This window comes from Phaseolus vulgaris, chromosome 8 (genome assembly GCF_051622355.1).
Source record: "Phaseolus vulgaris cultivar YP4 chromosome 8, ASM5162235v1, whole genome shotgun sequence".
Lineage (NCBI taxonomy): Eukaryota > Viridiplantae > Streptophyta > Magnoliopsida > Fabales > Fabaceae > Phaseolus > Phaseolus vulgaris.
In genome coordinates, this window is record NC_143505.1 from 2,808,895 (window position 1) to 2,880,983 (window position 72,089).

The 72,089-nt window shown below is 31.0% G+C and overlaps 8 protein-coding genes across 8 annotated transcripts; 6 read left to right on the forward strand and 2 right to left on the reverse strand.

Annotated features, from left to right (window-relative positions):
* Positions 1-11,613: 11,613 nt before the first annotated feature.
* LOC150025353 (secreted RxLR effector protein 78-like) lies at positions 11,614-12,015 on the reverse strand. Its single transcript, XM_090293588.1, has one exon. It carries the CDS (start codon positions 12,013-12,015, stop codon positions 11,614-11,616), a length of 402 nt encoding a protein of 133 aa, XP_090149714.1.
* Positions 12,016-12,834: 819 nt separating this feature from the next.
* On the forward strand, positions 12,835-21,434 carry LOC137826743 (flavonoid 4'-O-methyltransferase-like). The gene is made up of 2 exons (XM_090294373.1): positions 12,835-13,748; positions 20,870-21,434. Exons 1-2 carry the CDS (start codon positions 12,975-12,977, stop codon positions 21,170-21,172), a joined length of 1,077 nt encoding a protein of 358 aa, XP_090150499.1. The 5' UTR covers positions 12,835-12,974; the 3' UTR covers positions 21,173-21,434.
* A 3,276-nt stretch (positions 21,435-24,710) lies between these two features.
* On the forward strand, positions 24,711-27,007 carry LOC137826744 (flavonoid 4'-O-methyltransferase). The gene is made up of 2 exons (XM_068632877.2): positions 24,711-25,518; positions 26,638-27,007. Exons 1-2 carry the CDS (start codon positions 24,745-24,747, stop codon positions 26,938-26,940), a joined length of 1,077 nt encoding a protein of 358 aa, XP_068488978.2. The 5' UTR covers positions 24,711-24,744; the 3' UTR covers positions 26,941-27,007.
* A 4,101-nt stretch (positions 27,008-31,108) lies between these two features.
* Positions 31,109-33,401, forward strand: LOC137825674 (flavonoid 4'-O-methyltransferase-like). Its single transcript, XM_068631406.2, has 2 exons — positions 31,109-31,882; positions 32,883-33,401. Exons 1-2 carry the CDS (start codon positions 31,109-31,111, stop codon positions 33,192-33,194), a joined length of 1,086 nt encoding a protein of 361 aa, XP_068487507.2. The 3' UTR covers positions 33,195-33,401.
* Positions 33,402-35,198: 1,797 nt separating this feature from the next.
* On the forward strand, positions 35,199-41,170 carry LOC137825862 (nuclear transport factor 2). The gene is made up of 9 exons (XM_068631655.2): positions 35,199-35,424; positions 36,827-37,012; positions 37,415-37,709; positions 37,792-38,030; positions 38,111-38,288; positions 38,477-38,598; positions 38,691-38,756; positions 40,338-40,401; positions 40,538-41,170. Exons 2-9 carry the CDS (start codon positions 36,827-36,829, stop codon positions 40,816-40,818), a joined length of 1,431 nt encoding a protein of 476 aa, XP_068487756.2. The 5' UTR covers positions 35,199-35,424; the 3' UTR covers positions 40,819-41,170.
* Positions 41,171-45,713: 4,543 nt separating this feature from the next.
* Positions 45,714-48,993, forward strand: AFP3 (ABI five binding protein 3). The gene is made up of 2 exons (XM_068629494.2): positions 45,714-46,826; positions 48,406-48,993. The coding sequence occupies exons 1-2, from the start codon at positions 46,097-46,099 to the stop codon at positions 48,813-48,815; spliced, it is 1,140 nt and encodes a 379-aa protein (XP_068485595.2). The 5' UTR covers positions 45,714-46,096; the 3' UTR covers positions 48,816-48,993.
* A 3,595-nt stretch (positions 48,994-52,588) lies between these two features.
* Positions 52,589-54,849, reverse strand: LOC137824148 (glucan endo-1,3-beta-D-glucosidase). Its single transcript, XM_068629614.2, has one exon. It carries the CDS (start codon positions 54,754-54,756, stop codon positions 52,753-52,755), a length of 2,004 nt encoding a protein of 667 aa, XP_068485715.2. The 5' UTR covers positions 54,757-54,849; the 3' UTR covers positions 52,589-52,752.
* A 10,314-nt stretch (positions 54,850-65,163) lies between these two features.
* Positions 65,164-67,312, forward strand: LOC137824149 (glucan endo-1,3-beta-D-glucosidase). Its single transcript, XM_068629615.2, has one exon. The coding sequence runs from the start codon at positions 65,192-65,194 to the stop codon at positions 67,157-67,159; it is 1,968 nt and encodes a 655-aa protein (XP_068485716.2). The 5' UTR covers positions 65,164-65,191; the 3' UTR covers positions 67,160-67,312.
* Positions 67,313-72,089: the final 4,777 nt, after the last annotated feature.

Genomic DNA, 72,089 nt, shown 5'->3' on the forward strand with positions numbered 1-72,089 from the left:
ATAATAATACAAAAACGACTGCGGGGTAGGGTTAAGCCTAAAAACTCGACATATAACGCGAAAAGCTTGGAGAATCGCCCACGAGTTGGGATGCAACTGCGTGGGCGCAACATTGAGAATCCGAAGGACTCCCATGGTAAAGTCATCAAAAGGAAAGGTCATGTGTAAATTAGAAAAGAAGGTACTATATACAAAAAAGAAATCATGCGGCGCGTTCTCCCGACCGTGACAGACACGGTCGGTCACACCGTAGACGTCTGCAGTTAACGCCTCACTCGGACAATCAGGCTCAACAAAACCAGGGTTGGCAGAAAAGAACTTATGTAAGTCTTCAACCGTTTTAATTTTCGTGGAAATATTAAGGACGGACGGATCGACCCAATCGTAACTCGGGCCTTCCGAAAACTCACTCGCGCCGCCAGAAGCGGTGCGAGTCAAAGACGAATCTACACTACAAGAAGACTCTACAGAAGAGGGCATCACTAACCTTAGGGGCGGATGAAACTGAAGCAAACTCGACAACCGCAATAGACTCGACGCTCGGAGCAGAAAACACAAGATCTAGGAAGCAGAAAGAGTGAGTAAACCCTTTCCCAACAAATGAAATGCTATTTATAGGCAATGAAGTGAGACAAGAACCCCCTCATCAAACGTCCAGCACCATTGGATCTCATTTGATCCAACGGATACAATCACTCGGCATTCGAAACGACACTCAATCACCACCGTTGAAAACATCAGATGAAACAGTAGGCGCCTAAACGGCGGCTCTGGCAAACGTCACATCTCTGCGACACATTTAAGAGGAACCAGCTGTAAAGCACTATCTTGAAACCCCATCCATCTTGTACGACTCTTCAGCCAATCATACTCTCGAGCCTGGGGGGCAAGTGTACCGGTCGGCTCCGTACGACCGAACATGGATGTTAAATAAAACGAACAAAATAAATACGTGGCAGAACAGCAGTTACAACTGTAGTTGAATGGGTCAAGGACATTTTCAGGTACACTCCCTTAATATCAGGAAGCCACTACTCGTGACCCAAACACCACTAAGCCCGATTTTAGCAACTACCTACTTGGCCCACACGAACCAAAGCCCAAGTCAACCTATAAGAAAGACTTCTGAAAGGGGGAAAAGGTACGTTTTTAATCTTCTGGAAACACTGAGAAAGGAGGAGTACTGACTTGAGCGTCAGAGTGCAATCGCAGGTACCCCCGCCGACCGGACGAGCATACGCGCAGGGGAGAAAGGACTAGAAGAATTAAGTAGCTGCTGGACAACAACAATTAGGTACTGACGTGGAACAATATCACTATGGCCCCGACGTCCACACAGGTACAATATGTATATGGATAAATGTAAATGATCAAATAAATAAATAAATTACAAATCAAATATTAATATATAAGAAATAACCATTAGCATATGCAAATAAATAAATAAAACTAAACATACTAAAATTAATATAAACAATACATAAACATAAATAAATTATTCAAATATAATAAACTGACACAAATTTTTAAGAAAGTAAGTAACAATAAAAAGTTATGTAAAAAATGACTTATCCTAATAGCCAAATAACTCGAATTTTATTATTTTATATGTTAATTTCTACATCAAAAACAATCTTATTATCTTCTTTGAAGTCATTTAATATAAAATTATTTCACCTCGCTTCAAGTTTTCTTGATTTATTTGATACTTTTTCTTTCTCTTTACTATATAAAAATATAATTTTATATATATATATATATGTGTAAATAAGAAAATAAGAACATAAAAATAAAATTACAATGCAAGTATTTTATTAATAAATAAAAATGAGTATATACGAGTAAGAAATTTTAGAAATTTTATTTCTTTGAAATTATTAATTAAATAGAAAATAAAATATTTTAGAATTTGTATTTATTTAGAATTTTAGAAAACATAAAAATGTATTAATTTTAGATTTTTATCTAAGAATGACATTAAATAATTTAGGATATAAATTTATTTAAATTTTTTATTAATTTACAAATTTTATTGATTTTGGATTTTTATTTAAGATTGACATTACACTTTTTTTTTATTCAGAAATTTTGAAAAACTTAGAAAATATATTTATTTTATATTTTTATTCAAGTAGAAAGTAAAATAATTTATGATTTTGTATATATTTAGGATTTTTAAAAACTTTTGAAATTTTATTTATGTATGACATAACATTTGTGTTTATTTAGGATTTTGGATATTTTATGAAATTTATTTATTTCAAATTTTCATTTCTGTAGGACATTAAATAATTTAAAGTTATTATTTATTAATATGTTGAATAATTTAAGAATTTTATCTTTTTTAAATATTTTATTTAAGTAGGATATTAAATAATTTAGAATTTATATTTTTTTTAAAATTTTAAATAATTTAAGAATTTTATTTATTGTAAATTTTTATTTAAGTATGACATTCAACCATTTAGAATTTTTTATTTATTTATAATTTTAAATAATTTAGGAAATTTATTTACTGTAAACTTTTGTTTAGGTATGATATTAAATAATTTAGATTTTTTATTTATTTTTATTTTTAAATAATTTAGGAATGTTTTTAATGTGATTTTTTCACTTAAGTATGATATTAAATAATTTAGGATTTATATTTATTTAGGATTTTGAATAATTTATTTGTGTAAAATATTAAATTATTTATTTAAGATTTTAAACAGTTTAGAAATATTATTAATTTTAAATTATTATTTAAGTAGGAAATAAAATAATTTAAAATTTATATTCTTTACGACTTTGAAAAACGTAAAAATTTAATTAAGTTTTTTTATTTAAGAATCACATTAAATAATTTAGAAATTTTATTAATTTTGAATTTTTATTTTAGAATGACATCAAATATTTTTTGGACTTATATTTATTTTCGATTTTGAAAATCTTAAAAATTTCATTTATTTTAGATTTTTATTTAATTTGAAAAGAAAATAATTTAAGATTTTCTATTGAGTTATGATTTTGACAAATATAGAAAAAAATTATTTATTTGAGATTTTTATTTGAGAATGACATTAAATTATTTAGGATATGTATTTATTTAAAATTTTAAATAATTTAGTATTTTTTTTATTTTCAATTTTTATTTAAGAATGAAATTAATTTTATTTATTTAGGATTTTGTAAATTTTGAAATTTTTATTTATTTCAATTTTTGATTTAAGTAAGACTTTAGAAATTTTATTCATTCCAAAATTTTATTTAAGTATGAGATTCACTAATTTAGTAATTCAGGATTTGTAGTTGTTTAGAATTTCAAATAATTTATGAATTTTATGTATTTTTTTTTATTTAAGTATGACATTAAATATTTTAAGATTTATATTTATTTAGGATTTTAGATAATTTATAAATTTAATTTAATTTTTATTTTTATTTAAGTATAATATTAAATCCTTTAGATTTTATATTATTATTTAAGTAGAAAATAAAATAATTTAGAATGTGAGCGAGAGGTTCTAGTGGAAATAGTATCCACTGATGACGGACCTACAAGTACTCTCCTGTACAGCCTGGTGATGGTATTTATTTGGATCTTCTGATTGTTGCTTTTGTTTTGTGATGCTGCCAGCTCCACAAATCAACTTCAATTCGACATTACACTCAATGCAAACAAAACCAACTTTGCAGTGTAGCTCAAAATACCAATTTACCCAAATAAAATTCATATGGAAAAAATCTATTAATTCTTTAAAAAATAAAAACCCACAAAGAATCGCATTAAAAAATAAAAAATAACATAAATACCATCTTTTATTTTATAATTTTATGAATTCTACAAATAAGAAAAACTCATATTTATCCATATAAATCTCTATTTCAATGAAAGAAACATTAAACACATTGATTTCTTATAATTACCGTACGTATATTAAACACATTGATTTCTTCTAATTACAGTACTGTATAAAAAATATTTATTTAATAGAACAAGTAATATTTCTATCAAGAATGATATAGTAGAAGACGCTACTATTATAGAAAGGAAAAAATTTGAATAGGAAAAAATTTGGATTAGATGGGAATTCATATAGAAATGGACGGTACTAAATATATGCAAATTATATCAATAAAATTACATTATTTAATTCTAAAATGTTTAAAGTAAATAAAAATGTTAATGAAAATAATATTATTAGAATGAAAAAAAAATGTTTTTAGAGCATAATTTTTTTATTGAATTGAAGTTAGAGACTAGAAATCGAATAGAAGAGAATACCTCGATTTAATAAATCTTGACTTTTTTTATAAAATCAATAATACATTGAAAACAATAGGAAGGGATAAAAAAAATATTATAAAGGAAAAAAAAACAAGATCAAAAGATCTTTAAAAATGTCAAAATACTATACCGAATTTTTTTAGAAAAATGACTATAACCTCTATTCAAAGATCTTTAATAATATCAAAATATTATAACTACAAATTTAAGAAAAATGACTGTAGCCTCTATTCAAAGAGGAGAACTAGGAGAAAATATTGTGATAATTTATTTATTTTTCACTTTTTCAGGTTTAAGAAAAAACAAAAAATAATAAATTTAGAAAAAAAAATTATTTGTTATTAAACCAGTTCGTTTGTCTAGGAAAAATAATAAATAATTTTTTTAAATATAAAATAGTGGATCTTTTATTAATTCATAAGAACAAATGCAAAATTGATAAAAAAAAAATACTCAGAAAAAATTCATGTTAATAAGAAAGGTTTTGATAAATACATTACAACGACAATAGATTAAAATATAAGAGAAAAAAATAATAATTCTAATTTGTTCCCGAAAACATTTTACCTGCTAGAGGTAATAGAGAACTGAGAATTAAAATTTGTTTAGATCCAAATAATATATATACTATGGATAAAAACACAATATTTTATAATGAAAATAAAATAAAAATGGTTTTCAAGCTTTGACTAAAAAAGGAAATGAGAAAGAGAAAAAAAAACAGTGAATTTCAAAAAAATTCTTTGGCCAAAATATTTATTAAACGATTTAATTTGTATAAATAGTTATTAGTTTAATATCCATAACGGAAGGCGTTTCAGTACAGAACCACAAATTTATATCTTTATGTTAAATTTTTTTAATCTAATTTGGTCTTGTATATAGTATATGCTAAATAAATACATGTATTTTGATATGATATTGATTTTAATTCAACATTGTATACATTATATAAAAAAATAAAATTTACAAAATGCTCTTTTTTATCTAATGCATATAATTATTTTTAAATCTATCAAATCAGTCCCCTTTATGTCTATTTAAATTGGATGGATTTCGTTTATAAATATTAAAAAATTCGAAATATTTATATAAAAATTCAAAATTAGTTTCTATAATAAAATGGAAAAGAAGGAAAACTTTTATTTATGGTAAAAGATTCATTTTTACCTATATTTCACAAGAAAAAAAAATTGAAGAGTGATTTTCAATTACTAGATTTATTAGATCTTGAAATTTGATGATTTTTTAAAGCGATTTATAAAAAATATTGAGGAAAAACCTATGGATATGTCAATTATAAGAAATGACTTTACACAGAGGAAAAAAGTAGGTGAAAACCTAACAATTATAAAATATCTCTCTTGTGTAACACGTTGGGAGTACTTAGGTACTATGTCACAGAAACAATAATAGTGACCTTTCATGGCAGAGATACTGGTGCACAAACCCATTTTTTTCTATATTTTCAGAGAAAGAGAATTTATATATGATTTATTATAAATGTTATGATTTTTGTGATTATTTTTTAACAAGTATTTCTTAATATAAAAAACTTATGAATTTTACACATTTGTAAATAATTCTAATTTTTTTGCATGTACTATATTTTTCAGTAAACTACTTTATATTTTCGCATAAAATTTTAATTAATAAATTATATTTAAAAATATATCAGTTATTAATCACTATTATCGAGGTTCATTTTCTTGTTTGAAATGAAATTTAGAATTCACGAATTTTGGTAATTTTTTCTGCACAATTACATATTGTTAGAGATCACATATCAACTATATTAGAGCCTTTCATAGTATATAAGTGGGTGCAAACCTCACTTCATGAGCCGGTTTTATGAAGTTGAGTTAGGCTTAAGAAACTTCGTAATATGGTATCAGAGCGAGGTTTGAGCCTATCATAGCGAGTGTTTGTTGGACTTATCAGGTCACCCGCTATCGGGTCATTATCAGATCACCCATAATATGTTATCCCACGCACGAGCTGTCACTCTCGGTGTGAGGGGAGTGTGTTGGAGATCCCACATCGACTAAATTAGAGCCTTTCATAGTATATAAGTAGGTGCAAACCTCACCCCTGAGATTGAGTTAGACTTAAAGTCCACTTCGTAATACATATATGCATTGAGTAATTATATAATAAAAATCAAAAATCAAAATAAACATATAAAAAATTAACCATTATTCATAATCTCTAATTTTGTTCTCTCTTTAGAAGAATCCTACCAACTTATAAATAATATAGCATTACTGATAAAAAAAATAAAAAATAATATAGCATAAACAAAATTGCCATTAACATATGAAAAATAAAATAATCATAACGACGTGATGTTGATGAAGTTACTGTAATTTTGATTTCTTTTAAATTTTTTTATTATGCTTTTATTCAAAAGTATCAAAAGAAAAATTTGGAAAAGAAACAAAAATAAAGAAAATTGACTGATTTGCATGATATATTTATAAAAATATATTATTTTTACATGTATATGAAGATTTGAGCTTAATTTCAAGATAATATATGAAGTCAAAATCCACATGAAGATTGATTGACGAGCTAGAATTTATAGAATTTAAGTAGTTTGACTAAATAATTGCTTAAGTCTATTTTTATAATTTTTAATGTGATTTTCGTATTTCTTTCTATTTAAATACTTCAGATGTCTTTTAAGATTTCTTAGGTTAATTTTATAGTATTTTTAAGTTTCCTAAATCATAATGATAAGTAGTGGGCAATGAGGAATAGTAAAAAACAAGTGTTAATGGGAATTTAAAATAAGCGCATATAGGAATTTATGTGGAATTTATAAAACTTATATAATGTTGGCTATAAAAGTATATAGTTGTAATGCAACGAAAAGATAGATTAATTTTAAAATAAATTTGAGTTTTTTTTAGAATTTTATGGAGCTCTAGTTATATGAATTCGAATATGATTTTATCAAAGTAACTTGAAAGTAACTGGTGAGAGGGTATCAAAGATATTTAATAAGATTTTTTTTTCAATTTTTATTTTATTTTAATTTTTTAGATTTATGGCATGTACAAGTGTTAAATGTGTTCCTCATCTTAATGCAGCTCACAGATTGTTTGTTGATGGTTTTGTTTCACAAATGGAGAGGAAATTAAAGGAGAATTTTGAGAGAAAAAGAAATTAAGAGGAAAAGATGAGATAATAAGAAATTAAAAAGGAGTTCAAGGAAAAGGAAAATAAAGAAAAAATGTAAAAGGAAAGAAAAAAAGGAGAACTAAATAAAAGAGAAGTTGCCAACAAAAAGTTAAAAAGGTTTAGGGAAAATTAATAATAGAGATATTTTTTATGATTGTGAAAATATTGTTGTTTTGTTCATTCAACAATATGAGGAAGAGTTTTTCATGAGGTATCTTAATAACACGGATTCTAGTTTTATATTAAAAAACTAATTAAAGGATGATCTTTGATTATGAAATCATGCTTTTCTTAGAGAAAACTTAGTCATTAGGAGGAAATTATTTCATCTTGATGTAGTCAATGCAATTTTGAGTTTTTTTTATAATTTTTATTATGCTTTTAATTAAGACTACCAAAAGATGCACTTGGAAGAATATGAGTAAGAAAGAGAACCGATTGATTTGCATGATACACCTATGAAAATATTGGCAAATCTCATATTTTTAAATAACCTCAGTTACATCTTCGCATTCTCTTCCAACCACGAGACTTCTATTCTTCTTTATCTATAGCGTTTGAGAGAACAATTCCATCATTTGAGCGTGTGTGGGTTGACGAGAAAATTCGTTGTATTCAACGTTCTCGATGTGAAGAGAGTTTTGTACTCCATTTTTGCAACTTGCTGGTTTGTTATTTTACCAAGTCGTCTCATGTTAAAAACTGTAAAAGAAGAAGACAAATATGAAATATTATATTTAGATGTATTTTAATTTTATTCTTTAAAATTATTTGACTTTTAAATATCATTATTTTATTAGAAATTCAAAAAAATAATGAAGTGTGAGAAAGTTTAAAATATAGATCATAGTTAAATATCAAAACATACAATTGAGGAAAAATAAATATGTGAAATGTATAAAGTATGGACATTGACTCAACAGAGATCTGTTGACTTATTTAATTATATATGCACTATATATTTAATAAGTATGGATCATGCACGTGCTTAATAGTTGTGTTGTGGCATTATAAAAAGGGAAAATGATGGGAGAAATTAAAGAATGCAACATAAAGAGAGAAAGTTGTGTTGAATGAGTGTGGCTGAGTTCTACATTGTTTAGAAAAACAGAAATAGGTATACAAAATTTACCACATAATATAAATAAATAAAAAAGGTGTGTTATTACTTCTACCTAAAACATTTTATAAATCAATGATGAATTCAAGTACCATATGAATAAAATAGGGAATAATTATAGTTTTGGAATAAGTTACTTGCTTATGTTCTTTTTGTGCTGGTTCAGAAAAGAACATTTTTGTAAAGAATTTTTTTTGCTGAATTTATTTGAGGAGTGAAATACAGTCACAGAAAGAAAAATAGTTATACATATATTATATAATACACACTATTTCTTTATTTAGTATTATTAGTTAATATTTAGATTATAAATTAAATTTTGTAATATATAGAATTTTTAGCAGGTGATTGTATTTTGTTTTCTAGTAGAATTTTTTTGGATGGATACTATGTAATTATATAGTCTAATAGTTTTACTTTTTCTTCTTTTTCTCGTGTTTTATCTCTCCCTTTTATTAATCATCACCATGGTTCTTTCACACTCTTACCTATTTATAGACAATAGACAATGTTATTTTTTTTTCTTTGTAAAAATCAAAGAGACCATGTTATCTCTTTTTTTCTCTTGTGCATGAAGAGAAGCTTACAAATTGATTTCCTTTTTAATTTCTTATTATATATATATATATATATATATATTTGAAATTCGAAACGTAAATATATAATCCAATTCCCACATATGATTGTTAGTAAAATGATTCTTAGATTTAATCTAACCTTAGGTCGATCTATAAAATAAATAAAAAAACTTAAATTAAAATATAATATAAAATATACTATAAAATATGTGAACATAAAATTTGAGTTATATAAATGAAAATTATTTTAATTTGCTGGCATATTGGTGAGGGTTAAGACAAATAATTTCAGGGTAAGCTGTTTAATTTATTAATGGTTTTTGTTTGGTATGATAATGATGTTGTCACACCACTGTTCATATTTGACATTCTCATAACAACCATAATTAAATTATTAAATATAAAAGTAATAAAAGGAATTGTATAATGAGATTGGAAATATTTTAGAGTCTCAACAAATTAGGATTCTTTATTTAACGCTACAAAACATTGAAACTGTCAGACCATAATGCAACAAATGTGTTGAGTTTAATAGTTATTTAAGTGCTAAACTTTTTATAATCAATCAATCATACAGTGTCATTTTGAAAATAATTGGTATAAAAAGACGGTAATAATATGCACACTCTAACATACATTGATTTCATTTTTATTCAATTCAATCTTATAATGATATAGATAAATTTTGGCTCAAAAGGTTTTTTTTTTTAACGAACCTGCCTTTTCTGATAATTTTAAATTATCACAACAATTTCTTTTTGTGAACAACTATTTCTATTGATATATTTTTTTATCAGAAAAAAAATATAATAAATATGACTATGACTCAATTTAGGATGGTTGATTCTCTTACAAACTAAAAGAGATATATATCTAAAAAAAATCTCAACTCCCTACTCCGTCACAACTAGCTAAAAAATGACTTAAGATTCAAAGACCAACTCCTCCACCCTATCAGCAACTATTAAGGTTCTAGACACCAATCAGAACTCGCTGAAGCTACCTTTGACGAGATCCAAGACCAAACCTTAATATGTGTTAAGGAGAAGACTTCGAAATAGTCTACCACTCCTCCATTGAATAAACAATTATTTCTATCTCTCAAAATCTCGCTTACCAACGCAATCCAAACATTACCTATAATAAGATTAACTGAAGTAGTCGCATAAAGAATTTTAAATTACTCGAAATGTGACGCGAGAGAGAAAATTTACTGAACTCACTCATAATCAAATGTAACAAAGATTCCAAGCTAGCCAAGTGACTTTGCAACCGAAGAACAAATGACTTGTCGACTCCTCTGACACCCTACACAAACAACAAAGATTGCTCTCAACCTGAACCCCTCGTCTCTTCAGGTTGACCTTGGTAGCAATCTTGTTTTTCAATCACCCTCCAAGCAATCACATGAGTTGAAGGAAGAGCCTTAATCCTCTAGAAAAAGTCGTACATCCTGGAACAATCCTCTAGTTCCTCCCCCCTTAATAAACCGTAAGCAGACTTGACAGAAAATTCTAAGACTCACAACTGGCATACCTGAGACTCTTCCTAAGAAAAAAGCCCCCTTCTCCAAGTTAAGTTCCAATGTCAAACATTATTGACCCAAACTCCGTAGTTGCTTAACTTTGTCTCCTTATTGTCAAACAGAGAAAAAAAACTTGGGAATCTATCGAGTCGTCTTCCCAGGACAAAATATCTCTCCCTTTTCCAACCTCCCAATTATAATAGTCTCCAAACTTCCCTCCCTACTCCCCGAACTTCCAAATCTCCTCAAAATCTCTCCACCATAGAGAGGCTTTGTTATTCCTTACCCTCTGATCTTTCAGACTTCTCCAACCCCCATACTTAGACTCAATAACCTCCCTCCACAACCCACCCTTGTCTAAATTCAGACGCCAAATCCATTTTCCCAACAAAGCCATATTGAGCTGCCTAACATTTATAATGCCAAGACCACCCGCATCCCTGGACAAGCAAACCTTATCCCAAGCAGCCCATGCAATCTTCCTCCCTTTAGACCTCCACCCTCACAAAAAAATCCTCTGCAAACTCACTATCTTCTTCAACATAATAGATGACAATCTGAACAAAGAGAGATAAAACAGTGGGATATATGACAAGACAAATTTAATTAGACAGATCCTCCCAGCCATCGAGATGAATCTACCCTTCCACTTGCCTAATCTACTATTTATTCTACTAACCACTTCGTTCCACAACACTCCTCTCTTATGACACCCCTTACAGGCATCCCAAGTATTTGAAAGGAGTTTTCACCACATCGTAATTTTAAATAACTGCGAAACGGAGAATCTCAATCTATCTACCCCTATCCTGTCGATTCTACTCTTGAGAAAATTCAACTTAAGACTATAAGCCAACTCGAAACAGTTCAGAATGACCTTTATGTGATACACACTTTTAATACTTGCTTCACCAAAGAACAATGTGTTGTCTGTGTATTAGAGCAGTTTAACCCTAATCAATTTTTTGCCAATCTCCAAATTCTCCACCGAGTCTTTCTTAATCGTGGTCTTAGACACCCCAGCAAAACCTTCAGCCGTTATAAGAAACAAGAACGCTGCAAGAGGGTCTCCTTGCCTCAAGCCCTTTTTCAGAATAAACTCCTTAGTAGGGCTCCCATTTACGAGAACTGACACCGACACTGATTCCAAACAAGCTTTAATCCATGAGATCCACTTTTCGTAGAAACCAAGTTTGCCTAACATATAATGAATGAAATCCAACCTCACTGAGTCATAAGCCTTTTCGTAGTCCACCTTGAAGAAACTACAACTTTTCTTCTTCCTCTTCATCTCATCTAAGACTTCCTTGGCAACTAGAACACCATTCATAAGCCCCATTCCTTTAAGAAAAGCAGATTGCCTAGCATCATTGACTTTGTTAATCACCTTTTTAGCCTAATAGACAAAATCTTCGAGACAATTTTATACACGCGTTCTACCAGCGATATGTGTCTGAAATCTCTAATTTGTTGCGAATTATCTGTCTTAGGGATCAAACAAATAAACAAAGCATATGAACCCCTAGGACACTTTCCGTTGACCAGAAAATATTTTACTGCCAAAACGAAATCATCCTTAAGACACTCCGAACAAAATTGAATGAAGTTAAATTGAAACCATCTGGATCAGAGAGCCCTGCGAATGAGATGAAGCTCTATTATCAAATTATAGAGCTATAAATTCTAAAAAAGAAAATTAGGGTGTAAGCATTTCTAACTTACTAAGATTTAGTTTTCTAATCACATGGTTTAGTTTCTTTTATTACATATTTTTCTCTAATTATTCAATTTATTTAGATATTAATTTACAAATTATTTTATAAATTTTTATTATTAATAAAAACTATTTAGATATTAATACTAATAACAACATTGACCGATTTTAGTATAGACAGTGAATGACCTTGCAAGAGAAGTATACTAATAATACAATATATATATATATATATATATATATATAATTTATTTATTTAAATTTTTTTTTTCAAATACATGTGCACTTGCGGTCCACACGGTTTACTTAAAATAAAATGTTGGGCAATGTTTAACTATTTCCATTAAATTAAAAATTCAACTCGTGGAAAGTTATATAATTAATCGCTATAATTAATTGAGTGGACTCTCAATATAAAAGATTTTGAGTACTTATCAGCACTTTGAAATTATTCATTGCATCTAGAATTGGTGGAAAGTTTAAAACTAGAGTTTCTAAGATATCAATTATAGCTTGTTGAAACTTTATATAAAGGGCTACCAAATTCAGAAACACAACGAAACACAACCAAATCACATGCACTTATGGCTTCAAATGATGGCAGTAAAGCAAGTGAAATCTTTCGAGGTCAAGTTCACTTGTACAAACACTTGTTTGCCCATACAATAGATGCTATGAGTCTTAAATGGATGGTTGAGCTTGGCATACCAGACATAATCCACAACCATGGTCAACCTATTACATTTCAGAAGTTGGTGTCCATTTTACAAGTTTCACCAACTAAAGTTAGAGGTGTGCAGAGTCTCCTACGCTACCTAGCACACACTGGATTCTTTGAGATAGTTAGTATCCATGAGAATATGGAAGAAAAGGAAGCATATGCTCTAACTGCTGCATCACAGCTTCTTGTCAAAGGCAATGACCTTTGTCTAGCACCAGTAATAGAGGGTTTGGTTGACCCAAGATTAGAAGGTGTCTGGTCTGACTTGAAAAAGTGGACTTATGAGGATGATCTCACACTATTTGGTGTCTCACTAGGATCAAATATGTGGGAAATTTTAGATAAAAATCCTGCATCTAACAAGTTATTCAATGACGCATTTGCAGCTGATTCTAAGATGATGAACATGGCATTGAGAGGTTGCAATTGGGTGTTTGAGGGAGTGGAGTCCATTGTGGATGTTGGTGGTGGAACTGGAATCACAGCCAAGACAATATGTGAGGCATTTCCTAACATGAAATGCATTGTGTTGGAACGTCCACGTGTTGTAGAAAACTTGTCAGGAACCAACAATTTGACATATGTTGGTGGAGACATGTTTAAATCTATTCCAAAGGCTGATGCAGTTCTACTTAAGGTATGCATTTCTAGACAAATATTTACTAAACCTGTTTAACTATACCAAATTTATCTATTCTAAATCATAACTCATTTCTCACACGAGCAGGGCTAGCTCTAGGCCTAGTAGTTATTGGGAGAAGTGGTGACTTAGATCCCAGTTTAGGAGAGAAACAATGAAAAATCCACTTGCATTACCTTTTTTTTCTGTTTAGTTTTTTTATATATTTTGTTTCATGTTTCTTTTTATATTAAAATATTCAAAGTTGTTGTTTCTTGGTTATTAGTGTTTTTTTTTTCATGTGTTATGTTTATAAATTTATTATGATATATTATTCTATTAGGGGTGACAATGAGGGTTTGTCTTTTATGTATAGACTCATCCCGCATAGACCAGTTCCACATTTGGTTCATAAAATGTGGACCGAGTTGGTCTGTTCTGCGCTCATTTCAATGACCCGCTTATGTAGTAATCCACGGGCCTGCAGGCCAGCTTGCATAATAATTTTTTTTTTAAAATTATGTTTGAGATCCAACATCAACTAGAGATTAGAGTATTTCATTGTATATAAGTGAGTGCAAACCTCATCCCATGAGCCGGTTTTATGAGGTTGAGTTAGGCTTAAAGTTCACTTTATAATATGATATCAAACCCATTTAAAGCCTATCCTAACGAATGTTTGTTGGGCTTATCAGGCCACCCCCTATCGGACCGTTGTCGGACCACCCATAATATGTTATCTCATCCCATGAGCCGGTTTGATGGGGTTGAGTTAAGTTTAACGTCCACTTTGTAATAAATTAAAATTTCATTAATTATAAAAAAACGTATTCCTATATATCTATGTAAATGTATAAGAGTATCTTATTAAAGTTTTGCTACAAAATATTTTAATGAAAGATGACTAATTTTTTAACCATTCTATTAAAATATCTTCTTTATATTATTTTTTATTAACAAATTTTAAATATAAGATTTTTCTTAAAACTAAATTCTCTGTCATTCTTAATACTAATTCTTTTAGATGATTAAAATAAAATATTTTTTTTAGTACATTAGATTCAATTTTTAAAAATAAAATAAAGGTCACACTACAATAATAATAGATGTATGAGATATGTTTTTTTTAAAAAAAAAATTATTATTATTTTATTTATGCGGATCAACGGAGCTACCTACTTTGTCACATAATTTCCATCTATTTAGCTATGATCATACTTAGAATAAAAGTACTTCTTTTAACAACAACCACAAACCTAAATTGAAATTGTAAAATATCAAAGTTACAAAATTATTATTATATTAACAAATAAAAAAAATTATACTTAAAGTTTAACGTGAGGCAATTTTTTTTTTAAAAGATAGCATGGGAATAAATTAAATAAAAAATACGGTATATCTTTTTTACATTTATTAAATTATATTATTGATTTAATATAACAAAATGTTGTTTTTCGTGAATTCTTCTATGTTCAGTGTGCAATGTATTTATAAATAGGAATACATATTTAATATTTTGTTTCACGTTATTGAAATTTGAAGATTAGGAGGGCATATCCTATGTTAGAGTTGGTCCATACATCAGTACAAGGTCCAGGAAGCAACCCGTTTGGATGAAGGATTTTATAATTGGATAGGCCCATGAAGTTTAAGAATGTTTGCCATTATTATGTTGTTTTATTTTAGTTGTTTTATTTTATAATTAAACTGTAAGGCCCATGGCCATCTTATGCCCTTAAAAGGGACCAACACTATGAATGAAGCAGAGAAGTTTTTGGTTAGCCCTAGTTTTAGCATCACAGTAGCAAAGGTCTAACAAATTTGGTGCTTTCATTGATCCTACCATGGCTTCCCACCCTCCATCAAAAGATATGGAAGCAATCTTATCCAGCATTCAAGCAACCCTCACAGACATGAAAAGCCAACTTGAGGACACCACTAGTAGGCAATCTACCCTAGAAGCCAGGAATGACCACCTTCAGTCCACCTTCACGACCATCCTGGACCAGGTAGCACTCCTAACTCAAACAGAAAATAGAACCCCCAATATGAACCAGCAACACAGCCCTCATTCCACTCAATCTCACTCCCACCATCAACAATTTCCCACCCCTGCCCTACGACCACCAACACTGAGCCTACCCTTCTTTGACGGTACAAACCCCTTGGATTGGCTTTTCCAAGTTGATCAATATTTTTCCTTCTATCAAATTCAGCTAGATCAACGCATTTCCATAGTGGGATTTCACATGCAGGGAGAAGCTCTCTCCTGGTTTAAGTGGCTGCACAACAACAACCTCCTCACTGATTGGCATTCCTTCACAAGAGCTTTGGAGCTCCGTTTTGGCCCATCCACATATATTAATCATCAGGTTGAGTTGTTCAAACTCCAGCAAACCACTTCAGTCATGGAATACCAGAGCAGGTTTGAACGATTGTGCAACTGTGTTGTGGGTCTCACTCTTGAGACCATTCTTAATTGTTTCATTTCTGGATTGAATATTGAAATCCGTAGAGAGCTCACCATATTGAACCCATATTCTATAGCCCAGGCCATTGGTCTAGCTAAGCTTATTGAAGACAAACTTAGGGACTCTAAACCTAAACAACACCGTTTTCATGTACAACCCTACCACCACCCTACCTCCACTCCCCCTTTCACTACTCCATCCAAAAACAGTAACCCTACACCTCCACCACCTCATATGCCCATTAAACGTTTATCCTCCTCCCAACTGCAAGAAAGACGAGCCCTAGGTTTATGCTACAACTGTGACGAAATTTTTTTTCCAGGCCATAAATGCACTTCATCTCGGTTTTTACTTCTATTAGATGACCCAGATATTGCAATTCAACCCACGGAGGAGATTTCCCATTCCGATGACTACCCCAACACTATTCACTTTCACCTTTCACCCCAAGCCCTCTCAGGTTCTGTGTCTCCCAAAACCCTCAAATTCACAGGGTTAATTCATAACCTCCCTGTTACGGTTTTGATTGACTCAGACAGCTCTCACAATATCCTTCAACCACGCATAGCCCACCATTTAAACTTAGCCATATCTCCCAGCCCACCCCTCTCTGTAATGGTTGGAAATGGGGAGTTCATTAAGTGTCAAGGTATTTGCCCATTGGTGGACGTCTCTCTCCAGAACTCCACGTTCACTATTCCCTTTTACCTTCTTCCCATTGAAGGTGCTGATGTGGTTTTGGGCGTAGAATGGTTAAGCACGCTAGGGTCAATCCAAGCAGATTTCTCCATCCCTAGCATAGAGTTTACCCACAACAACCAACAAATGACTTTGCAAGCCTCCAACTCACCCAACCCCTCAGCTACCACGTATCACCAGTTTCGTCACTACCTGTCCAATAACTCTATTGCCTCTTTACACCTCCTATCTGTGGAAACCCAAGGCCGCTCCCACACATCCATAGACACGAACATTGATAATACCTCTCCAACGTTCTCCCACCTACCCTTACCCATCAAAACTCTTCTTCAAGAATACCAGGGTATCTTTCAAAAACCTCAAGGATTGCCTCCACAGAGACCACATGACCACCATATACCACTGTTACCAAATACACCACCAATCAAAGTGAAACCATACCGCTATCCACACCACCATAAGGAAGTTATCACCACCCTCATTTCTGAAATGCTGCAAGAGGGTATTATTCAACCCAATACAAGCCCATTCTCCTCACCGGTGCTCTTAATAAAAAAAAAGGATGGATCATGGCGTTTCTGTGTGGATTACAGGGCCCTAAACGCAGCCACCATTCGTGACCACTTTCCCATTCCCACCATTGATGAATTGCTAGATGAGTTAGGCTCAGCTACTGTGTTTACTAAAATAGACTTACACTCAGGCTACCACCAAATACTTCTTATGCCAGAAGACACTTACAAAACAGCCTTTCGAACTATTGATGGTCATTACGAATTCTTGGTCATGCCATTTGGTTTAACTAATGCCCCTTCTACTTTTCAGGCAGCAATGAATGATCTTCTCAGACCATACCTCCGCCGGTTTGTCTTAGTTTTTTTTTATGATATTTTAATTTATAGCCCAAGCTTGCAGGACCATTTTGTTCATTTAAAAACGATATTGGAAGTGCTTCACACACAAAATTTTTTTGCCAAGCTTTCCAAATGTAGTTTCGCAACCACAGAAGTAAGCTACCTCGGTCACATCATTTCTGCTCATAGGGTCCAACCAGACCCAGAGAAGATCATCGCCATTCACAACTGGCCTCAGCCACGCTCACTCACGGCATTAAGGGGTTTCCTCAGCCTCACCGGATTCTACAGAAAGTTCATAAAGCACTACGCCACTCTCGCCGCTCCTCTCACCGACTTATTACAGCATCACAAATTTACATGGTCGGAGCTCGCGCAGCAAGCATTTGACAATTTAAAATTACACATGACCAAAATGCCTACCCTACACCTTCCAGACTTCAAGCTCCCATTTGTGGTAGAAACCGAAGCGTCTGCAGTGGCTGTTGGAGCTGTTCTCAGCCAAACAGGGCACCCACTGGCTTTCTTCAGCAAAAAGATGAACCCCAAGCTCCAAGCTTCCTCCGTTTATGTTCGAGAGATGTATGCCATAACAGAAGCAGTCAAAAGATGGCGTCAGTATCTCATTGGTCAGCACTTCAAAATAATCACTGATCAAAAGAGTCTCAACACCCTTCTTTCCCAAACCATACAAACCCCAGAACAGCAAAAATGGACAGCTAAACTACAGGGATATGATTTTCAAATTATTTACAGACCTGGAAGGGAAAATGCCGCAGCTGATGCTTTGTCACGACAGGGTCAGGATTCCACACTCATCATGCTTGCAGTATCATCCCCCATCCCTCAATTGATTCAAGAACTCCAAAATTTTTTTGGCACCACAGAAGGCCAAGACGTAATCCACGCATGCACAAGCGGTCAACAGCAGCCGAGCCTCTTCTCCACCAGTCAAGGATTATTATTTTTTCGCCACCAGATTTTTGTGCCAGCAGCAAACAACTTTCGCCAACGTATCATGACGGAGTACCATGCTTCCCCTTACGGTGGCCACTCTAGCATCAAACCCACTCTCAAGCGCATAGCCGCTTCCTTCTATTGGCCGAAATGGACCAGAGACGTCCACCTTTTCATCCAACAGTGTTCCATCTGTCAAAAAAACAAATATATGCCAACCAAAACTCAAGGATTACTTCAACCTTTGCCAATTCCAAAACAAGTATGGGAGGATATATCAATGGATTTTATTACTCACCTTCCGGTTTCCGCTGGCCACTCGGTAGTTTGGGTTATCTGTGACAGACTCACAAAATATGCACACTTCATTGCTCTGCCCACACAATTCACGGCCCAACAACTAGCAAGGCGTTTCTCGATTGAAATTTGTCGCCTCCATGGCATACCAAAAACCATAGTTTCGGACCGAGACCCCTTATTCATTAGCACTTTCTGGCAACATCTGTTTAAGGCACAAGGAACCATGTTAAAATTCAGCTCATCATACCACCCACAAACAGACGGACAAACAGAGGTACTGAATCGCGGATTAGAAGCTTACTTGAGATGCTTTGTGGGGAGTCAACCGAACAAATGGTATCAATATCTTCACTTGGCGGAGTTGTGGCACAATACGACCCACCATTCGGCTATAGGAACATCCCCGTTCCATGCACTTTACGGTCGCCACCCACCCACCGTCGTCGACTTCTTACACGTCCCACACGAAGGCACCATCATTTCAACATCGCTGGCAGCGCACACCGTCATCCTCCATGAACTCCGAGAGCACTTGCGTCGCACACGTCAGCACATGTGCAACCAAGCGAACCGCCACCGCACCGACCGGAGCTTTGAACCAGGAGATTGGGTGTGGGTACGCCTCCAACCCTACCGGCAACGATCATTGGAACCACGCAAGCACCAAAAGCTAGGCCCGCGTTTCTCAGGCCCATACAAGATACTTCGCCGAATCGGAGTTGTGGCGTACGAGCTCCAGTTGCCCGCATCTACCCGCGTTCACCCTGTCTTCCATGTTTCCTTGCTCAAACCTTTCAAGGGGCCCTCGGGAGAACACCCTAATATGTCTTCAAAACCCACTGACTACATCTCTCCAACCACACTTAACTCATCAAGAAAAGTCACTCAAAACTGTCTGGACACACCGCGACCGGAATCCAATACCAACGCAACACGTGCCCCTTGCACAACTGGCCCACACTTACCTGACCTCGAGCCCAATGCGCATGCACCCCCTACAAAACCCACTCACATGCCTAATTCAAATCTGCACACGCCTTCTCATACTTCCAAGGATGAAGTGCCACGTGTCAGGAGCTGCGCAAGCATTAATGCTTCCCAAGGTCTCGAGCCCAACACCCATGTGCCCCACCAACAAATTCTTCACCCACCCAATCACCCTCATAAAACACCCCATTATGAACCTAAGGCAAGGGAGCCACGTAACCACATCACAAAGGGCACAAGTTCCAAGGGTTTTGAACCCAGTGCAGGCACAGAGAACCTACTCACGCCAAACCTAACGTGCGTGAAGCGCTACCCTCCCCAAACCCTAAAACGACGCCCCATTCCCCAAACCCATCTGCGCAAGCGGTGACCCAAGACATTCCTAATAAGCCCAACATGCCTCCTCCAGCCCAACTTCCTTTCGCACCCCAATATCACTACCGAAACACCCCTCCTCACAGCCCAACAAACTCTCAAGTGACCCAAACCCAACCTCCTGACTCTCCAATAGCCCAACTGAACCCGGAGCTTCACTTTGAGGACAAAGTGTCTTCCGCGGCGGATAGTAATGTTAGAGTTGGTCCATACATCAGTACAAGGTCCAGGAAGCAACCCGTTTGGATGAAGGATTTTATAATTGGATAGGCCCATGAAGTTTAGGAATGTTTGCCATTATTATGTTGTTTTATTTTAGTTGTTTAATTTTATAATTAAACTGTAAGGCCCATGGCCATCTTATGCCCTTAAAAGGGACCAACACTATGAATGAAACAGAGAAGTTTTTGGTTAGCCCTAGTTTTAGCATCACAGTAGCAAAGGTCTAACATCTTATTAACAAATTTGTAATCTTGAACCATTCTTATTCTTGCAGATGGTTTTACATAATTGGAATGACAAGGATTGTAGAAAGATATTAGAAAACTGTAAAGAAGCTGTTTCTGATAAAGGTAAAAGGGGAAAAGTAATTGTGGTAGATATTGTGATGAATGAAAGCGAAGATGAGGAAGAACTTAATGAACTAAAACTTCTCTATGACGTAAGGATGACATGTCTCATTAATGGAAAAGAGAGAAAAGAACAAGAGTGGAAGAAACTGTTTGTGGAAGCAGGATTTCAGAGCTATAAAATATCTCCTTTCACAGGATATCTTTCTCTTATTGAGATATATCCTTGAATACCAAACTTATGATGCATTTCATAGTTACTTTGCATGCGTGTTTGTGACAATCTTGCAATGTTTATTTTCTGGTACCAACAAAAGAACTTGTTAAAAAATGTGACAAGAATTAATAAAAGACAAGAATAAAAAATATGTCATTTAATTTGATGTGTGAAAATGTATGTTCTATCAACGAATCTCGTGTGGAAGTGTATGTTCTACTTCACTCTTATGAGTTGTAACTTTTATACTTTATTAATATAAATTCTTTTTTCAATGTTTTTTTTTTGTGTGAAGAAACTAATGTTATTGTTGGTAGAAATTTAGAAAACATATTTTTTTTTATCAGAAAAAAATTAAAAAATAAACATTTGAAGAATGTTCCAATCCATATACAAATATTTTTCTCACTTTCAAGTACAAAAAAAACAACACAAATGAACCTGCATAATTAGACTACTGCTGGCTTTGAAGTAGACTACTGCTCACCAACAACTGGACCATGCAGACCTCTAAGATGCTCATAGATCCCTTCTGAACTGCTAAATTTAGTGTTCATCTGATACTGCATCTTCATTCTCCCTTTGCTCAAGGATATTCGATCCAAACTAGTGCTTATAATTGACCATACATCAGTTGCCACTTCCATATCCCTGCATTGAATTGTCCCAAATATTTCAAAACTGCTCCCTTCACATTAGCATATTTTCCATCTTCCTTCTACTCCAGCTCCATAAGCATAATTCTAAACAACTGCCTAATATCACTTCCAGTCTTGATCTGCATCTTTGCACCTTCACTCCATTCTTCCCAAGTTTGATTCAGGTCCAACTATTGCAAAAACAGCTCCTCTCATGCTCAAAACTGAACTGCTGCAGGCTCTCTCGGTACTGCATAATGCAGAGAAAAACTGCACATTGCTCCCTGCACAATATAACAGCACTTTCTAAACTGCATAATTATGCAGTGTACAGCATAGAAGCATAGAATGACATGCATCCCATTGATTTGGGAGAACATATTAGCCAGTCTTAAAAACTATAAGAAAATTATTAAATAGAAATTAATTTTAAAAAAATTAGTTACTACAGTAATTAAATTAAAGAATATTTTAAAAATTAAAATAATTTTTTATTTTTAAATTAATTTATATTATTATTAAATAGTTTTTAAATTAATATCTAATTAGTTAACAAAGTTTTAACTACTAATTATTTAGTTTCTATATTTATCAAAAATTTTAACAGAAGACCTAGTTTTGACCGAGAATCTAATTCAACAATTTGACTTTCATCATCTTTGTTTCTTGTTGCTCTTCATATTTAATGTAGTTTTTTCTCTCAATTCTAATGTGCATTTTCATCAAATTGAATATTTTCACGTTTTTACTTCAAATTATAGACTATATAACCTTTGAATCTTGCAAAAGAGCTTAATAAAAATTTTAATTTTATTTTTGTATTGTAGTTTGGGTATCTTAATTGTGCAGCATGAAAGGAGTTTGATAGAAAAATCATGCCGTGTTTTGGAATGGGCTTTAGTCATATATTTAATAGTTTAATTTGATGTTTTATCTTAAACAACTCTTGTGAATAGTTTATTCAAGAAATACAGTTGTAAAAACATCTTATCATCTCTATAATCGTTCTTGAGTGAATAATAAAGATGTGTTAAATATAGAAATTCATTTTAAGATTTACACATTGTGTGGATGCATGATTAAGTTAAGGATATGGATAGAAGAATTTTAGAAGAAAATTAATATTAATTTTGTATTTTTTAACTTTTAATTATTTTTTTTATATGTCTAGTTTTTATTTTGTCTTTTCTTATTTTATCTTTTATTAACTCTTTGTTTTATATTATGTCTATTTAGGTAGACCTAAAATAAGTGTACTATTTATATATATTTAGACTCTATTTTAATTTAACTAAAGAAAAGAAAAATATAAGACATATTCTTTCTCATTTATTTTGTTTTCTTTTTTCCTTTGTTTATCTCCGATTGTTTTACATTATTAATTATTCTACTACCATGACACACAAATACTTGAGTTTAATGGTTATTTAAGTGCTAAACTTTTTACAATCAATCAGAAATTATGGTTTTATAAATTTTGGAGAATAAAAAGGGAATTTTTTTTTTGTTTTATAAGAAATAAATATAGGGAATTTAAGATAAATAAATATTAGGGTGTAAGCATTTGTAACTTAGGAAGATTTAGTTTTCTATTCACACAGTTTCAGTTTTTTTTTACATATTTGTCTCTAATTATTCAATTTATTTAGAGTTTCCAATCAAATAATTGTTTTTTAATCTTTATCTGTCCAAATCTCTCGAGGATATTCTTATAACTTTTTATATAACTTTTTATACAATCTCATTTTTATTAGTCTTTTTTATAATTCTCGGTATATACTTTCGTTCTTCAAACCAATGGCTTTAAGCTGTAACATATATGAAATCAAGTGGATTTCTTTTCTCCCATAATTCTCCACTATTTTACATAAAATTATATTGTTTATTGATTTGTGTATTTTTTTTTTCTATCTATGATAGATATATCTTTTATAAGTTATTATAGCTTATTAACTAAGTTCATTGAAAATTTGTATGTGATTACTGTAAAATAGACAATTCAAAAAACGAATAAAATAAGATATTCAACTAAATAAAGTATAAATAAGTTTTCTTTTATAACAAATGGCATTAATTATTATTTTTACTTTGTTTTTGTAAATATACACGATCTTTTTCTTTATTTGACAAAAAGAGAAGGTTTTTGTATAGAGGAAATTCTTTATATACAAGAGTCTATTTTGGCAAATAAATTTTAAATTTATTTAATTATTAATTAAATAATTAAATACTTTATCATGTTAAAGAGTCATTTCAAAATAATATACTTTAATATTTCTTTTTAAATACTAAATTATAATTTTTTTATTAACAATAAGTAAATAAAATTAGACAAGATATCTCAACTCTTTTACAAACAAAACTAAAACAATTTATATTAGTCAAATAGAGACCAAACTGCAAATTTCCTACCAAAAGTTTACAATTAAAAGAATATGTGTCAAGTTGCTCTCCAATTAGTCAATATAATGAACATAGACCAATATTATGAATATCAAAACAGTTAGTAAGATATTTATAGTTCAAAGGTACGTAACTATAAAAAATCATAAATACAGACCAATCAACCCTCCAATTCAAAATTCCATTTCTAATACTATTTTACTTTTGAACTTTTCCAATGTTTTTCTTAAACAGATATTAACCAAGATTCCATAATCTTCAAAATAATTTCATTTGCGACAAAAATATACTGTACCAAATACATGAGCACTTGCCGTCCAAACGGTTTACTTAAAATAAAAAGGCTCAATAGTTTATTTGTACTGTCAGTATAAAAGATTTTGCGTACTTATGATATCAGCACTTTTTAACTCATTCATTGCATTTTGAATTGGTCGAAAGTTTAAAACTAGAGTTTCTAAGATATCAATTATAGCTCATTGAAACTTTATATAAGGGCACCAAATTCTGAAACACAACAAACACAACCAAATCACATGCAATTATGGCTTCAAATGATGGCAGTAAAGCAAGTGAAATCTTTCAAGGTCAAGTTCACTTGTACAAACACTTGTTTGCTCATACAATAGATGCTATGAGTCTTAAATGGATGATTGAGCTTGGTATACCAGACATAATCCACAACCATGGTCAACCCATTACACTTCCAAAGTTGGTGTCCATTTTACAAGTTTCACCAACTAAAGTTAGAGGTGTGCAGAGTCTCATACACTACCTAATACACACTGGATTCTTTGAGAGAGTTAGTATCCATGAGAATATGGAGGAAAAGGAAGCATATGCTCTAACTGCTGCATCACAGCTTCTTGTCAAAGACAATAACCTTTGTCTAGTACCAATGGTAGAGGGTTTTGTTGACCCATGTTTAGCTGGTGTATGGTCTCACCTCAAGAAGTGGACTTATGAGGATGATCTCACACTATTTGATGTCTCAGTAGGATCAAATATGTGGGAATTTCTTGATAAAAACCCTGCATCTAATAGGCTATTCAATGAGATATTTGCTGCTGATTCTAAGATGATGAACATGGCACTGAGAGGTTGCAATTGGGTGTTTGAGGGAGTGGAGTCCATTGTGGATGTTGGTGGTGGAACTGGAATCACAGCCAAGACAATATGTGAGGCATTTCCTAACATGAAATGCATTGTGTTGGATCGTCCAAGTGTTGTAGAAAACTTGCCAGGAACCAACAATTTGACATATGTTGGTGGAGACATGTTTAAATCTATTCCAAAGGCTGATGCAATTCTACTTAAGGTATGCATTTGCAAACAAATATTTCCTAAACTTGTTTAATTATACCAAATTTATTTATTCCAAACCATAACTCATTTCTCACACCAGCAGGGCTCTAGTTGGGAGAAGTGGTGACTTAGATCCCGGTTTAGGAGAGAGTAATGAAAACTCCACTTGCATTACCTTTTTCTGTTTAATTAGTTTTTTTTTTTTATATTATATCATTTTTGCAAAACAATTGATATCTATATTTCTGTTTCATGTTTCTTTTTATATCAAAGTTTGACATGTGATTCAAAGTTGTCGCATTTTGTTATTAGTATTTTTTAGTCACTAGAAAATTATTAAATAAAAACTAATTTTAAAGATAAAATAATTAATTATTATATTAATTAAATTTGATATTATTTTAAAAATTAAAAAATTATTAGTTTCTAAATTAATTTATAATATTAATAAATGATTTTTAAATTGATATTTATGTACTATGTTTATAAATTTATTCTAATATATTCACCTATTACGTTCACTAAATATTTCTTTTAACAAGAACTACAAATCTAAATTAAAATGGTAAGATATCAAATTTAAAAGTTATTATTATATTAATAAATGAAATTTTTGTATACTTAAGCAATGTGAGGCAAAAATATTTTTTTTTATAATAAAAGATAGCATAGGAATAAATAAAAAGTACGGTATATCTTTTCTAAATTCTTTTATGTTTAGTATGCAAAAAAAAATATATATATATATATATTACTTTACATTACAAGAAAAACATGAAATAGAAACCAATTTTTAGAGATTAAAATAATTAGTTGCAATAGTAACTAAATTAGAGACCATTTTAGAAAAAAAAAAATTAGTTTCTAAATTAGTTTCTATTATTATTAAATAGTTTCTAAATTTATATCTAATTAGCAACCAAACTTTTAACTACCAATTATTTAGTTTCTAAAATGGTCTCCAATTTAGTTACTATTACAACTAATTATTTTGGTATCTAAAAATTGGTTTCTATTTCATGATTTTCTTGTAGTAGTGTTATTACTTTATTTCACATTATTGAATTTTCAGGATTGGGATGATATATGCTATTAACAAATTTGTAATCCTCTACATTTTTTTTCCTTGCAGTTGGTTTTACATAATTGGAATGACAAGGATTGTAGGAAGATATTAGAAAATTGTAAAGAAGCTATTTCTGATAAAGGTAGTAGGGGAAAAGTAATTGTGGTAGATGTTGTGATGAACGCAAATGAAGATGAAGAAGAACTTACTGGACTAAAACTTCTCATCGATGTAAGGATGAGATGTTTCATTAATGGAAAAGAGAGAAAAGAACAAGAGTGGAAGAAACTGTTTGTGGAAGCAGGATTCCAGAGCTATAAAATATCTCCATTCACAGGATATCTCTCTCTTATTGAGATATATCCTTGAATACTAAACTTATGATGCATTTCATAGTTGCTTTGCATGTTGTTTATGACAATCTTGTAATGTTAATTTTCTGGTACCAACAAAATAAATTGTTCAAAATTGTGACAAGAATTAAAAGAAGAATCGATAGAAAGCAAGAATAAAAAAATATGTCATTTAATTTGGTGTGTGAAAATGTATGTTGTGAAAGTGTATGTTCTACTTCACTGTGACTTGTGAGCTTTGAATTTTATACTTTATTAATATAAACTCTTTTCAATGTTTTTTATGGAAGAAACTAACCTTATTGGTGGTAGAAATTTGGTGAGAACATGTTCAAACTATTAGTATAAGGTTGATGCAGATGTGCTTAAGGTATGTGTATAAATAATGATTTAATTGACTTATATAAAAATTAAGTTGTTTTGGTTTGTTTCTTACTTTGATTTTTGTTTCAAATTTAGTTTTTTTTTCTTTTAAAATGAGTTATAAGATTAGTATAACCAATTACATCAATTATTTTTTTCTTCTCCACTTTATATAAAAGATTAAATTTTATATTTTCTTAATTCTTGTGTTTTTTTATACTTTTAAAGGAATTTAAATTAATCCAAATTGTGTCATTTATCTACGACTTTCGTTGAAATTGTATGAAATAGAAGTCAGGAGAGCTGAACGACTTTGTTTAACTTTTAAAATTAAGGCTTAAATAAAGTTATGTCATCCATGTACAAATGACTTTAGTTGTATTATTTTTATATTTAATTTATATCAGACATACATGACTTATGTGTGGTAAGTGAAAGAAGAAATAAAACTTGAGAACTTGAGGAGTGTTAACATAAAAAACTGAGAGTTTAATGGACAATGTTAATGGTGCAGTGGTTCAGGTTTAAATGTTAGGTTTTTAGGGTTAATAGATTGTAGGGATTGAGGTTTAGGTCTAATGTTAGAGTTAAGGTCTACGGTAAATGTGTAGTGTTTAGGGTTAGGGATGATGTTAATGTTTTAAGTCTTGTAATTTAAATAGTACAGTGCATACTAATTATATATATATATATATATATATATAAAAGTGAAAAGAATAGAAAAAATTATATGTAATAATACGCTAATTATAATTGTTTGTAAATTATGATATTATTTATATTTGGTAATTACATGAATGAATTTAATGACATGTAATTATGCTAAATAAATAATATAAGAAAACGAACATGTGTTTGTTTACAAAATGACAGCATGTTATTGTCGATACAAACAATTGTTTCTAATGTGTCATTCATTTTTATAGTAAAAGCATATTTTTTAGTTTGTTTTGGTTCAGCTCATCCATTTTGTTATGGATGCATTTAATTGTATGTTTTCCAAATTATGTACATCTCATGTGAGGACCTGAAATGAAATTCAGTCCAATGTAAGCATACCAGTAATCTTCATTCTGCATTGGATAAATTTGGGCCTCATAAGCCCTATAATTAATCTGGAGACTTTCAAATGGATGAACAAACGTCTTTAGTTGCAAATGACAATAGGAGCATACAACAATGACTTGAGGATAAGGGAGACGATGAACTTGAAACTCCCCACAGTGACACCACCATTCATTTAATTTGACCGTAAACAATATAGGTCGGCGTCAGAGATGAGGATTGACTATCTCCTGAATATCAAACTCCAAATTTTCTCAATTATATCCTAACACATGACACATGAGGATTTGACTGTAATAATGAATAAATTCATTGTCTTAATTGATATGAATCTTATTGGTTTTATTTAATTATTATTTATGTTAATTTTGTATTTTTAGAGTACACAGTCCGAAGAAAGTTTCTACCTTTGTGAGTGGACTAAATATGAGAAAGGTCAAGTTGTTTCTTTGAATCAAAATAGAAAACAAAATTTAAGAAAAATAATAAAGAATAAAATCTATAATATCTCAAAGATTCTACTGATGTGCACAATGACTCCATCTCGACGTTTTAATAAACTCCACACTAAAAGTTTGTTTGTCACGTCAAAAAAAATTTAACGTGTAAATTGATACATTTCAATATAAAACTAATTTCACGTAATGATACGAGAAGAAAAGACCTATCTAATCATCCAATTTATTATTTGGTATAATATGATATTTAAAGAAATATTTGATTCAAATATAATATAAGAGGAAATAAATAGATATTGGATGCCAAGGAAAAAAAAAGAAAGTTAGAAGGAAAGAAAGATTATACAAAACACTTGACCGTGATTGCTTATGCTTCTAGTATACTTAATGCTTTATTCAATTTATACAAATTTGAATCAAGCTAACTAATTAGATGAAGGCTTGTTTTTTCCTCTAATACTGCAATATTTTTTTTCCAAAAACTAAATTACAATTAAAAAGATAGATCAAGTTGCTCTCTAATTAGTCAATGTAATTAACATTGACCAATATTATTAGAGGTAGTGAATGTCGTTGCAAGAGAAGTATACTAATATATAATACTTCAACACTGTATACCATATACTGTTGTTAGTGTTTATGAGACGGCAATTTCTTCCTACACCCCTACATTTTTCTTCTTGTATTTCCTTAAGGTTGTACAAAGACAAAACTGTCCCTATGTAAAACTGTACATTTATTTTTTTGCATTCTGGATTATGAAATCCAGTAAATTTTTCGATTGATGCTTCCGGTAAAATTTTGGATTGACGCGTCTAGTAATCTTCCAGATTGGTGCTTTCGGTAGTACATGAATGACAATGTTAATCCAAAATAAAAAAATGCAGAACATCCATAATTGAAAAATCCATTACAAATCCGTCAATCCGTAATTCAAAATATGCATTCTGGATTCAGAAATCCGTAATTGAAAAAAATCATTTTGAATCCACCAATCCGTAATAGAAATTCGGCTTCTGGATTCAGCAATCCGGAAATCAACAATTTATGCAAACTTTGTTTCTGAAACATCCCCTCATCTGGAAATAAACATGATTCACTTCCAAATTGATGAATCCGTAGCACACTTTCAGATCCTGAATTCAAATAACAGGTGGAGGTCAATTTCAGAATTTACAAAATTATGGGGGTGCAGGAAGAAAAATGTAGTGGTTCAGAAAGAAACTTCCTTATGAGACACTGTCCAGAACTTGTGCCACGCAAATGGGACACACCACCACGTATAAAAGAGAAACATGCATCATCATACAAACATCACAACTACCTAATTGGAGTTATGGATCATCCACCTACTAGGTAGTTTTGGACTGTTTCTTCCCGCACCTCCATATTTTCTTCTGTCACCTCCATACACAACATGAAAATACATTTTTATCATTTGTCTCACTCCATAGAGTAGTTTCTGGATTATGTAATTCAGAAACTCATTTGAAAAAAGACTTTCAGATTACATAATCTGGAAGCTAAATAAGACTTCCAGATTATGTATTTAAGAAAGTAAAAATGCATATGAAAAAAGGCTTCTGGATTATGTAATCCGAAAGTTAATTACAAATTTGAAAAATGACTTCCAAATTACGTAATCCAGAATATTATAGAGGACATTTTTTAAAATTCGAAAATTTATGAAAGTGAGAGAATAAGGCATGGAGGTGCAGTAAGAAACAGTCGTAGTTTTGTTGTACCAACATATAAACCCAATCAGATCAAATTCGGAAACACCAACAAGAACAAACCCAAAACTTATTAAAAATTTATTTTATTAATTAAATGTAATCCTACGTCCAGACCAATCAACCCTCCAATTCAAACTTCCATTTTTCTTATATTATTTTACTTTTGAACTTTTCCAATGTTTTTCTTAAACAGATATTAACCAAGATTCCATAATCTTAAAATATTTTCATTTGCGACAAATATATATGGTACCAAATACATGAGCACTTGCCGTCCACACGTTTACTTAAAATAGAAAGGCCGGCAATATTCAGCCCATTAAATTAAAAAAATTAACTCTGAAAAAATTATATAATTAAACTCCATAATTTATTTGTACTCCCAATATAAAAGTTTTGCGTTCAAGTTGAGTACTGATGATATCAGCACTTTTCAATTCATTCATTGCATTTTGAATTGGTGGAAAGTTTAAAACTAGAGTTTCTAAGATATCAATTATAGCTTATTGAAACTTTATAAAAGGGCTGAAACACAACAAACACAACCAAATCACATGCAATTATGGTTTCAAATGATGGCAGTAAAGCAAGTGAAATCTTTCAAGGTCAAGTTCACTTGTACAAACACTTGTTTGCCCATACAATAGATGCTATGAGTCTTAAATGGATGGTTGAGCTTAGCATACCAGACATAATCCACAACCATGGTCAACCTATTACATTTCAAAAGTTGGTGTCCATTCTACAAGTTTCACCAACTAAAGTTAGAGGTGTGCAGAGTCTCATACACTACCTAGCACACACTGGATTCTTTGAGATAGTTAGTGTCCATGAGAATATGGAAGAAAAAGAAGCATATGCTCTAACTGCTGCATCACAGCTTCTTGTCAAAGACAGTGACCTTTGTCTAGCACCAATGGTAGAGGGTTTTGTTGACCCAGGTTTAACTGGTGTATGGTCTAACCTGAAGAAGTGGACTTATGAGGATGATCTCACACTATTTGGTGTCTCAGTAGGATCAAATCTGTGGGAATTTCTTGATAAAAATCCTGCATCTGACGAGGCATTCAATGAGACATTGGCTGCTGATTCTAAGATGATGAACATGGCATTGAAAGGTTGCAATTGGGTGTTTGAGGGAGTGGAGTCCATTGTGGATGTTGGTGGTGGAACTGGAATCACAGCCAAGATACTATGTGAGGCATTTCCTAACATGAAATGCATTGTGTTGGAACGTCCAGGTGTTATAGAAAACTTGTCTGGAACCAACAATTTGACATATGTTGGTGGAGACATGTTTAAATCTATTCCAAAGGCTGATGCAGTTCTGCTTAAGGTATGCATTTGCAGACAAATATTTACTAAACTTGTTTAACTATTCCAAATTTATGCTATTCCAAATCATAACTCATTTCTCACAAGAGCAGGTCTAGCTCTAGGCCTAGTTGGGAGAAGTGGTGACTTAGACCCAGTTTAGGAGATAACAATAAAAACTCCACTTGCATTACTTTTTTCTGTTTAGTTTTTTATATTATTTTTGCAAATCAAGATCTATATATTTTGTTTCATGTTTCTTTTTGTATTAGAATATGATATGTGTGATTCAAAGTTGTTGTGTTCTGGGTCATTAGTGTTTATTTTGTTTCATGTGCTATGTTTATAAACTTATTATATATTGACTATGGTCATATGTATGGTCATATGTGTAGACTAAAAGTATTTCTTTTAACAAGAACCACAAACCTAAATTGAAATTGTAATATCAAAGTTACAAATTATTATTATATTAATAAATGAAATTATTTTAAGCTTTAATGTGAGGAAAAAAGTATTTTTTTATAATATATAAAGAGAGCATAGGAATAAATTAAATAAAAATATACAATATATATTTTCTATATTTTTTAAATTGTATTATTTATTTAATATGAACAAAATGTTTTTTTAGTGAAATTCTTTTACAGTGTGCAATATACCTATAAATAATACATATTTATTTTTTTGTTTCACATTATTAAAATTTCAAGATTAATACAACAAGAAAATCATTAAATAAAAAATTAATTTTAGATAAAAAATAATAATTAGTTACTATATGAATGAAATTATATATTATTTTAAAGATAAAAAATTATTCATATCTAAATTTTTTAATAACTAAAACTTGGTAGTTAATTAAATATCAATTTAAAAATTATTTATTAATAATTTTTTAGTATCTAAAATAATATATAATTTATCTTTAAAATTAATATTTATTTAATAATTTTTTTATAATATAGGATGACATATGTTATTAACAAATTTGTAATCTTCTACCTTCTTTTATTTTGCAGTTGGTTTTACATAATTGGAATGACAAGGATTGTAGGAAGATATTAGAAAATTGTAAAGAAGCTGTTTTTGATAAAGGTAAAAGAGGAAAAGTAATCGTGGTAGATGCTGTGATGAACACGAACGAAGATGAGGAAGAACTTAATGAACTAAAACTTCTCATGGACGTAAGCATGACATGTCTTATTAATGGAAAAGAGAGAAAAGAAGAAGAGTGGAAGAAACTGTTTATGGAAGCAGGATTCCAGAGCTATAAAATATCACCTTTCACAGGATATCTTTCTCTTATTGAGATATATCCTTTTGAATACTAAACTTATGATGCAGGTCATAGCTACTTTGCATGCATGTTTATGACAATCTTGCAGTGTTTATTTTCTGGTACCAACAAAAGAACTTGTTCAAAAATGTGACAAGAATTAAAAGAAGAATTGATAGAAAGCAAGAATGAAAAAAATATGTAATTTAATTTGATGTGTGAAAGTGTATGTTCTATATTACAAGGAATCTCGTGTAAAAGTTTATGCAAATTTTATACTTTATTAATACAAACTCTTTTCAATGTTTTTTTATGGAAGAAACTAACGTTATTGTTGGTAGAAATTTGGTGACCACATGTTCAAAATCTATTAGTAAGCTTGATGCTATTGTGCTTAAGGTATGTGTATATAAATAACTATCTAATTGACCAATTTACATGCAGATTAAGTTGTTTTGGTTTGTTTCCTATTTTGATTTTTCTTGCATTGAATTGTTTTGGTTTGTTTCCTACTTTGGTTTTTGTTGCAAATTAAGTTCTTTTTGGTTTGTTTCCTACTTTGATTTTTGTTGCAAATTTAGCTTTTTCCTTTTAAAATGGGTTAGTTTAAATTCCTGTTTAAAAGTGCACAGACAAAAAAGTAAATAAAAAAAATTAAGAAAATAGAAATTTTTTAATCTTTCATATAAGATTGAGAAGAAAAAAAGCAATTCATGTAACTGGTTATATATAATCTTACAATCGTATCAAATTATAACTATTTAATGTATTCTTATTTTAAAATAATTAAATTTATTATAATTTATTTTCAAAAGTTTATTTTTATATTAAATTATTTTTTAAATGTATTAATATATTACAAAATTTATTTTATCTCATTAATTAAAATTATTACAAACTTTTCTCTCACTTTCTACTTATATTCCCTTGAATAACCTCATTTTTTTCATTCACTTTTCCTTCTTTTCTTTCTTTATTCACTGATCCAAACAAAATGAATGACTTTATTAATTTTTTTTATATTGAACTTTTTTATTGCAATTGATGTAAAATTGAAGGTTATTTTTAATCTTAGTTAAGCAATGTACTAGTCCTAACAAATTAAGCTTTGGAAGCCACGAATTAATATTTGTAAAAAAAATTATAAGTGAATTTGTAATTAGTAGGTAATGAACTAAAAAAATCTATTTTATAATTCTGAAACCTCTTTTAATTAAATATAGTAAGTGTTCTACTATCGATAAATTGATCCTATGCTTTAATTTATTGGTAACAATAAATATCTAATCCTCACAAGAGAATCTAGACATATTTAGAAGGACACAATCATTTTCATGTTCGGTTATTAATGAAATCACACGACAAGAATCTCAATATTGAATTCTATAAAGTATTTTTTGTTTTATGAGTGTATTTTTCAATAATTAATATTGTGAGAATGGCATATAATGTAGGACACATTGTTTAAGTTTAATTAAGATGGAACAACTAAATGGCAATCATGACTTATTGTATATAGATGTATTTTTGTGATCATAAAGTTTTTATAAGAAAGAAAGAAGTTGGTGATTTATAATCACAGTAAAGTCTCATGTTCATGTCTTTTATGTGAAAAACAAAAATTCATTCAAAAGAATTTTAACTTAGTTAAATTATATATCCACAAAAATTCTATCATATAATTTTTCTATGTCTTTAATTTTAACTTCATTTGTAAATTATGCATAAGTTAATTTTCGTTTATAAATAAGTTAAATTTATTTTATCATTTTTTTTATTAGAAATCCTTACAAAACTTGTCAACTAGTTTCACAGTTTTTAATTTATGGAAAAATAGTTTCAATTTCTCATATTGCTTTTTATTAAAATTCTGAAAAATTATGTCCAAATAATTTTACAAATTCTAATTTCTGAAAAAGTTAATTTTATTTTTTTCATACTTTTTCTATTAGGATCCTTATTTTTTTTATCAATGATCTTTAAATTAACAATCATGTGATTTAGATAAAAACAATAATATAAAAAAAATTATATATGTGTTAGTTAAGTTCTAGGATTCGATTCTGGTACATGTTAATTTAACAACCTGACCCAAAGATAAGTTTGGAGTGAGTTAAGAGTTTAGTTTGTTTCACTGATCACAGTCACAGGTAGCTTTCGCACACTCCCTTTATTTCGTGGCCAAACTCTTCCTGTTGTTTGCTTCCTTCTGCACTTCCCATCACATTCTCACTGTGCCATCATCTTCACAATCACACCCTTCTCCGCGACCACCACATTCCCAGGTACTCTACATTCTCTCTTCTCATTTTCCTTGCAATTGGGTCTCCCTAGTTTTTCACACTTTTTTTTTTCCATTCCCTTTTACGGATTCCTTAATCTTCGCAAATCCGTGATTCTTATGTTAGCGGTTCGACAATGACATCGTTTTTTCTCTTCTCTCTTAGTATTGATCAGACATTGTTGACGGCTTAGTGATTGTGGGATGTTATTGTTGGCTGAAGTGAAATGAGTTCCTTTTTGAAGTTTTGTTCCTTTCGTCCAAGTTTGGATTTTTCGATGTGCGTAATGAATGATTCGTTTGGCAGTTCAAATGGGTGTTGTTTGTTTCGTGCTGTGAGTTCGGTTTAGGGTTTAGATTTGAGGTTTTTGTTTCTCGTCGGATCTGGGGTAATATGCTGAGGCAAGTACGGTAATACAACTAGGTTCTTTGATTATTGTTTTTCGTTGGAATGTATGTATTTGGTTTCATGATAAATTAAGGTGATCTCACTTCATTTTGAGAATGTGGGTGTTTTGTTGTCGTTTTATATGGTGCCTTTTCTCTTAGTTATATTATTTTTCTTATTTTCGAACCTTTTTTATTCACGATTGATTAGTCAACCCCAATTTCCATCAGTGTTATGCCTCTGCGTTAACTGTGTTCCTTTTCTTACATTCAGTCTTGTAGGGAAGATTGCTTATAGATTATATGCATGCTGCTTGTTACTTACTACTGTAAGTTTCGTAAGTGGTCATAAAGTTGAAGGTTAATAATCAGAGTCAGTTACTGAAGCATAACGACTCTTGGATTCGCAGCTAGTTTAACTAAGTTGGAATTTTTTATGCCTCCAACCTGGTAAAATTAAGAAGTTATCTCGAGGACTGCTTCTAGTATTCTAATCCCCTCAGCTTTAATCTAGCTAGCCGATGTCTTATAAGTCATGCTTCATCTTCTAATAGTTACCCTTGCCTTCCCTTTTGTCTCAATTTGCCTAATTTACTTGCTCCTACATGTCATGCAAAAACAATGTAGGAATATTATATGCACCTAGACAGCAATTACATGGTTTATATTTCTGATATACCTCTCATTGTTGTATTGGATATCTTGACATGTTGATCTTAGAGATGTTATGCCTAGCTGAGATTTGTTGGTTTATTTTATCATTTATACATATTGAACTTTGAACATATGGATCATGTTTCTCTAAAAGAACTCATATCTGTTCTATACAACAACAACGAACGCCCTTTCTCACAAGGTGAGTTCAATTACTTGGATCAAATGATACCACTGTGTTTGCCCAAAAAAAATATTTTGGAGAGAACATTCAGAACTAAATAGAAATACGTTCCTTGTTTTTTCAATTTTTGTGTATCTAGATTTTCTCGAGTTCGAAATATTGATCTACTGGTTTTGGACAGATGGCCTTGCAGACAGCTACTCCTCCAACTACTCCCAGTGCCCAAGTCGTGGGTAATGCATTTGTTGAACAATATTACCACATTCTTCACCATTCACCAGATTTGGTTTATCGGTTTTACCAGGACTCTAGTGTGATAAGCCGTCCTGATTCCAATGGTGTGATGACATCAGTCACAACCATGAAAGTAAGTTTTTTGATACAAAACCGGTGCCTCTATAACTTCTTGTTATTCCTAAGATTGTTTCCTCTGATGCCTTATTGAAAGAGAAGAAACATTGTAAATATAATGTAATTCCACCTTTTGATATCTATTATTATTCATTGCTGATGAATTTCTAGTTAAATAAACAGCTGTATGTTCATACTAATCTACTAATGTATTGCTAATTCTTTTGTCACCACCTGCTTCATATTCATATTATATTCTTCAAGCAGCTGATGGGTTAACTTATACATCTATTTTCCTTTGTTTGATCTTAGAAGGGTGAAACATTATTCATTTAGATTTTATGGTGCTTCTGTAAATGTTTAGTGGATATATCGCAAGCTTGCTGCCAATCTCTAAGTGTAAGTGTTTACGGTGCAGGGCATTAATGAGAAGATTGTTTCACTAAATTTCAAGGAATTTAAAGCAGAGATAAAGACTGCAGATGCTCAAAAATCATACCAGGAAGGAGTAACTGTGCTGGTGACTGGATGCTTGACTGGCAAGGATAACATGAGAAGAAAATTTGCACAGTCGTTCTTTCTTGCTCCACAAGACAATGGCTATTTTGTTCTTAATGATGTTTTTAGGTATGTAGAAGATGATGAACCATCAGAACTGCCTCCAGTTAATGGAGATGGTGATGCAGCTGCTGTTAAAATAATCCCAGAACCAGGCAAGATTATAATTTAAAAATTTGTATCTTCTGGTAGAGTTTATTCAAGAGTTGTATTCATGATGTTCTTATTTCTTTACAGAATCCAGTCATGTTGCTGATTCTCCTGCCCCGGACTCCACAAATTCTCTTGTGAACAAGGGTCAAATTGTTGTGGAGAAGGCTCATGCTCCATCTAACCATCATGAGAGACAGATACCTGCTGAAAATGAAGACAATGTAGAATCCCATTTTCAGTCAAATGGAAATGATGATTCTCAGGCCACAGAAGTGGATTCTTTAGCCCAGGAGGATGCTCCAAAGCAGTCTTATGCATCAATTGTAAGTATTTCTACAAGTATTTCTTCACTTACAACCACTGTTATTATTCAAAGTTTGAAGCTTATTAGTTTTGTTGTCAGGTGAAAGTCCAAAAAGGGAGTTCGGTACCAACTAAAGTTTATGTGCCTACTAATACGCTAAAGTCAGGGTCTAACAAAACTGAGAGCCTGGTAGCTGAGCCAGTAGAATCTAATGAAGTGCCTGAAGCAGCTTCGGACAGTGTTAACGACCATGAAAGTAGTGATGCTCATGAGGAAGGTACATGTTATTTGTTTCAATTTTCACATTCTTCATGCTATTTTTTGTCTTTCAAAGTTCTGGAGAAAATTAATTTTAAACACATCATTTAATTTTGTAAAGTCATTAAGTTCTCTGTTTGCAACTCAGCCATAACTTTTTCTTTAATATATTTGTGCTTCTTTCTGATAAACAAATTCTGCCAACAGTTGAAGGACACTCCATTTATATTCGAAATTTACCTTTAAACGTGACTGTTGGTCAGTTGGAAGTGGAGTTTAAGAAATTTGGATCCATCAAGCCAGACGGCATCCAAGTCAGAAATAACAAGGTGATTATCAGGTTGAGGCTTTCAAATTGTCTTTTTGCCTAATCTTCAGTCCTAATGCAGTTTTGTTGGAAACACTTTATTTGTCTTTACAGCAGCAGGGATACTGTTTTGGCTTTGTTGAGTTCCTATCTCTAAATTCTATGAATAGTGCAATTCAGGTATGGTCCTCATTACACCAGTGGATAGCTTAGATTTCTAGAATGTTGGCTTTTAATCATGGTAGTTAACTATATTTATTACGTTGAAGCTGCTTGAAAATGGGAGTAATTTCAATTTGGAACTTGGATGCAGTTGTATGTATAATTTATAAATATCCGCCCCATCATAATATAAATTATATGTAGAAAATTATAAAGAAAAATCTTACTTGAAACTTAAGCTTATTCTATTGTTTACATAAGTCTTCTATTGACACAAACCTTAACCATCTCTGCATCAAGCTGGAAGCCTACAACTCAGCTCCTTTATAGCTGACTCATTCTTGGTAGTGCAATAATTCTACATTTAGCTGGTGGTAGTTTCTGCAATGCACTTGTTTGAGTTTGAAGCAATCTTGGATGGCGGTCGGCTCAGAAAACGCTGTATGGAGATAGCATATAGATAGATACCCGCTATTTTGAATTTATATATAAATTCTCAAAACTGATAAAATTATTCAAAAATAATAACATTCATAATTAACAATAAAAAGTCATAGGTGTCTTGAACAAAACATACAAGTAAACAGCTCCTACAAAAGTCAAATACACATTTCCTAGATTGGAATTATGAGTATCATCTTCTAAATCCAAGTCTTTATCATTTTCACTATTATTACATCTATAAGTTTCAATTTTGAAAAATTAAAATCCCAAACTAGTCCTCCAGAAAAGCCCTAATGTTTCTGTTCTAACCTCCTTTTTGGAATCAACACATTGTCGCCATTTATCCCACTATTCGGTCTATGTGGCCACTACACTGAACTGCTCCGCCATAGCAGCACCTGTAGTGGGCAAGAACAGCTCCCAGCAGCTGTGCTGCTCTATTGTACATATATTCTTTAAAACAATGACAGCTCTTTAATCTGTGCTATACTAGTACATTCTAGTAATATCCTGGTTTAGTGTCCTTGGGTTTCTTTCGATCTTCATGTGTTTTGATATGGCATCTAATTAATTTGTCTTCTATTGTATTTTGGATTTAGTGTGTGCATAAACATTATGAATGATTATTTAACTATATATCACGGCAGATGAGTATTTCTCGAGTGTGTAAGAACCATACGTGTATTACAAATAAAACCTGTAACAATTTTTATATTTTGTGGAAGAGTCACAAATTTTCGAAAGTGTATTATAGCTTAGACAATTGTTGGAAGAGTCACATTTTCATTTACACTGTTTCTCTTTAGTGTTCTATTTTTTACTCAAATGAGTTTATAACATTGTCCTACCCTGTTGGTCACATATTACCTGCAAATCCGTGGTTTCCCCATTCTCTCCTCATCTTTTCCTCAAAGGGGAAAGAGTATTATATCTCAGGGCAAATGGTCGATGAAATGTAATGCAGAATGATTTTCCAGTCTAGTAAATCAGTTTATCAGTTGGTGTAATTTGTATTGGCACATCAAAATGTACATATTTTATATCATGTTTGAAGTTATCTGTGTTTTCTTAATGATTTCTCCGTTTGTTACTTAAAAATTTGATGCAAAAATGTTGAGATCTTTGAGCATTGTTTAAGACAGTTTATTTTCTTAGGCTTCACCTATTCCTATTGGGGGTCGTCAAGCTGTAGTCGAGATAAAGAGAACCACTACTCGAGGTAATTTGAAGCTTAACTATTATGAATAAGATTGTTGTCATTCATTCCACAAAGAAAATAAAGAGTGAATTAACTTCTTTTATATTAAAGTCAGTTCCATTATAGTTCACAATTCTAACTCTCTGTTCTCTTTCAGTTGGCAGTGGCATTAGCAATACTGGAAGACCTAGGATCCCACCCGGTAGGGGTGGATTACGAAATGACTCTTTCAGGGGCCGTGGGAACTACGGCGGCGGTCGCGGATACGGTCGAAATGATTATGGAAACCGTGGTGGTGAGTTTTCTGGTAGAGGTCGCAGTCATGGTGATGGTGAGTTTTCTGGTAGAGGTCGCAGTCATGGTGAAAGCTATCACCAAGGAAGAGGGAGAGGTGGCCGGTCAAGCGGACCAAAACAGAATGCTGTTGTTTCGAACTGAAGTAGTGGATGATTTTTGGGAGATTGTTCTGTGACCCCTTTTTTCGGTCAGTTACAAGCATGCATGCAAATTCTTGGAATTATCTTCCCACCCTCAACCTTCCAAAGTTTCTCATCTTTCTTGCACTGCATTTGCACAGTTGTAGTATTTCTAGTTGTTATTGCTTTCATCCTAGTGAGTTAGTAGTGATCAGGAATAGGTATACTCTTTTCTTTTTTTAAATTTAAACAGATGCTGTCACTGGAATTCACATTAGGTTAACCATCACTCCTTTTTTTATTCGTTGCCATCATGCAACAATTTTACATCCAATTTCAGATTTTAATTTAAAAAGGGTTATTATTGGTTCCAATTTTTGTTTGAAGTTTTATATCTTCTGCTCTGTTTGGAAGATGCTACAGAGGAAGAAATAGATGGAAGCTGGTTGAATCAGGAAGAAGTGAGAACGGTTAATATTATATTGGTAAAGTGGTAAAATGGTTCTATAATCACTTTTTTTAAAGCTGTTTATTTATTTCCTAATCTCATCCTTAAATATGTAAAGCACTACTACCAATCTAATCTTCAAAAGGTTAAAAATCTAATTTAGTAAAATAGTATCAATTTTATAATAGAATAAATCTTGATTTACTCACAATTTGTTTTTTATAATTATATTTTAATAACTTTTTTACATATTTAGAAACTCAAATTAATTTTTCATTTTTTAAGGACTAAATTGATAACATCTTACCTGTTTAATTACAAAATTGGTTATTTGACCTTTCAATATTAGACGCATGTTTATCGAATAAATAAGACTTGTAAAAAAATTCGATAACACTTAAAAAACTATTTTCACACGCTTGATATTTACTTGGATTGATATAGAAAAAGTGAGTATGAACATGTTGGCTTATGCGGAACTGACTTTGAATTCTATGAATAATGTTTATGTCCGAATCTTTAAAATAAAAAACATGCAATGTGATTGAAATTCGATAAATACTTTACAAGAATAATACAAGGATTAAAAAGAATAAAAAATGAGGAAAAAAGAGAGTATATTTTGATGTCCCTCACATCATTTTTTTTAAAAGCTAAGTATTTGTCGAAGAGTTCGTTTAATCATGCGTGTGTCTGTTGAAATAAGTATCTGATACTGTAGAAAAGACAGAATTTGTTTTGATTAGGGTGATAGTGAAAAGAAAAAGATAGGAAGGAAAATATAATAGAAATTTAAATTGTTTGAATATAGGAAAAGTGAATAAGTTTAAGTAGAGAGTAATATGAAAGTTTATAAATAATTTAATTATTGTGATAAAATAAAAAATTAATATAAAGTTTTAAAAAATATAAATTATAATTAAAATAGATTTTAAATAAAAAATTAATTATTAAAATCATAGTTAAAAAAATAAACTAAAATACTTTTATAAATATCAAAATATATTAATAATATAATTATTAAAATAAGGTATAATTGATTATCTAAACTTTCATCACAAAATCTTCAAAGCATTAACAAAGAAAGTTTAGTGGTCAATGTTTTGTATTGAGTTATCTGTTTTACAATTTTTTCCATTTCTCTTCTCTTAACCTCTTCAGAAAGAAACAGTAAATCATTAAACTAAAATTAAAAGAAGAAAATGTAAATTTTGGTTCGATTAAATATTGAGTTGTTAGAAAACTATGATAATCTATCAAAATCATCTTATGTTTCCAGTTTAGACACTCTTCTTCTTCTTTATGTGTCTCTGTATTAGATACTAAAACTAAGACTAGGTGAGGTATGTAATTTAAAAAATATTTATTAAATTTTGACAATTTTAATAATACTGTTTTAATATAATTTAAAAAAAATATATAGATTAATTTTTTTTAAAATTTAAACTTATTATATTTTTTTATTGTGATTATAAAAATAAAAAATAATTTTTTTAAATAATAAAAAAATATTTGACTGTTTAAAAAAATTTAAAATATATTTATTTATATTTTTTTTACCAATTTATATAATTTATAATTATATAATATACCGCGTATATTTATTTTAACATATTAAATATTATATATATTTTTGTATGTAGTATGTATCTAGTAGATAGTAAAAAAAAAGTGAGTGAGGGAGTGGGTTTAAAGGAAGGAGAAGAAGACACGTGTCGAAGAGAGATGGGTGGTTGCGTTGTAGAGACTAATAACTCTGTTCCACCAGTCACCTCAGTCTGACACACAACCTACGCTTTTTTCACCACATTCACGTTAGCCACGTCACCCTCTCTCTGCAACTTGCTCCTCTCCCCAACCGTACATGGACGCGTGGCACTCACCCGCTCAACGCAGAAAAGGTGCAAGTTGGCCTCTCTGCTGGGCCCCACCGCCGGATCTCAATATCTCATCTGCTGCCGTGTTGTCCGGAGATTCCTTGGGTTTCTGTCTGTCCCCAACCATTCTCCACCCTCCGATCCCAATCATCCTCTTCTAACGTACGCTCCACGATTCCCTACCTCACACAACTTGCTCCTACCAATTTTCTTTTTTCTTTTCCATTTTTTATTAACAAAATCATTCAATCTATACACACCTTTATGTGATCCTAGCTAATTTGCGAGGACAAAAATGTAAATACAACTCCTTTCCCACACTATTATATTTGGATTTTAACCATGTTCTATACTAGTACATGTCCCTTTAAACAATTACTTCAACATATTATATATTTCACTCAAATACCCTTCAACACAATTATATATACTTTCTGCTCCTTATAATCATTCAAAATAACAGTAATAGAACCATGATCAGAAAAAAATAATCGAATATATACCAAGCAAGCAATGTAAGATAGATGATTGATTAAATTCATAGCAATTGGTTAAAAAAATCACTAATACTCTGTCTCGTACGAGAATGAATGAATAAAATAAGAGACAAGTTTATGAAGAATAAAGTCATTTTAAAAATTGTTTGATTGAGAGGAATAAAAAAGATTTGGGTAAGAGAATATATAATAGAAAAAAAAAAGATGTTGATTATGAAGTGATTGTTTGAATGAAAATTTAATAAATGAAAATATTTGTGTTGTTGATACACAGTAAACAAACATTAGTAAAAAACAATTAAAAAAATTTAGTTTTCATTTCTCTATGAGTTTCATATATTTTTAATCTCTCAAAGTTTTTGTTATTCCAAATGATTACATACATATGACAATACAGATGCGGAATTGCGAAATATGTGAATTTCATGGAAGAATAACGCAAATTAAAACTGAAATATTTTATAGGAATATTTTTCTTTCATGAAAAATCGTGATCTCTTGGACGATTTTGAACTACTTGAATTGCATGCAATTTTCAAGTTTCAAGACATTGGATGCTAGCAAAAAGTTTGAGTTCATGGTAGCGTTTGAGTTTAGGAAAACCTGTATTTGTTCCGATGTTTGATTTTTTTTTTCCATTCTTGGAAATATTACAATGTATATAAAAATATTAAGGTTTACTACATATACACTACACGTGTTCGTGGCAAAGTTCCGAGTTTGTTTTTATCGAAACATTGGAATTTTATAAAGACGTGTTTGGATAGGTTTGTGTGCCAAACATACTTCTAAAGATTTTTTAAAAATAGAGTGTACTTTTTCAAGAGATGAAATGGTGGTTATGGAACATACTCCGATTAGTTTTATTTAAAAGTATATACTTCGATATAACCATGATTGAATAGACTCGAAAAACAAACACCAACTGAACAGAAGTAAAAAATCACTTTTTGGTAGACAAAAGCATAGTTTATTAAGTAGAAGGCAAACACGGCCTTAGATTAGATCTCGGGAGGGAAAGAATGAGAGAGAGAACAAATGGTGCAGAGGTGATTGAAACGAGTGAAAGGAAAAGCCAAAAGAAATTGTTGAAAAAAATTGTCGTGTCCGAGAGTGTCTGAGAGCATAGGGTTTTGAAGTTGGAAGGTTGTTGTAGAAACGTACTTGAAGAAAAACAAAGACGCAAGAACATGCATTGGCAAAGAAAGGTGTCATAACCGATGAAAGTGTGTGATGATTCAGCATTCAATTGAACTAGTTGGTATAGTGTACAGAAAAAGAAAACCCTATCGATTTGTTCTTATTTGTTCACTTAGACACAAAATTAACTTCAATTAACTGGTGGGGCATCATCACCTATTCAGAGTAATCATCAAATTATGTGTCAAAAGAAAGAAAATAAAACATGTTTTTTTAATTAAAAAGACGAATGCAAAACTATAAATGAAAAAAGGTTCATAAATATATTTTATTGAAAAGGATGGCAACATGAATGACAGGAGCACATGTATTGATCATTCCTTGTTCACTGTCTGTCCATGTAGGCTCCATGTTCAAGCTCGTTCAGTCAGTTTATTCATATATATGTTTTAACTTCAAATTCAAAAACTGAAAAAATAATTATTTAAAACAAAAATTAGAAAACTATAAAAATACCCATTTGATAAACTGATTTTATGACATTTAACACTATAAAAATATGAGTTAAGAAACTATAAAATAGTATTAAAGGATTAGGAAGTGTTGAAAAAATAGAATGAGATAGAGATATGTGTTAGATTATAGATGACATAAAATCTGGGATTGATTCAGTCATGTGAATAGATAAAATAAAATAAAATATAAATTTTTGTTTTATCTTTAGAGGAGAAGAGAAAATGAGTGAGAGAGTGAGTGCTAGCTGGGTGTTGTTTGGGTATGGACGTTATCTTGTATCGTAGTATTCATTCTAACCAATAGGTGTCACCTTCTCATTCCATCACGTGTAGTTCGTTTCCTTCACTCTTGCCATAATAGCGACACGTGTGCATCGAAAATTGTAACAATCTTTCTCCATCACTTCTTCTTCTCTTCCACCTCTCAACAAACACAACCCAACAACACAGTTGCCTCTTACGCGCCACCTCACCACTCTTTCACACTGCCACGTGTTCCTTCAGACTCTCCCTCCCCTCCCCACGTGTCGTTTCCTTATCCCTTAACCCTATTCTCGTCATTTCACAGTTTTCATTCTTCTTTCTTTTCACTTTATCTCGTTAATTCTCTTATTTCTCCCATCTCTCTCTCTCTACCCTTCTCGCAACAACACACTGAAATGTAAGAAATGCAATATTTTTTTTTTTCCAAACAGAAACTTATGAATTGGTCGGTTTCACAATGAATCATCTTGCGTTACCCACATAGTACCACCTCAAATTTCACCTTCTTTCCTGGTTTTAGCTTCTCTCTGTTTCTCTCAGTGTCTCTTACTTTCTTTCAATGCCACAAGCACGAGACCGAGACAACACTCACAGCATCCATCATTACATTTCTTCAACACCCACAACAACAGCACAATCTCCAATGACCAATTTGCCGCGAGATCTGTTGAGAACCTTCATGGGAGTGAACAATCATCACGGCCACCATGTTAATCATCAGAATTTGCCTGTGCCGGTGGTGAAGTTAGAGGAAGAAGAGGACTTGGAGCTAAGTCTCGGGCTTTCGATGAACGGTCGATTTGGGGTGGACCCCACTGCCAAGAAGATAAAGAGAACTACGTCGATTCCTGAGTTCGTGAGAGACGAGGAGATGGGGTACGCTGTGGTGGGGTGCACGGGGACTCTGGTGAGGACGTGCTCGCTGCCGACGGAGACGGAGGAGGAGTGGCGGAAGAGGAAGGAGTTGCAGACGCTGCGCCGCATGGAGGCAAGGAGGAAGCGCTCCGAGAAGCAGAGGAATTTGAAGGCTCTCAGAGAACAACAACAGCAACAGAGGGTTGGGTCTGAAGGGAATAATCCTGTGGATCAAGGTGCAGGGGCTCACCCTGAGGTTGCACCCTTGGGGAGAACCGTGTCGTTGACCACACGCGTTTGTGGACTCGGTTTGAATGGGGACAGTGAGAAAGAGAAGAAGGAGAAGAGTGGAGTAGTGTTGGCGCCTCCATCACCTTCGCAGGGTTCCATTGGTTCTTCGGGGACCTCAGAACTTGAGTCTCAACAAGGTCAAGGTAATAATTATTAATTGCTATTTTTATTTTGCACTTTTTTTGAAGGGGTTATGGTTATTGTTTTTGCATTTGCTTCTTTTCTTTCACTGTTCTGGTTTTGGTCCTTTTTCATTTTTTTTCCTGTTGTTTTTCTTTTTGGGATATTAGTCATCTGGAAAAAAGTGGAAATATTTTTGCTGATTTTTATTTTTTAACTTTTCACCTCTAGTGAGGAAATAAGTTAGGGGAGGGTGAGACCTACTAGGGTCCCCCACTGTCCTAGGTTATGATATCGGGTTTGTCAATTTCTACCAAAAAAGAGAAATTGGGAGAAGTCAGCCTCTGGTTGGGGTTTAACTTTTCAACTCTTAAATGAAAGTTGGAAGGACTGTTTTTTATCAGATGCTAATTTGTTACATAATGTGATGATCAAGACGAGTGAGTATTTATGCAGATGTCAGATCATGTCTGCGCCAGAAAAAAAGAATCTAAGTTTTGTCTTAATTCACTTTTGCGTTCGCTAGGTAATTTTTGTAACAACCCAAACTATTGTTGTTTAAGCTGAATCTGGCCTCTAATTTGAACTGATAATCTTGGATTGGTAATTGTTTTCATTCTTAGCCTCATCCGAAGTTGCTAGTATACCGTGGTCCTCTGTGCATGCATACCTTGGGGTGACACTTGTTATGTTGAGAAAGACCCCAAAACATGGACCTACTATTCCAAAAAAGATAAACATAACGCCAGAGGTTAACATGCATGTACATAAAGAGGCAGTCATTATTTTTCTTTTCCCCAAAGAGGCAGTTATTCCACTTCGTTAAATTTCAATTTCCTTTACTCTGCCTTGATAAATGCGAGTGGGAGTAGTAGTGGTGCAGCAAAATATCTACCTTTTATAATCATCAAATACCAATCCTGGAGGCATGATGGCTGCAGACAATGAATCCAGGTGCTTAGAAAGTGGGAGAACATGAATGTTGAAAACTTAATTGTTATTTTTCCTGTAATGCTCATTAATTTAGAGCAAATACCATTACCCTTTACTTCCAGTGTGGCTACTCTGTAGTGTATACATGTAAGCTTTAAGAAATGGTTGTGTACAATCACTGTTGCCGAGTTCTTTAGATTTTCTGCCACTGTTTGGTAGTGCCTCCTGTGAAGAATTCAGAAAGGTTTGTTCCAACAGATCTATATATTGAATTTGGCATTCTACTGAAAATTTTACTGTATATAAGGTTTGATAAGTAAGCTAAATTGTAGCAAAAAATTTAAAAGAATTTGCTTTCATAGTTTAACCTTAACAACAACATTAGAGGGTGCAGTTAATTCTATTTCTATATAATAATATACCTTGTATAAATATGCCAATGATCATGATTTTACATTGTTTTATTTTGAATTCCTTACAAGGATATTACGTGGACAATTGAATGCCTTGAAATCACAGAAGTATTGTAATTCATGAAATGCTTTGATTGAGCATGCTCTATCATGACAAGTTGATCTATAACATTTCTGTGATCTAATTACTAGTCTGTCTGCAAACCCATTTTTGGTATCTTAAATTATTTTGTAACCCATTTTTGGTACACTTCAGGACCAACACCAATGGATGTTAGAAGCCCTACTAGTGCCAACTTGGTGCCAGACAGGGAGCTGAAATCACCAATTGCCACCCAAGCAAGTGTTGCAGAGAACGCAGTAAAGAATGCTGCTGCAGTGGCTATGAGAAGTCAATCTAACAAACATTCACCACCCCAGAACAGAACCAAAGACATTGTGAGGAACCTGTTGGAGGACATGCCCTGTGTCTCCACAAAAGGTGATGGTCCTAATGGAAGAAGAGTGGAAGGTTTTCTTTACCGGTATGGGAAAGGTGAGGAGGTGAGAATAGTGTGTGTTTGCCATGGCAGTTTTCTCACCCCTTCAGAGTTTGTTAAGCATGCTGGTGGCGGTGACGTGGCAAACCCATTGAAGCATATTGTTGTTAGTCCAAGCATTTTGTGATGCCAAGAGAAAGAACCAACCAATCTATGAGTCATTAATTTTTTACTCAATTGATTCCTATGTTCACTCTTGAACTCACATTGACTTCTAATCTGCATCTTATGTTTAAGTTCAGTTCAGTTCATCCTTTGAAATCATAGATAATATATTATTATTAAAGAATCTGATTTCTTATTCAGGTATTCTTCCCCTTTGTTATTGTCCCTCAGAACGGGAGGGACAATGATTTTGTTAGAGTTTGTTGGCTAGTTTTCATTTTTCTGATATTTATTAGTTTCCTTCCACCTAAATTTCTTCAATTTCTTCTTCTTCTTCTTATTCCCTAGTGGTAAATTCATGTTACAATTTTTTTGGGGTTAAAATTAGTGTCTACACTTTAAACTAACAAAAGCGAGCAAAAAAGAGTTTTCATGTTTTATTGTTTGGATATTTTACAAATGAAATAGTATTAAAAAAAATCTATCTTTAAGAAAGGGAAAGATTGATTATAACTTAATAAAATCTTAAGTTATAATCAATTTTTGTTTTTGTATTATTTTATATTTCATAAAAATATATAATTTTTTACGGTTTGATATGTTTAGGGGTCTTAATCTCATTCATGAACGCAGATATATCTCAAACTTGAAGCACAACTAAGAAAATGAGTCTTGATTAAGAATTTATGAATGTTTATTTTGCTCCCATGGAGTGCTTGTTCTTATAAATAATGGTGTTTATTTTGCTCCCATAGAGTGCTTCTTCTTGTAAATAATGGTGATGTAGATGCTTATAAATGCCTTAAAATGTGTGGTTACCATGCACACTTTGGAGTGTCTCTGACCTACAATCTTCATAATAGGTCACGGTGACCATGCTTGAAAGACATGCCACTGAAGTGATGTATTGTGTACCATATTTTGAAGCTATCTCCTATAAAACTTGAAATTTTAATTTTACTCTTTTTGAAATTTATATTTTAGATTCTCATTATGAATTGTATCATTTATAATACAAAATGTGTATAACCAAATGTACCATCTGGAAATTTTGTTTTCGAATTATACAAAATTTAAATTTTTATCAAGTTTATTAAAAATAAATAAATACATTATAAATTGAATATCCATAAATATGTTTTTTGGATTAAGAATAGATTTTGAAATATACAATCTAAAATATATTAATACATTTGAAGTATATTAATGCAATAAATGTACACTTTAAAATATATTTCTAGATTTAGAAATACATTAAAATGCACGTTCTAGAATTATACATTATGGATTTGTATTTTGGAATATAATTTGAAACAAAAGTACAACAACTTTTAGCATTCTAAAAAATATAAGTGACTTTTGTTTTCTTCTATATCATTTTGCAACCTACACTATATCATAGAGATATAATGACATAAATATTTTCATAAATTTTTAAAAAATCTTTCGGAAAATCCAAATTTGTAAGTCAAATTTCTTCTTTCAAAACTCATATTCTAGAATATAACTAACATTTTGGATTTTCCTTTTTTAATAGGTTTTCTATTTCAAAATCAACTTCGAATTCTCTTTTTTTAAAAGTAAAATATACAAAAATATTCTAGATTGCTTATTCTAAAAAGGTCTTTTCAACCCAATTTTGGGAACCAAGCTTCTCACTTCTTTATTTCAAATAAAAATTTAAAGGATATTTTAGATATTTGATAATCTCTTAAAGAGCAAAATTGGAATTTCAAATTTTATGGGTGCAGCTAGAAAATATGAATGCATTGTCCAGGGAAGTTTGTGGCTCCTTCCTACTTAAAGCTCTTTACTTCCTCCACCTCCATATATTTTGTGTTGCACCTCTAAAGTATGAAAATTTCAAAAGTTATTTTTAGTTTTCAGAAATCATTTTTGACTTTCAGAGTAATTTTTACTTTCAAATTACAGAAGTTATTTTTTCACTTTTGAATACACACTTAGAAGTCATTTAGATTGTACAATTAGAAGCTTTCTTTTAAAGAAAAAAATAGTTTTCAAATTGTATAGGAGATTTTTTTTAAGAAAAAAATTACTTGTATAATATGTAAACAAAAAGAATAACTTCCAGTGTATACTCCAAAAGTTCTTCCAAATTATACGATTTGAAACATTTTTAAATTTTAAATTGCATAATAAAAAAAACAAAATAAAAATTTGCATATTTATAAGATAGGGAAGGAAAATATGGAGATAAAGGAAGAAATAGCCTATTTGATATCTTTGTACATTTGAAAATTGAGGGTTGGGTCCAAGACAAAAGCAATTGTTTTCAACACTTTTTTTTACTTTGAAATGATAAATTTCACAAATCGATTAGATACAACGATGGAAGAATTAGACAAACAAAATATGTATCCTAAATTAAATTATGTATTGAAGAATCTTATTTTTCACGTGACGTGGTTGAACCGTTTGGTTGAATGCTAAATGAGAGAATAATTTCTTTCAATAGTGAAATCCAGTTATGATTTTATTACTTTAATTAATGGTAAAGTGTGTCTCAAAATATTATTCTAGAGGTGCATGCGTTTTCTCTTCCTTTTTCTCAGCTGATATGCTTTGGTAATAATTATTGAATGAGAATGAATTAGTAATATGACATAATTTGTATGACTGAAGAAACGTGTGATTGGGGATGGAAAATTTTCAATGTGGCGTGTTTCGTGGTGCTTGGTGGCAGTGTGTGTTGGGTAGTATCTGTCAATGCTATTTGTCTGCAAAAAGTATGTTGTATGCTACAGTTTTGAAGTGTGCACACAAACAAGACTAAGACTTTTTTTTCTTCCAATTATGTTTTATATAGAGATTTCTTTGGATACATAAGTGGACAACAAATGTAATTATATATTAGGTGCTTTTGGGTGCTAATCCTTAATCAAAGTTAGACTTCTACTCTGACTTCAATAACTTGCTTGATAAAAGCTGACACTAATTGTCAGGATGAAAAACTTGTTTTTAGAACTGATAACGAAAAACTATAAGTTAATTTAAACACACGCTTAATCTCATTTCTTTTGTTCAATAATTTTGAGTTCTGTTTCTGTTGTTGCACTGTTAGACCAAAAATTTGTCTCAATCATTTCTTTATTACATATTATTGAATCAGGAAGCGAGCTTAAGTTGCTAATGAAAGCTCTAACTTGTTCATTGAATCTCAGTTCTGCAATCTCTCAATAACACTTCTGGTAGCTAAGCCAAATTCTGAAGAAACTGTGCATGTCTCTGGCTTCTCTACCTTGGTAATATACTCTTGGAGATTCTTACCGAAGTTGAATGGGGATCAATTACATGAATTATTAATATTTTTGTTCCAACTCAAGCATTGTCCAGTGAACCACAAAGAATGTGTGAAGATTTTTCTATGAATTGCGTGTCTCGTGTTACTTTTCTCAACACAATATATCAGATTTTCAGATCTTTTTGGTGTAACAAAACGTTTAATCAGTTTGGACTAGTTGATGAGTGGTTTTGACATAAGTCTTGTTTAGAAGAGTTTTATATTATGAGGTTGGCTTATCATTCAATTTGGATCATTTAAATTAACCTTCAAAACTCTATTGAAAATTAAAACTACTCAGTTTTCATTAAAAGCATTGAAGTGCTGCTGTGAAATAAATAAGCTTGAACATCATTTGTTAATTAGGTTCACTAGGCTCCATCATCACTTGAGGCCAAACATAAAAAGAGTTTTGTCTGCTCTAGAAGTTCTGTTAAAAAATACAGGGAACTGAACCTCTAATTACAGTAGGAAAAATCTGCTAAACTGCAGAGTATGTAAAATTCTTGAAAATTATTAAATATTAAATTTAGCTCTTCACATTAACAATAACTGATGTAGAATTTCGTAAATTACAGTGAACAAAACGCGTTGACAAGGATCAAATTGAAGAGTAAGATTGCAAGAACTTGTTCAAAAACTTATCTACATTACTCCCTTATCTGCTGTGAATCCACCATAGGAGATTACTGAATGAGTTTCCATCATCAAAACCTGTCAACATTCTTATTTTGTTTAATGCTGTAGTTTTATCATAAATTCCTTGCAAGGCATAGGTGAATCCCTTCCAGCCTTCTACATTTGTTTTGTTCTTCAAAGAAGGCAGTGTCCACTCCACAAGCTCCTTGGCATAAACAGTATCAAAGAACAAGGTCTCAGTGACAGGCAACAAGGGTAGAACTTGGATACTAAGCCTACACTCTCTGCACTCTGCAGGAGCCCACCATAGCTTACTGTCCCTCTTGTTAGCCCACAGAATACCCACTATCCTGTTATCTTTTGCAAATTCTTCTTCATACAAGTTGTCTTCCACTTTTACTTGCCACCATGTTTGTGTAGCACGAATTTCCAATGCTAACAGTGTTGATCCAGTATCAACAAGACGGCTATCACCATAAGCTAGACCCATCAATGCTGCTGCATAGTAGGCATTTACAGCTTCACTTGTACTCTCCTGATTCCTTCCATCTTCAAATTCAGTCAGCCCTGAAGCCCAAGAATGTAACTTGTAAAGGTCAAAACACCTTAGGCGCGGATAATCTGAGTTATATCTTTGGCCCAAGTTCATAAAATCTGTCACAAGTGAATAGGCTTGCGGTTTGTATTGTTTGCCCCAGGCAGGGTCAATCTTTGCAAGAACTGCAATTCCATAAATAAAGTACCCCAAATGAAAATGGTGATCGTTATACACTCCAAACCCAAAATCAGCAGTTGAATCCGTGGAGCCTTGTTTAGTAACAAGTCCACGCCATTTTCTTTCATATAGAAAAGCATTCCCTTTGAAAGTTCCATCCAACCAGGGCTCAATGGTTTCCTTCAAAAAATTTCTAATCTTGGGAATCACTTTAGGATAAGACACTTCTTCTGCGATCAAGGCCAACCTTGCAGCCCTTCCAACAAGCTTCCCATAGAAATAAGATGACTGTGTTGTTATTGCAGAAGAATTTAGCTCCTTCACATCCTTATTAAGCGCTGAGATAATCTCACCAAATGACTCTTTATCGATGCCTTTTTTAGAATGCCATGTGACAGGAATAGGATCCGTTTCCAACACCCAAGAATCTCCAACAACACCAACAAGATCACCGTCAACACTTCTATACTTAAAATCGTGCAGAACGGTAACGTTACAATCATGTGATAGAAGCTTGGCATGAAGAGGGTGAGCTAGCATGAGCAAGTCCCCTGACCTTTTCCTTTGCCATTTATACTCCACACGGAAAGGTTTCTTGAGTGCTGCATCACCCGACACAGGGTAACAAGAACTGAACTTGTCAAGAGTTGCGACATTGTTGGGGTTGGAATCAGGCAAAGCTGCTATACGGATGATGCCAGAAAATGGCTTGGATGAAACCTGAGAAGCAGCATGGTTCAAATAGATTGGGGAGGAGGTGTATATGAGCCATGTCTGAGTGTTGTTAAGCTGAAGGATAAACTTGGTGTTGTCATCATAGGAAGACAAAGAAAGTATGGTGTGCACGGTTGTGATGGAAAGAGAGGTTGGCTTTGTGACAGAAGCAGTTATGAAAGGGCTTCCTCTGACAAGAAAGAACCTGAGGTTGGAAGTGGGAATGTCCAAAGTGACACCAAGGTCACTGTAGGAAGAGATTACACGGTTTTGTGCATTTGAGTATGTCTGAGAGGCAGAGATGGTGAGATCTGGGACAAAAACTTGGTACAACACAGCTGCTGTAAAGAAGAGAAAAGGGTAGGAGGCAGAGAGTGAGGAGTTTGAGGACTGAATGTGGTAGGGATGAAAGTACTCAGGCACTGTGCCATTTGGAATAACAAAGTTTTGGAAGAAAGAGTTTGTGGGGAGTGGAGATGAAAGGAGGTTTGGTGAGAAGTAGGTTGAAGGGTCTGGGAGGACTGTGGATTGAGTTTGAGGGAAGAGAAAAGAAGAAGACATTGTTTGTGAGGAAGAGAAGGGGAATTGTGACATTGCTTCCTGCAATGCTTGTTGTCTCTTATATGAACCAAACTAAGCTTCTTTCACCTCCCAACTTGACTTTAGAATAATGCTTTTTAATCCTTGTGTTTGGTTAAGCAATGGTAAAACCACATTTATCTTCTCACACTTCAAAGCTATGTAATTAAGTATTGAGTAGGTAAATTATACATTTATAATTTAAGCTTAAATAGTTTTTTTCTCTCTTATAAAACTGCAGAATTTGTATATGACTGTCAATACAATAATAATTAAGTGATGTGTAATATACACACACATATAAAATTTATTGAACCAAAAGAAAAAAAATGAACATGTTAATAATATTCTGATGCCACTTAATAGAAAAATCTTCAGTAAAAAATATTAAAAATGAAAAGCAGAGTTAATAATTCTATAAAGTGTAAACATTCATTCTATAAATTATAAATAGTTGTGTATTTTTTTCATTTGTTGGTTTGTGTTTGGCTGCGGTTTGGTTGGAAAATAATGGATGATGGATTCCAAGCTTATTCAAATTGAGGAACTTTTTTCTCCGCTTTGTTAAACCTCTTTTTCTCTCTGTAGTTTTCAATGTATTGTTTAATATTCAATGATATATTCTTGTATAAATCATCTTAATATTTATAAACAATATTCGATAAAAAAAATATTTAACATCTTAAGAAAACATAAATGGCTCAATATATTTATTTATCTACTATACCAATTAAAGAAAAGTAGCAGGAAGAACTTGTTAGAGGGTTTAGAAAGACTTATTCTTATCTAACTATTATTTTAAAGTATAACCCATAATATAATTGGTTACTCATAATTAACTATTGATATCAGCTAAAAGTGTCATTGAATTACTTTTTCTTCTTCTAATCATTGTGAACTTTTATCTGATCATCTTATTAAGTTGTTCTTATAAAAAAATTTGTTCATTAGCTAGGGTTAAGTATTTTTTTTTTCTGGAGTTGTAGATTTAATGTTGCTATTTCAGTGTTTATTTTATTTCTAGTGTTTAGAAATTGCAAAAATTATGTATATTTAGATCGACTTGAGGATATATTGAAGGATAAAAAAAAAACTCAATAATTATATTGAATGTGAGGAATAGAAAAAAAATTCTAGACGAAAATAAAAAAATTCAAGTTAGCAAAAATATATTTAAATGTATTCTTCTTTGAAAATCTATAAACAATTATTTAAGTAAAAATCAAATTAAAATTGTGTAGAGAGAAATAAATAAGTAGTTGTTGTAAGTAAGATGCAGCATGATGTATATGACCGTTGAACTAATATAATGTAAATTATTCCAATAATCTTCAACTCTTCATTAATTGTTAAATTATAATATAATATTATGAATCGGGTTGAGTAGTGTCTTAAAACACTGGTTAAGAAATTAAGAAAAAATCAGAGGGAATGTTGAAAATTTATTTTTTGAAATATTAAATTAAAAGAGATATTCAATTAAAAATGAAAAATAAAAAACGTAGTCCGTACGAAATCAAATATCGATGGTTTACGTTACAACGCTCCCTTATAGAAGACGTAGCAGGTGACCGTTAAACAACAAACAAAAATGTGTTCAACTTACAGACAAAAATGCTTTTACATATTCTAAAGCAAACTACAAAATAAAAAACCACCGTTGAACTTTCTTTATTATTATTTATCAAACAAAATCCCTGAATTAATTAACTAATTAATTGTTTCGTTAATAAATAGTTTAAAGTAAAACAATTATATATATTTTTTCAAACGAAACACTTTAAAAAATAATAAACAATGTTTTTTTAATAAATAAACTATTATTTTAAATTGTTTAAAAAAGTAGTTTTTCTTAAATTCCCTGCAATTCCTTTGAAATATGTTTGATTTTCAGTTTTAGTCAATACTGACGTTTCAATAAAAGCAACAAAGTCTTGCTTTTTCAATAACGTGCTTTGCACTTGCAAAGAGTGTTCTTTTCTTTCTTTAGGTTTTGTTTGGTATATTAGTAAAAGTTAATTTGTTTCAGTAATTCATTGTGTATATTTTTTCTACTGCATTTCCCTTCTTCAACAACTTTCGGTTAATTTTTTTTTTACATATAAACAATTGTGTCAATTATTTTTTATTTTAATAATTTTGAAGCATTTCGACATACTAACACTTTTACAATTAGAACACTATATATAAAATATATGTCATTATTACGCTGTAAAAATGAATTATTATAACTAATTATAATCCGTTAATACTTGTTTTATCTTCAGTAAAAAAAATTACAAGATAATTAATTTATTTCAATATGAAAAAGTTGGTTTTTATAGCTAATGCAGAAAAAAGTTATTGAAAAATAATTACAAGTTATTGAAATATTTTTTTTTTATAAAAAATTTTCATGTTAGGCATCATTATGCAACTTGACATCTCAGCAAAGCTGACACCTCAAGTAACAACAATCATCTGTCATCACATGAAAAAAATATTATTAAAAAAAGAAAAAATAAAGAAAATACAAAAATATGGGGATTAGATCAAATCTCATATGTTAACAAAAACGATACATAGGTAGACTATACTTATTCATAAAGAATTCTGAGAACATACTAGATGAAAGTCTGTTATACCAATGAAATGATTCTCTATTAATAAATCCTAAATTAACCAACTTATCAGCACACATATTTCCTTCAGGAAAAATGTGAGTAACTCTATACCTGATTGTCTCACATAAATATGTTTTACTTGATTAATTTAACGTAATTGTTGTCTAGTCTTTTAAAAATGTAGAAATTAATCTTTAAAAAAAATTATTAAATTATGAAATTTTGTATAAGCTGTCCAGATCCTGGAATTGGAGCATAAGTCAAGCTTGTGAATAATTTGAGCAGCCATGTATGACCCAAAAGCCAAAAATAATAGTTCATGTATAATACCTACAAGAAGCAACTATGCTACAAATATAGGGGCCATGTGTTTGGTGAGTGAGTTAAATAATTTTGTTGTGGTATCTATGCTCCAATGCTATCTTCTCCCATGTGTTCTTTGAATGTATGACATTTTTGTGAACTAAAAAGATTGGCATGTGCAGATTCATCAGATTTGACAATAAATAATATTGCATTATTATGAATCCAGAACTGTGAAGGAGAAAAAAATGATTAAAAAAGAACTTGTTGTTACCTTAGAGTTCACATGAAAAAGAACTATTTTATTTAGGTGAGTGGAGTAGTATATTTTCAATTCACGGAAACTGTGTGCATGATGAAAAACTTTCATTAGAACACAGTTGAATGTTGCAGACCAATTATTGAGAAGAAAGTTAGAAAAGTTTGAGAATATTGTATCCGTGATATTATGATTGATGCATATGGAAATATTTTTGGTCATAGTCACGCTGTAACATCCCAATATTAGATTTAATAACTATTTTAATTATTAGAGAAGGTTTAGTTAGTAATTAACAATAGGCTTAACTTAAAACAAATGGATTTTGGGAGTTTCTTTCTCCATGTATATATTTTTCTTCCTGCACCTTCACAATTATTTAAATTTTAAAACTAGCCTTGGTCTTTTATTTGAAAAAGGGTACCTGCATTTTTTTGAATTATGGATTTATGAATCTGGAATGCATTTTTTGCATTATAGATTCTGAAATCCAGAAACATACTACGGATCCATAAATTTGGAAGATTACTGGATTCACCAATCCGAAAGATTTAGAGATGCACCAAGGTGGGAGTTTTGCAAATTCATTATTTTGGAAGATAAAAAACAAAGTGGGAATTCACTATTCCGTAAATCAAGTGGACTGCATTGTCTGGAATCACAACATATGTATCGCAGAAACGAAAATTCACAATAAAAACGAAACTATAGATTCTTAAATAAATAAAAAATTACTTATCTTCTTCTCCGATTAGATAACCGCCAAGAAAACCCACTAAACCATCACTAAGTCGTTAGAGACACCGCTGATCACCACTAAGAGAAACGTTTTCCTGTGCCAAGAGATGGAATAGCGTCATCATTGAGAGAGCAACGTAGTCTATCTGTGTGTAGCCTGTGTACAAAGAAAGAAGAAAGAGTAGCGGGTGGGGGTTGTTACATTTTAGGATTTTAAAAAAATATTAAGGATATATTTATCTTTGCATAACATTGTGTGCAAGAAGAAAAACGTAGAAGTGCAGGAAAAAACTGCCATGGTGTTTTAGAGAATGGGCTATTAGGGTCCAACAAGAAATTGTGATCTATAAACCTAATCCAATAGTTTGGGAAAATTCTTCCTGCACCATATCAGTTTTAAATTGCACCATATCAATTTTAAACTGCATCATTTTTTTTCTAAAGTGACAAAATATTCTTTTAAAATGACGAAAATATATTATCAGATCTAGATTTCCACAACATATTTCTGAATTTCATTAATTTTTTCCAAAATATTTTTCTAGTGTTTTGATTTTTTTTTTGGAATGTACTTTTTATATTTCAATATTTTTTTTTCAAATAAATTTTTAATTTTTGAATTGTATTCCAGATTTTTAAAATCCAGTGGAGGAAAAATTTGTCAATATTTGCTTATCTCATATTGATTCAGAGTCTAAAATACGGATACTATGATATGATTTTTTTCCCTCTCTTTTGTGCATCATTAATTTATATTTGAAATGAAAGTTTGATGGTAGAACTTAAATTTAGATTGAGAGTGATCTGTTTAGCATGGAAAATTCGAAACTTATTCTAATATTTGTGTCCTAATAAGTTATGGTATGTTTTACTTTTTATATTTTAAATTAGTTTTTAATTTATAAATTTTTTTCTTATCGTACAACTACTTAGTAAAAATTTCTAAGCAGGCCTATTATTTTATGCTTCTTAACTTTCATATTCCCAAGAAGATAATGGAGATAATTACAAAACCTTTATTGCAGCTTCAAATCTTCAAACTAAGATTTTTTTTTTGTCTTTTTATGGCACTACGATTTTTTGTACTGTGTATTTAGAAATTAAGTAAAAATTAATAATAATATACGTAAGTAAATAATGACACAAAGAATTGATGATAACTTATCAGAATAGAGCTAATCAATGACATTAATCAAATTTTGGCCATTTTTAAATAACGAGAGATCAGGAAATACATATTATAAATGAGTCAAAATATAAAAATACAAAATTTAGATGCACAAACAAAAATTATTCAATTCGGTAATTTAAAAAAATGTAACTTACACCTAATTAAGAACTTCCTTTATTTAATTTATTCATATTATTTAAAACACACACTTCTTATCCAACATACACATTATACTTTAAACAAAATAGAAATGAAGCATATATTTTAGTAACAATGATTATATTTAGCCAAAAAAAGAAAAACCATTAAGTCCCGTTCACAAATTTTTCTTATAATTTTTTTTTGGAAAAGATTGGGAAAAAGTTTACTATTTCACTCTATCTAAGGTAAAAAAAAAATGAATTCTTTGATTATAAATATCAATATTCTATTTTTCAACTCATAATTAATTATAATACAATTCACTGAATAATTATTTTGGTTTATGTAAACAATAACTATACTAATATTAATGAAAAAAATATTATCTTTTAATATATGTATATATAAGTATTTTTAATTTCAACATTTTTATTTAGTGTCCTGTAACATGAATAAACAACCTATTTTATATCATAAAAGTAAGTGTAAATGAAGAAGACTTAAAAAGGAAAGGGAAAGCTTAAATAACAAGAAAGAAAGGATAGAAGATTGAATAAATAATTTTTTTATATTTGGTTAAGAGGGATGTTTGTCAACTAAAACATTTAGTTTAGTCAGATATAGTGGTTTTTAGTTAAGTTGTTCTTCTTGACTAGGTCATCTTCTTTTCTTTGTATACAATAGTTTTTCTCCCCGGTGTTGGAAAATAAGATTACTACTAGGGTCAATTTAGAAAGGCGTGGGATCGCGGTTGAAAGTCTTTTGTGTAGTCTTTGTGTAGTGGAGGAAGAGACTTGTCGCCACTTGTTTTTTGAGTGCAGAATAGCTTGGTCAGTACAGTGTCAATGTTTTGTGTGACTTGATGTAAAGTCAGTGAGTCACAATGAACCACTGTTAAACTTTTTTCAATTTAGGTTGTGTAACTCTTTTGATTTAGTTAATGGCGTCTGTGGAACGATTTAGATTGTAGTAGTTAGTGAGATTTAGAAGCACATGAATAATGAATAATGTCATTTTCAAATGGGGTGTGGTTGACAATTTAGAATTGTTCGCTATGATTCAATTAAAGGTTTGGTCTTGAGTTACCTCCAAGTCACAATCTGCTTTTTTTCTCTTATTTTGATCATTTGGTTTGTATGAGACTAGTTATGTGATGAATTATTTTGCCACGGTAGCACTAGAGTTGGTTTACGAGGTTTGTCAGGTTCTGTAGGTTGGACTACCTGAGTGGTTCATATTTAATTTATTGTTTATCGCTGATAAAAAAAATAGTGTTTTTCTGGTATTGTTTTAAGCTATATTTCCAAATTAATAACAATCTCGCATATTCAATCAATATATGTAATTAACGTACTCTTCCTCTTTATGATGTATGATGAGTAAATGATATTTTTTTCATCATTTCCAAATATCAGTATTAGGTCTGTTTTTACCTTGGCTCATAACCTCACAACTCTCAGCTTCAGACATAAGACGATAAAGTTGATAAGTTTATAACCATTAACTCCAAATTAATTGTGTCTTCTAATCATGAGATTCTATCATTATTACATTAATTGCATATACAATAAATTGAGTATAATTTGATAATTATTATTTTCTTAAAAATATATTTTATCATCTAATATATCTACTACATCCTATTTGTAAGGACAGAGAAAAATAGTCTTAGAGTAGAAATGGTACAATTAAAATGTCACCTGAATATTTTATTATTAAAGTGAAAATGCTATATAAATAGAAATTTAGTTATTCAGGTTTCATTTTAAAAAGAACCATCATCTCTCTAAAAACTCCTTTTTCCTTTCCTCTGCCTTATCTCTAAAATCCCGACCTCCTCGCTCATTAGATCAACGATCGGAGTCCGGCATTGGACTCTTGGCAGTGAACTCTACAAGATTGACCGATCAAAATCTTAGATAAAGTTCTTTCTTGGCTCATTTTCCTTTGAGTTAGTTTTGATCTGGTTAGGTTGCCTTTTAGTTTAAGTTTGCATGTAAGGTTTTTATCTTCAGAATTAGTCTTTGTTAGCTCAGAGTCTTAGTGATATAGTTGGATTTGTGATCAGGACTTTGTGGTGCAAGTTAGGGTATCCTTAAGCTTTTGGTGGGTTTGGAGCTCTTAGTGAGCATCTACTAAAGTCCAGGTAAGGGAAGCTAGTTTAAAATCTTCAATAGAACCCTAGGTTAGAAGATTTGAATGTGAGTGTGACGTGGTCACCAATTCCAAATTTTGTTGCAAGATTTCTTGTTCTGAGTAGATTGTAGTTTGATTGAATTTGGAAGTGTTGTGATTGAGAATTGGTTGTTTGATTTAAATGGTTTTGGAATTAGAAATCATATAAATGTATAAATGGACATAATAACTCAATGATTCAATGAGAGTGATTGTATCATGTTGAACAAGAACTGTCAATGTAATGTGTAGATTTATAATTTATGAATTAAATGAGGTATTGATTTATAATCTAATAGGTATATTAAGTTATGCAGAATTCTGTATATTTCACTCAAGCTAGCAAGTTCTAGCTCAAGCTAAAAAATTATGGGTGCTCTCTGGTGGATTTTAGCTCAAGCTAGCGAATTCTAGCTCAAGCTAAAAACTTATGGGTGCTCTCTGGAGGATTTTAGCTCAAGCTAGCGAATTTTAGCTCAAGCTAAAATTCTGGGTGTTCTCTGGAGGATTTTAGCCCAAGCTAGCAACTCAAGCTAAAATTCTTGGTGCTCTCTGGAGGATTTTAGCCCAAACTAGCGAATTTTAGCTCAAGCTAAAATTCTGGGTGCTCTCTGGTGGATTTTAGCTCAAGCTAGCGAATTTTAGCTCAAGCTAAAATTCAGGTTGCTCTCTGGCGAATTTCTAGCTCAAGCTAGCAATTTCTAGCAATAATAATAATAATAATAATAATAAATAAATAAATAAATGAAAATAAAAATATTAAACTAATTTTTATTTGCTTTTAAAAGATTGATTTATTTAATTCTATATAATTTTTCTTATAAAGTATGTAAACTTTTATTTCATGTATAGTTAATTGAAGACATTTATATGATTAGTTAATGAATTGTTGTGTATTTTGGATATTCTAAACATTGGTATGATTTGATTGTTTGATGCTGGATATTATGAGGTTCAAAATATGAATTTTAATCAATACATAGTATTTTCAGGAAAGAAAATACCGTGTTAAGATTATTTAGGATGTGCATTGACTAGGGATTCGTCTAGAAGGAGATATCCTGACTCTACTGAAATAATGGAATCATATAGATGAAGTTATTAAGGTGGTGAAAGTCGAAGGAGGTTCATATGAATGGGTAAGTTGTTTGAAAGATAACTAACTTGACCTGTTATATGAGTTAACCCTGTCATACTAGGAGAGAGATGATATTGAGATTAATTATGCGCATAGTTGTGTGGATTTCACAGTGATGTAGTATGACAGGTGCAGATCTTTGAGTCTAAGTCAACGCACGAGTCTTCCAGAAGTACGAGTTAAGTGTCTATGTGTTATGAGTCAGTAGAAGTCTGACATGAGAAAGATGAATATTGAAATTGTTGATAGACACTTGATGGTTATGTGGAATGCATGAGAAATGATGGATTTATGTGGATTTTATAGTTATATTATGTTATAAGTTTTAAAAATACCTAGCTTACCCTTTGTTTTGTTTTGTGGTTGTTTTTCTTTGATGATCGTGTATTTTACAGGTGATCAAATTTTCTCAGTGAGAAGATGAATGATGAAAAATGTTTATTTTCTTTTGAAATTTTGTTTTTAATTCTTTTATGTAAATATTTCCAGTCTTATAAAGAGAGAGATAATTTGAAACATAATATGAAAGAATTGTAAATATATTTGTATTATTATATATTTTATTTAATATTTAATACAAATTATAATTATTAGATATGAGAAAATATAGGAGGTTACACTATTTATAATGTATTAAATATTAGTTAATAATTTTTTTGTTTATGTTGTTTTAACTATGTATTACCCACTCCCACAATCGTTTCTTGATTAAATTCACTCAACAATTACTTAGTGAGTGTGTAACTCAACATATTTCAATATCTTGAAATAATATCTTTTATGTCAAGATTCTTAAAGATTTCCAATTTTCTCAATATATACTCTACACTCACGAGCTTTATTCTGTGTTCTTAGTGATTTTGAACTTTACAGTTTGAATCATTATCTAATTTGTTAAGTTTGATTTTAATTTCTATAAAAATCAAAAGTTTATTTTTATTTCTTATAATGTCCATGTTATTTTAATTATAGTCTCTTCAAATTATTTTTATTTCAATTTAATGTTATCCATTTTAACCTTAAACAATGTACACATTTTCATACTCTTTAATAATTTATTCCTTTCCTTTTTATTAATTTATTTATTTGTTTATTAATTTTATTTTATAATTTATCAATTAACTTATTTAATAATTCATTGAATTGATGAATGCACAATATTAATTTATTTAGAAAAAATTAAGCTTCTTTTAAAAAAAAGTACGTATAGAAATTTGGTGGAAGGACCGAATTTTAAATTGGTTTGTAAAACAAATTTTTGTATGGATTTAGATGGTAAAATGGACTTTTGGCCCGCTAACCTGCCAAATTTTGATATGCTGTTTTTAACCTTCTAACATAACTTGTCTCATCTAACTCGTCAAATTGATAGGACACCACTAGCTTATTTTTAAAATTAAAAATAAAATAAAATATTTTTTATACTATATTATTTAAAGAATGCAAATTTATAAAAACAATATAACTTAAATCATTAACACTTCTATAAATTAATTTTAATTATTAATTATAACAGATTACTTTAAATGATTATTTTAATTTATCCTCAATTAAAGTTTTTAAAATATTTATATAATTATATATTTTTTAATATGTATATATAACAAAATTTAAAAATACAAAAACTATCTCACTATTAATCTCATTTATTAATCTGTTCCTTTCCTTTGTTGATTTTGTATGTCTATATATATATATAAAAAAAAAACTCCTTTGATCTCCTCTATACACCACCATTTGTTTTCTTTTTTATAAGTGCAATTTAGTAATAAATATGGCAAATTACATTTTCTATTTATATATAGCAATATTTATTGAGATTCTAAATTCAATCTTCATGTTCTAAACAATCTCTTGTATATTAAGGAGGCAACACTGAACATTGCATAAGGATCAATCATTCCCTTGCTCTTCCATGCACAATGTCTTTCTCATCTTCTTTTCTCTTCCCTAAAACTCAATCCACAGTTCTCCCAGACCCTTCAACCTACTTCTCTTCAAACCTTGTTTCTTCTCCACTCCCCACAAACTCTTTTTTCCAAAACTTTGTCCTTTTAAACGGGTCACAACCTGAGTACATTCATCCCTACCTCATCCAAACCTCAAAGTCCTCACTCTCTGCCTCATACCCTCTTCTCTTCTTCACTGCAGCAGTGTTGTACCAAACTTTTGTGCCGGATCTCACAATCTCTTCCACTCAAACACTTCCAAATGAACAGAACCATGTAATCTCATCCCACAGTGACCTTGGTGTCACTTTGGACATTCCCTCCTCCAACCTCAGGTTCTTTCTCTCAAGAGGAAGCCCTTTTATAACTGCTTCCGTCACATCTTCAACATCTCTTTCTATCAGAACACTGCACACCATACTCTCTTTGTCTTCCAACAATGAGAACAACACCAAGTACACCCTTAAGCTTAACAACACTCAGACATGGCTCATATACACCTCCTCCCCCATCCATTTCAACCATAATGCTTTAGAGGTTACGTCCAAGCCATTTTCTGGCATCATTCGTGTAGCAGTGCTGCCAAATCCTAACTATGAGACAATTCTTGACAAGTACAGCTCTTGTTACCCTTTGTTGGGTGATGCAACACTAGAGGAGCCTTCCCGTGTGGTGTATCAGTGGCAAAAGGAAGGGTCTGGGGATTTGCTCATGCTGGCTCACCCTCTTCATGTTAAGCTTTTATCAAATAATAATACTGGTACTGTCACTATTTTGCATGATTTTAAGTATAGTAGCATTGATGGTGATCTTGTTGGCGTTGTTGGAGATTCATGGAAGTTGGAAATGAATCATATTCCTGTAACATGGCATTCTAACAAAGGCGTGGAAAAAGAGTCATATGATGAAATTGTCTCAGCACTTTCCAAGGACGTTCAAGCACTAAACTCTTCACCAATAGCAACAGCATCCTCCTATTTATATGGGAAACTTATTGGAAGGGCTGCAAGGTTGGCGTTGATAGCGGAAGAAGTGTCTTTTCCAAACGTGGTTCCAACGATTAAGGAGTTTCTGAAGAAGAACATTGAGCCTTGGTTGGATGGAACATTCCAAGGGAACGGTTTTCTATATGAAAATAAATGGGGTGGACTTGTAACAAAACTGGGGTCAACAGATTCAAGCGCTGATTTTGGGTTTGGAGTGTACAATGATCACCATTACCATTTGGGTTACTTTCTTTATGGAATTGCGGTTCTAGCAAAGATTGACCCTGAGTGGGGACAAAAATACAAGCCACAAGTTTATTCACTTTTGTCAGATTTTATGAATTTGGACCACCAACATAACGCTTATTATCCACGTCTAAGGTGTTTTGACCTCTACATGTTACATTCTTGGGCTTCAGGGTTGAAAGAATTTGCAGATGGACGGAACCAAGAAAGTACAAGTGAAGCTGTGAATGCGTACTATTCAGCAGCTTTGGTGGGTCTAGCATATGGTGACTCAAGTCTTGTTGCCACTGGGTCAACGTTAGTGGCGTTGGAAATTCTTGCTGCACAAACTTGGTGGCATGTGAAAGTGGGAGAGAAGTTGTACAAAGAAGATTTTGCAAAAGACAATAGGATAGTTGGTGTTCTGTGGGCTAATAAAAGAGATAGTGGACTATGGTGGGCGAGTGCAGAGTGTAGAGAATGCAGACTTGGAATCCAAGTGCTACCCTTGTTGCCTATCACTGAGACACTGTTCTCTGATGCTGATTATGTGAAGGAGCTTGTGGAATGGACATTTCCCTCTTTAAGTAGTGAGGGGTGGAAGGGAATGACCTATGCCTTGCAAGGAGTTTATGATAAGCAAACAGCATTGCAGAATATAAGAACGTTGAAAGGTTTTGATGATGGAAACTCTTACACTAATCTCTTGTGGTGGATTCACAGCAGATAAGAACTCATGATACACATAAGTTTGAACAAATAAAATGTTTCAATTCAATAATTGAGGTTGCAGCAACATATGCATGGAACCTTGAATCTCATATCAGTTATGTTAGTTTGTTATTATGGATATTTAAACTTGTTCTGGAAAATAAAATATTTTATATATAGACTTTGCTCCTTGTTACATTGAAGTTTAACTCTTGTTTAAGATTTTTAATATGGTCTATAACATCTTTAGACCGAATAGAAAAGAGATCATGTTGAAGATAAAAAAAATAAAAGCATTTACTTAACTTTATCATTTATATGAAGGCATGTTTAAGGTGGTCTCAAATGCATCAATCTTTAGAGAACTTTAAAAGACTATTTGAAGTCTTTTTTAAGATATTATAACAATGTTGTGCGTAGAAAATCTTGAAAAGTTTGAATTCTTGTGTATGAAAAAGCTTGAAGAAGTTTCGAATTTTAACCAAAGGTATAAGATTGTTTCGAACATGGCATGTGATGGGGATAATATGAGAAAGGACTGTGTATATTGAAGGGGATTTTTTTTTTTCTATATTTGATAAATCATCTTTATAGACATTATTAAGAAATTATTTCTCGAGTTAGGAAAGATGGTCAAATAAATCCATTTTCATAATTATAATTCTCGAACTATTAACGTTATTATAAGTAAAGTTAAGTCACAATTCGTTTTCGTCACAGATATATCAATATTTTATTTTTTTAATACATATATAACTTTTACTTATAATAGCAGGTCCTCTTCATAAAATATTTTAAAAATATAATTTACTTTTTAAATTACATGATTAATTCATTTATTGAAATTTTTTCTAATTACTTCATCATGCAAAAATATTTTTCGTGAAAGAATCTTAATGTATGTTTCTCTTTGTATAAATTTCCAATCATCAAATTGAATAAAGTTCAAATATGCACTTACTTGTTTTTGGTTCCGAAAAAGAGAAACAAAAGGCTTTCATAATTGAATAAAGTTCAAATATGCACTTACTTGTTTTTGATTCCGAAAAAGAGAAACAAAAGGCATTCATTGTACTAATAAATATTTTTATATGATTTCCTAAGCCAAGTTATATGTTATGTTATATAATAATGGTTTTCAATATATAAACACCTAAAAGTAATTTTAGAATAGAAATTCTATTTACACTTAAATATTTTATTATTAAAGTGAAAAAAATATATAAAAGAATATTCAAAATTTATTTTAAAAGAATAATTGTTCTTTAAATTTTTTTTTCTTTTGTCTTTTTTTTAAGTTTTTGAATTTTCGTCATCGACTATCAAAGTTCGTTATTGAACTTCTTTTTTTTTCAACTTTTTTAATTTCTGTCATCATCGACTATCAAAGTTTGTTATTAAACTTTTTTTTTAATTTTTTGAATTTATCTGTTATTGAACTTCGGACAACAAATACTACAAGATTGTCTAATTAGAATCTTATAACTAGAATTGCTCATTCTTCTTTAAATCAATTTTTAGTTTTTAGGTTTTAATTTTGTAGATATTTTGCCTGTAGTAGTGTTTCATGACAATTACAAAATCTATTATCTTTATAAAATGTTTAGAAAAAAATACTTTGATAGATATATATTTTTTTTATACAAAAAGAAGTTTCTTTAGATGAAATGTAATTAAGAGCCAACAATAAAAAAAAAATTGTTTAGACTATTAAATAAGTGAAAATTGATAGAAAATAAAATCATGATAAAGATAACACAACTACTTTTTTCTATCCCATTATCAATTTAAAATATTAAATATTACTTATCTCTTACATGTCTATCTATACATGAATTATATATTCACTGAAATTGAAATGAAGAATTTATTTATTATCTCCAATAAAAATATCTAAAAGACCTTCTTCAACCATATTGTTCTTTTTATAAAATATATGAACCAATACTATTCCACATTGAATCCGATAACTAAAGCTGAATTGGTTTGGTATGGCAAAAATATATATCCATTGAGATCACAATTGTAGATCTAGATTTTACAAAATTTTAACATTAGAATATACTAATATAACATAAAATATAATTTTTCTATCTTAAAAACATATTTTTAATAATAAAATACAAATTATTAAAATAAAATCCTAATATTAAAGTGAACATAACATATATGTTCTCAAGAGATTAGGTATAACTTAAATTCGATTATACAATAATTTAAAACATAACATATGTGTTATAGTGTGTTATGTTTTAGTAAAGTAGAGTTAGATGATAATTTATTATGGCTCAATCAATTAACAGAAGTTATTCGAACATGGCACATGTAAACATTAATCGGAGGTATTTAAAAAAGAAAAAAAAAGAAAGACATTAGTGAAGAATGCAATGAAAAAGTTTTGGTTCCATCGTTGGAATTTCATGTGCCTTGGAAATGAACACATGCTCTGCCTCGTAAGGGTAGGAAACTTATGCTATAAAATATAATCAATCATTCACACACTCCAACTTACTCTACAACTAAATCCAAAATTAATAAACAAAGGTAAACCTCGATTATTATTAATAAGGAAAGAATATTTACTTTTAAACATATATTTTATTTATCTTATTTCGTTTAATGTAGGTTTAGAGTCTCAGACAATATCATTAAACAAATACCATGTGATGACATAATTGACATAATTTTTATAAAATCAAATGTTCCTTAACACAAAATTATTAAAGTAATTACACTATGAAATGTTATCTAAAATCGAAAATTAACTTGATGATTCAGTTTAATGTTAGAGATTTACAACTTTCTATAAATGTACACAACAATCAATATAAATAAATATATTAAATAATATTTATTATTCTCATCTACCTTAAATCAAACTTTAACTTAGATATCAAAATACTTTTTATAAATACTCCACTTATCCAGATTATTAGTAAGGACCAATTGTAACACAAGGAGATAAAGGAAGAACATTTTACCTTCACCATTATTACTTTTGAATATATATTTTTTATTTATCTTACTTTATTTAATAATCTTAAAAAATTGACTTTAATTAATCTTTGAATTTTGGTTACACTATCAAATAATGCTTAATTTTAAGAGAAGGATATTTAAGAAATATTAAAAGATTAATAAAATTAATGTAGTATGTAAAATTAGTTTTTTTATGCGTATAAATGAGAATGGAAGTACTAATTCGAAAGTAGTATTATTTTTCGTTTTCTATGAATAATTTATTATTATTTAAAATTTTCCAAAATAGCTTATTAATTTTAATTATACGCATGCTAAAAAATAAATAATGTAATAAACGAGAGATATGAATGAACTATAACAAGTTATAATCATTTTAATATAAAGAAAGATATCAATTGTTTTTTTTAATGTACGTGTTACAATTTCTTAGAATTTGTGTTTCCAATTAATCCAGTCTTATAAAACAAACTGGTAATATATATATATATATATATATATATATATATATAAAGAGGTATAAAGTATTAATAAGTTTAACTACTGAATATATATATATATATAGAATTTTTTTACTACTGAATATTTATACTCAAAACATAAAAATAACTAATAATCAAAACAATCAATTTTAAAATGTCTACAACAATATAACATACTTCACAAACATTATCTTAAGAAACATAATTACGAGGAAGAGTCACATTAAATAAAAGTGAACAATGACATGGTTCCATTATATATGCTAATGAAGATCAATTAATTAACATATTGATTGACATTATCTTTATAAAACCCTTCGCCTTGAAAAACGAATATGTTGTATTGTTTTCACAAGGTCCATGTGACAACATATAATAGGATCTTCTATTTATTTTCTTAAACTTTTTTCTAGAGAAGTGTTGACACAAATGTATTTTTGGATCACACGGTGTAGAACACTATAAGCATTAATCCACCTATAATATGATTTTCTAATATAATAAGTTGAAACACATGAAAGAAAAAATACATGTTTTGTTGAATCCTATAACTTTGGACAAAGGGCATACAAAATCCTCCTCTCCTTGGACAATGTCCATCCTTCTCATTGTATTTGTTCACAGCAAGATCCATAATAGTCTCCAAATGAAAGGTTTTACCTTTGGTTGTGTCTTTTCCACACAAACCAACAAACCTAAACACATCCTCTTGTTGAAATGTTCCAATTTTTTTATATATGTTGTTTTTATATAATATATTATTCTAGGAATTAACATTTGCATTAAGATTATTTCTATTAGAGAGAAATATGTTTATTGAAAGATGGTAATTAGTGCAGTCTTTAATGTTAGATTGAGGAGATCCATTTGTTATCTACATAATGACATTGTACCATTGTTGATTTTTTTGTCTATTTTCTTTGTAACTCTCTTAGGTCTATTATGGCTCTCTCCACTTTTGTTGTCTTTGTCTTTTTCACCCTCATACACATTTCTCCAAACATGGAGTTTGTTCCTTATTTTCATGTGTGTATGCAAAGACCTAATGTTATCTTTCAACAAATTACCTTTTGTCCCAATACTATGCATAAGTGTTTTGTTTCTAAGTTTATCATATTATTGGACTTTCGCATCTTCATACTTATTTATTATATTTCTATTAAAGACACTCTTGCTAATTTGGTCCAATTTGACCTAGATTGATAACATAATTACACAATATTTATGTTTGGACCATACAGGATGGTTCCATTATCGTAAATGTTTTGTTTTGTTCGGCTCAATTCATTAGTCCACTTAAGACCTCCACATTCTTGTTTTGGCGTTCCCAATGTCATCTAAACACACTTACACTAGCTTCCTCCTCACTCCTTGTAGGTTGTTGTGTTATATCTCTTTTCTTTGTACTTTCCTTAGATGTAGCATTATGGTCTAAAGGTTTTTGTGCTTATTGTACAATTGATTCTTCCTAGTTTTCTACCTTGTTCC

Bases quoted from the DNA above. Each gene is read 5' to 3' on its own strand.
- LOC150025353 (XM_090293588.1), bottom strand. From the start codon at position 12,015: ATGGGGCTTATGAATGGTGTTCTAGTTGCCAAGGAAGTCTTAGATGAG.
- LOC137826743 (XM_090294373.1), top strand. From the start codon at position 12,975: ATGGCTTCAAATGATGGCAGTAAAGCAAGTGAAATCTTTCGAGGTCAA. The intron at 13,749-20,869 runs GTATGCATTTCT...TTATTCTTGCAG, and splicing joins CTGATGCAGTTCTACTTAAG to ATGGTTTTACATAATTGGAA.
- LOC137826744 (XM_068632877.2), top strand. From the start codon at position 24,745: ATGGCTTCAAATGATGGCAGTAAAGCAAGTGAAATCTTTCAAGGTCAA. The intron at 25,519-26,637 runs GTATGCATTTGC...TTTTCCTTGCAG, and splicing joins CTGATGCAATTCTACTTAAG to TTGGTTTTACATAATTGGAA.
- LOC137825674 (XM_068631406.2), top strand. From the start codon at position 31,109: ATGGTTTCAAATGATGGCAGTAAAGCAAGTGAAATCTTTCAAGGTCAA. The intron at 31,883-32,882 runs GTATGCATTTGC...TTTATTTTGCAG, and splicing joins CTGATGCAGTTCTGCTTAAG to TTGGTTTTACATAATTGGAA.
- LOC137825862 (XM_068631655.2), top strand. From the start codon at position 36,827: ATGGCCTTGCAGACAGCTACTCCTCCAACTACTCCCAGTGCCCAAGTC. The intron at 38,031-38,110 runs GTAAGTATTTCT...TTTTGTTGTCAG, and splicing joins AGCAGTCTTATGCATCAATT to GTGAAAGTCCAAAAAGGGAG. The intron at 38,599-38,690 runs GTGATTATCAGG...TTGTCTTTACAG, and splicing joins TCCAAGTCAGAAATAACAAG to CAGCAGGGATACTGTTTTGG.
- AFP3 (XM_068629494.2), top strand. From the start codon at position 46,097: ATGCCACAAGCACGAGACCGAGACAACACTCACAGCATCCATCATTAC. The intron at 46,827-48,405 runs GTAATAATTATT...GGTACACTTCAG, and splicing joins TGAGTCTCAACAAGGTCAAG to GACCAACACCAATGGATGTT.
- LOC137824148 (XM_068629614.2), bottom strand. From the start codon at position 54,756: ATGTCACAATTCCCCTTCTCTTCCTCACAAACAATGTCTTCTTCTTTT.
- LOC137824149 (XM_068629615.2), top strand. From the start codon at position 65,192: ATGTCTTTCTCATCTTCTTTTCTCTTCCCTAAAACTCAATCCACAGTT.